This window comes from Papaver somniferum, unplaced genomic scaffold (genome assembly GCF_003573695.1).
Source record: "Papaver somniferum cultivar HN1 unplaced genomic scaffold, ASM357369v1 unplaced-scaffold_99, whole genome shotgun sequence".
Classification (NCBI taxonomy): Eukaryota; Viridiplantae; Streptophyta; class Magnoliopsida; order Ranunculales; family Papaveraceae; genus Papaver; species Papaver somniferum.
The window spans coordinates 6,651,992-6,724,080 of NW_020653081.1; the positions used below are offsets into that span (position 1 = coordinate 6,651,992).

A 72,089-nucleotide genomic window follows, 5' to 3' on the forward strand; every position below is an offset into this window, starting at 1 on the left:
TACCAACAGGCATGAATATCAGTATAAGTAGCGAAGATGTTCTCCCATTCTACACATCAATTCAACCCGTTTTCTCTCTTTCTAAAGCATCATCAGAAACCTCTCTCGTTTGTTCTTGATTGGGTCAAGGGGTACAAACCTTGAATCCAATTTTCTGTTGTAGGGATTTCATTTTATCCTGAAGGCATTATTTCGCATACCTGTTGTAATCGCCAATTGATATTGGGAGGTAGAAATAATCGTCTAAAAGAAATCTATTCGAGCCTTGAAAGTCAGGAGTACAACAATTTCTTTGTGTTTATTTCATCCTCTATTTGAACCCATTTTCCAACAAACTAGAGGATATACCTATCCACTATATAGTTTCTCATAATACTCTTTATATATAATTTGTTCATGTTTCGTATTTGATTCTATTTTTACTATGCTATTTTAATTCTAATTTTTTCCTAAGTTTGATGATTTCCATGTGAAAATATGTTTAGATTTATGTACAGAGAAAAAAAAAAAAGCAAAAGAAAGTCATTAGGTTACCAAAGAAAATCCCTTATTGATATCCATTTTACCCTAATAAAATCAAGCGGTTGAATGACATCTTTTTAAAAATATAATACATCACGATCTCGAATGACGATTTTGCTGACGAAGTAAAGACACATAATGACTGGGTAGATCAAAAAGATAAGAATATATATATGAGTTTACAAGTTTAAAGAATATCAAAATTTAGAGAAGGATTAAAGCGACATAATTAAAATTTATAAATTTACCGCAAGTGTTTTAAAATAAAGATTTGCAAGCCTGGAATTGCAAATTCATTGTTCAACATTTTTGGTTGATCTATATTTACAATTTTTTCCTTGAATTGCCCTCATAGTCAAGCCTGGAACAGTAAGATTGAATCTGAAGGCATAAATGAGGTAATGGGCATCTTTTTTCTATGGTGATCTTTGTTTCTTAACTTTATTCCTGTGGTACTTATGATTTTATCAAACTAAAATATCAAATAATGCACAATACATGGACGTGGTAATAACAAGTTCATTTTTATCGCCATTTTTCGGTTTAATTAGTTTTGGATTTTGTTGATCCAATTTAATCTAAATATTAAATTGTAGATAGACTTTTTTTGAAAATGTTGTTTCAGGCCAACAACATAAAGTGGGTTTTGAAGGAACAAAGGAGTATAAGTGTAGAACCAATGTGCTACGGCTGAATTTTCATGCACACGTCTGATGATTTTCTTGCAGTTATAGTTATAGATGAATAGAGTGTTCATTTTGTACTTACGATCGTCTCACTATTCATTTTTTTGCTCATCATAATCAAGATATTTTGTTCCAATAAATGATATTCGCAGTCAACCAATTTTCTTAAGGGTTTAATGCAAGCAGACACTTATGCATGTACCAAGAGAATGGTGTTGTACTCCGAGTGCCATAAAATCTCTAAAAATTATACAACAATGCATATTCTTATACATTCACTCGAGACCTATATATGAAATACAAGCCAAAATTGAACCCATAAGTCTGTTGATCTTCTGAGAAGAATACAAAACTATGCTCACTTCCGACCCATTGGTTCAAATTCTCTATAAAAATAGTTTTTCCGAAAGCTCTCACAAACCAGAGTTTCTGGTTGATTCTGGTCACGCCATTTTAAATTTTAGCTAATAAAATTTGAAAATAATATTTAGCCCCACAATATATTATTTGACCAAACACATTTTAGAAAATAGTTACCTAAAATTACTAAATCTTATAACATTAAGAAATAAATATAAAACAATATAACATTACCAAAAGAAAAAATGGTTAATTAAAATTAAAATGTCCAAAAATAATAAATAAATAATTTTTTTTAATTAAGTGACCAAAAACATTAAATTAAATAATAAATTTTTCAATATTTTATAAGAGAATCCCAAAATTAAAACATTATTTTTTTAATGAATAAAAAAGGGAGGGCTTTAATTTAAAAACTCTAAACAAGGAGAGTTTGTTGTAAACAGTACTTTTAGTACAAGAAACTCAAGATAATGAAACAATGATGTTCATTCAAGACAATCCAAAAAAAAATCATTCCTTAACAGGACAGAGAAAAATACTTTACGGCCAGGAAAAAAAGAATATGGAAGAATGTTAGGATTCAGGACTGAAAAGAATGCTTTACGGCCGGCACAAAAAGGATGTGGAAGAATGCTAAGAAGAAGTTTCTTTTCATTGCACTGCCTCCCTTGAACTTATATTTGTTTCAGTCATTTTTGGTTTATTTTATTTATTTGCACATCAACTAAGATATTAATTTATTAATTTTTTATTTGTACAATGATTATCATACTTACTGATGTAAAGTATGATAACAAGTATCTAATATGCCGTAAACAAGAAACAGATCCATGCATCGCACGGGTGAAAAATTAGTTTTGCTTAATTTACATTTTAGCAACTGTTCGAGTGAGAACAAGTGCCATGAAGTGTTGGAGGCACATCCACGTCCTAATAAAAATGCAAAATTTGCTTGTTATATCCCAGAAACTAGGAATATACTAGACATTCAACTAATGGTTCTCATCACTTCAACTCCTTTCATCGGTTCTAAGCCAAAGACACCCCAACAATGTTTAGCGCTACCACACACATGCATTTCCTTCAAAAACTCGACTGTTTTTGGACTCTCTGGTGACTTCACCACTTAAACAACACACAAAAAATTCACATTATCTTCTGACGAACACAAAAAAAGTACTTGCATTTATATTTTGACGTGGTTGCTTCCATTGCCCATCACATAACACACACCCTATCCAAATCTCTTTGTTAAATTCCAACCCTTCAAAAGAAAAAAAATCTAGGAGAGTTAGAGATAGAAAAACTCATCTTCTCATTAAAAACATAGAAACTAATATAGAGAGAAGAAGAGAAAGTTAGACTTCGAAAATTTATAGGAAGAAGTTATTATTACAATGGCTCAATCAATGATGCTGATGTCCAATGTTGCAGGACAAGGTCTAAACTTCAAAAGAGAAGCATTGGTTGATAGATTGAAACCCAAGCCATTTTCTCATTTCTTACTTCCTTCAAGCCTTTCTTCTCCTTCTACTTCTTCCTCTTCTAAAGCATTCACTATTTTCGCTTTGTTCAAGTCCAAAACCAAAGCTCCAGCCAAGAAGGTATGTAAACTTATATATTCGAAAAAAAAAATTCCATTCCTGTTACATTTTGCGTTACACATTTTATTTAACAGACATGTATAAACTATATTTATGTTGCGTTATAGGCTGCACCAGCACCAAAGCCAAAGGTAGAAGATGGTATTTTCGGAACATCCGGAGGAATTGGATTCACCAAGCAAAACGAGTTGTTCGTTGGTCGTGTTGCTATGTTGGGATTTGCTGTAAGTACATTTCTTAATTTTATTTGTTTCAACAGTCCTTTTCACTTACTTTTTGTAACTGTTTTACCTTATTTGTATGAGAGGAGAGATTAAAAACTAAGGTTTAATGGTTTTCACAGGCATCCTTGTTGGGAGAAGCAATTACTGGTAAAGGAATTCTATCGCAGTTGAACTTGGAAACTGGGATCCCAATTTATGAAGCAGAGCCTCTACTTCTTTTCTTCATTTTGTTCACTCTCTTGGGAGCTATTGGAGCCCTAGGAGACCGTGGTAAATTCGTCGACGATGCACCTGCTACCGGAATTGACAGAGCCGTCATTCCACCCGGAAAGGGATTCAGAGCTGCTCTAGGTCTCAAAGAAGGAGGTAAATATTTCACAGAGTTACACATTTAGCAATTATACGCAAATGGTAAAAAGTTTGCTAATTTGGAGTTGTATGTGTTTAATTAGGGCCCGTATTCGGATTCACCAAGTCAAATGAGCTATTTGTTGGAAGATTAGCACAACTTGGAGTTGCATTCTCTATCATCGGAGAGATCATCACAGGGAAAGGAGCTCTAGCACAACTAAACATCGAAACTGGTGTCCCAATCGGTGAAATCGAACCACTTGTGTTGTTCAATGTTGTCTTCTTCTTCATTGCTGCTTTAAATCCTGGTTCTGGAAAGTTTGTAACTGATGATGGAGAAGAAGAGTGATTAGCGAATAAGTTTACTAATCATTTGTATGATGGATGGTTGAAGTGTGGATTAGATGGATGGATTCGTTTCTTGTTTTTGTTTAACTTGGTGTAATCAATAAGAATACAATGTACAAGATTGTTTATTGTGTTAGTATTTAGTATCGACTTCCAAATCTGAATATGAGTTTTGTGTGTGTTTTCAAGTAACTAAATTGTGTGTGCTCCATGATTCCATTTTGTCAAAAACAGTCGAATATGACCGAGCTTACATTCAATTTTTTCAAAAATGGTACCCTTCTGTTGCCGTGTGCCGAACAAATTAAGCATTCTAGATACACCCTTGAGCTTACGCTGAAGGTGGCGGCATCGGCATGGATAGAATAATGAAGGCCAAAAGTAAGCTACGAGTAGTTTCACACCACGTAGCAAAAAGTGGGACCCTTTTCGTTCCGGGTTAATGCGGCAGCCGACTCGCCGACATATGTGTGAAAATACATTTCCAGGTCATCATCTTACTTACACGTCACCAAGAAAAGTCCGCTCCTATGCACTCTTTAAATAAGGAAAGATTAAGATGCATTTCAAGGCATCGAAGTTCAGTCCGCAACTAGTGAATCACTGCCGTGTGTCTAATATTCAAACCGAGAATCCAATATTAGAAGGTGTGCATCAAATGTTTGATGGACTATTTTACACCAAAACTGTCAAAGTAAACAAGGGAAGTTTTCTTCTTCTCATTCATTATTCTTCTTCTTCTTCCTTAAAACGCTTCCAACGGGTCTTAAGTGTTTTACTGTGTTTGGATCTAAGCCGTCACTTTACCGTTTAAATCTCTCCGTTCCAAACTGATCGAGTTTCTTTCACTCATCAATCCATCCATCCACCCTTCTGTCTGTGTTTGTTTATATCTTTGTCACCGTTTGAATTTTCACAAGCCATGTATCTCCAAGACCGTTATGGTAACAGTAATCAAGAGTTTCCATCACAAAGAGATGTTAATTACAGGTTAGAACTTCATCACTACGTCTCTAGATATTTTCCTTAAGGCTTTAACTTTTATGATCAGGGTTTAATTGATCCATGTTTCCATTTTTGTTTAATTGTTGAAATGATTTTGGGTGTTTAATAAATTGATTTTGTTTAGTTTTCAATCAATTGATATGTGTGTGTATGTATGGCACCAGTAATTTAGACCTAATTTTACAACTTACACATACAGAATTTAATGAATTTGAGTGAAATTGGTTAATTATGGAGATTAGTACTGTACCCTTTCAAATGAATGTAATTTAGAATGACCTCTTTTTTTGGGGTTCCAAATTTGGTAGTTGGGTAGTTAATCTTACTATAGGTAGGTTGGAAAGTGGAGTTCTTGGTGAGTCAATTTCTCACGTAAAATTCAAAATTGAGTAGGGATTCCACTTCTGCATTTAAATAATGGAGTTATAGATTTATGAGGTTTCCACTCAGTATCTCCATGGATTTCTTTTCATAAAAAAAATTAGCTGGAACTAAATTGTCTAACTTTTATTGATAAAAGGAACACCTTTTAAGAATTTGGGATTTTGTAATTTTAAGAAGTTTTGAGCCTTCGCCCTTCACTTTGAAATTCTTGTACACCATCCATGATGGCTCAGCGTTGATGGGTGGTGGCGGTGGTGGCGGCAAAGGGGTGACAATGTCAAAACATATGGTTGCTTGGTAGGTTAAGTCATGAACTGCTTTCCTAATGAGGAACTATCTGTTTTAGTTGAACTTTTAAGGAACCTTGTGTATTTCGATTGTTGTTACCCCCTAAAAGTGCAATCCAAGTTGGATTGGATGACTGGCTAAAATGAAATTCTACCTTGATGTGTTTTTTTTACTGCAAGAACCCATTCTTTCTGATTGCTCTTTTATCATCAACTTTGTCAGGGTTGATCGTAGTTTGCAAAAGTTATTATGAAATCCTTTCTTTTTTTTGGAGTCTGATTAAAGTGTAAGAAACAGTGTAATGAAGAGGAAATTGAATATCTTTAAGGCAGTGTAGTAGAGAGGAAAGTGAATATCTTTCAAGGCAGTGATGTATCTATAGCCGTATTCTGAGGGTTATCAGCTTCATTATCTTTTAGACTATACTTCGCCTTGTACCAAAATAAGGGTCTAAGTAAACACTAAGAAGTATATCTCAGCTGTTTGCCATCACAAGATGGGGGCCCAAGTTTGCAAAACTATGAAATGGTCATCTATCAACAGCCAAATGAGTGTCTGAATTTAATAAGTTTATAAGTAATATTTTTTTCTTTTCTTTTCTTTTCCGATGAATGAATTATTTGGAAATAATTGATATGTGAAGTTTAGAATTTGGGAAGAACTTGGCAGCTATCGTTAGTAGTTGAATTATCTGATAGTTGTCGCGAGTATTTATGTTTGTTTTATCAAATTGACGTATTAAAAGTTTAAAGAGCGCCGTATTTGTGTGATGCAGATGCGGTTCTTGTGGTTATGAACTGAACCTACGGTCCTCCGACCGGAACACCTCAGCAATTGGGTCTAAGTATGGAAAATCCATGAAAAGAGGAATCATTTCGTTTTTCTCAATCGATGACAGCAGATTCACCCAGATGGATGAGTTTACATGTGTACCTGATTTTATTTCCAAAAATTCGTTGGGATTGTTAAAGAGAAGAACTAAGCTCCTTTGTTGTAAGTGTGGGAATTATGTGGGTAATGCCTATGAAGAAGAGAGTGCTCCTCGGAATCATCAAGAATCTGACAGCTCGGATACAGGTTCAGGTTCAGGTTCAGCCCCTGGAATTTCAATTAGGAGGAAGTATAATGTTAAAATTCGTGCCCTACAACCCTCCTCTTCAGAAGAAGAATCCGGTATTCCACTTGTTTTATGATACAATTCAGTTGGTTTCCCTGTTGATTGTATCCTGTTCATTTTAATGCACGGCCGACAAGCATGTGAAGAATGTAGAAAGATTAGGTAAGTTGTTACTGGCACTTATTATAATTGTGCAAAGACCAGTTTTGGCTGTTTTAGGGTATTCATCTGGTGGTGGGATTCACTCATTGGATGAAATCAATTTGATTGTCGCTTTGGACTTGTGATGGTGATTTGACTGACGAATATTGTATACTAGCTTGAATAATTATCGCCAATAAGAGTTGTTCTATAGCATCAACAAGCAGTCAAGAACTAAAGCAAGCACTCGAAGACTTGAACTACATATTGGTTGTAGTCATTCAATTTAAATTATTTGTGTATAACCTATGTCTCAAAACATTTCTGAGTATAAGTTTTGTTCCCTTTTAGCAGTGATCACAAAATATATTGTATACTTTAGACGGTATTGAAAATAACATGAATCTTTCTCAGTTGCTTGCACTTTTTTTCTCTGGGTAATTTTTCTTTCTCACCTTGTTTCTTTGGTAGTACTTGAACTAATTTCGAATTGCAATGGTGAAAGAGCTTTGGTGTGCATCCTTTTACAGGTCATGTTTACTTTTGAAGGTATCTATAAAAAAGAGAGAATATCTGTAGATAGTTTGTCTACTTCAAGAAACATGAACTGTGCGTGCAATTTGATTAAAAGGGAGGGTGACACGAGGGTTTGCAACTGCTGCCCTGAAGTGGATTTCATCTAGCAAGACATCTAGGGCTTTTCCTTTACTAGAAAAAGCTGCTATGCTAGCCAGATGGACCAAGAAACAGCTGCAGGGAGAAATGGCCATTGGGTCTTTGCGGGTCTTGGTAACCCTTTTGAGGACCAGCCAGCTGAAGGTAGTAGTAGTCCCCGAATTGGATGAGAGTAGAGATAATGTAAAAGAAGATGCTGGGGAGTTTTTCCATATGTTTTGATAAATAGCACCAGACTCCAGTTCAGGAAGTTGTAGCCTTTTTTCCACTGGTTGTTTAAAGGTACATCTTGTGTGGAGAATCCAGAGATGCAAACCACATGAAGTAACATTTTTTTCCTGGAGGCATAGAGTTAAATGGACTGGGCAGAAAACCCATTGACATTTGGATCTCATTTGATGCAAGTGTTGCAGACAAATTAGTGTTTCTGTCTGCCTGCACTTAAAAATATCCTAAACCCCCCAACATGGGAGTGTTGCAAACAAATTGTGAAAGTAACCCATCCTTTATCCTGTGGGTTGCACTTGCCTATTATGTGGCCTTGATACAAGGGAAATAACTGGTGCAAAGGGAGGGTTTAAGAAATCGTTAACTGTTAAAGAGCTAGGCAGGACCTATCTCAATATTCAACTAATGGGGCGATGGTTACAAGTTCTTTCTTGGTTTCTTTGGTAGTATAGGGTGCTCTTGGTTACAAGTCCTTTCTTGGTTTCTTAAGTAGTACAGGGTGCAACCTCTTTTCGAGGATAAAATGGTTGCTTCCTAGCCTAGAATTGGAACCTACATTATTGCCATTTCAAAAACCGATCAACTGCAGCACTCTCTCCAGACTCCAGAATCTTTGCAATCAGGCTTGCAACAAACAAAAATGACGTGAGAATTGCCTTCAAGGCCACTTCATACAAGATCAAGAGCACAAAAAGAAGAAGGTATTGTGTCCCCTGAACTAAAGATGACATAGTAAAATCAACTTGGCAGAAACCCTTCACCAAAACAGGTTTCTGCCTGCAAACACTTGATAACAGCAATGCATTACATAGTAGTTGCAGCGCAACATTTACTGCAGGGTTAATTTGTTGCATAATCTAAATTATATGTAATAACATTGCTAATCAAAATTTAGTTTCTGGTGACAAACATCTTTAGTTGCGTAATGCAAAATTCACACAATTCGTACTTATATATTAATGCAGTTCAAGGATTCGAAGTATCAGAAATCATAACCCACTAGATATTGAATACATTTTGCAACCCTAATTCATGAATTTCATACCTCAATTTCCATAATTCAATAATCCAAATAGTGCCGAATTGTTTTTCTCCTACCTGTAACAATCGTATACCGTTCTTCGCTTTCTTTATTCTTCATCAGAAAGAATTTCAGAAACTGAACAACAAGGAAAAACCAAAACGCTCCCCATGAAAAACTTCCACCTAAAGAAAACCCGCCGCCGCCGCCACCACCTCCACCACGATAATACGGTGGAGGTTCATTACCACCACCGAATCCTGACCCGCCATCATCTAATACAGGATCCTTCTGTTTCCCGATAAAGGGAGATACAACAACATCTGGCGTCTCTAGGGTTACAGTTTCGCTTTGCGCTCCTCCTCCTCCTCCGCTTATGGAACAACACTTGCTTAAACTTCTACTTTTGATCATCAACGGTTGAAATGGCATGCTAGACTTAACAACCAGGCCAGATTTTGCAATTTCTCTATTGATTCCATTGAAATCAACCCTCCTTCCTAAGGCATGTGTTCGACCTGTACCTCTCGTGGCGGTGGGGAGTTTAAGTTTAAGAGAAGATGACATTGTTTTGATCGACGAAGAAGACATTTTTAACCTAATTCAATTCTGAGAGGAAAAACGCTAATTTTACAGAAGGGATCGACGAAGGGTAGGGAACTACATGTAAACCCAATAAAAAGGAAAAAGGAACTTGGATTGAAATATATAGATTTATGGCAGTGAGACAAAAATGAGATCCTAGGTGAGCAGAAGGAAAGCTGCTATCAGTGTGTTTGGGGGTGTCAATACCAAATAAACTTGTAAACAAAAAAAATTGTTCAGCCAGGTGGAAGGTTAAATGACATTTTCCCCTAGGGTAAAAGTAATGGGTGTATGATAGCAAACGGCGCGGATGCACTAAAACCGCGAGCGGTTTTACAAAAGCCTGGGGGCTCCAGACAACCCGCTGGTGGGTTATGGTCGTCCGCAACGGTTATTTTTTTAAACGTAAAATTGGTCGTATTTTTATCACTATATATTACCATCGTCTTCAAACAACCCATTCACATCAAAATTCACTTATCTTGAATTTTCTCTTCTAATTTTCTACTTCTTTTCAAATTTTTAGATGAAATGTGTGAAAGGGCGATAACACTTTTTTGTGAGAGAAAACTTGAAGTTGTTGTTTTTAAGATATGTAGAAGTTTTAAAAAGATTAAAAATTGTAAAAGGGAAGTGCAAGTTTTAGAAGTGGCTCCAAGAAAATGTTCTGTTAAAAGGGAGAGAAAAACTCCAGTTTTGAAAGTTAACAAAAAAAAAAAAAAAACTGTTCAGGAGCACGTTGAATGGAAGGTACATCAAATGAAAATAAACAGAAGGCCAATAGTTGTGCTTAATTTTTATTGAAGTTATTAGTTTACTTCTTATTATTATCTAAGTTTATGTCTTGTAAAGAAGTGGCAGTAATATTGATTAATGAAAATATTTAGATCTTAAAATAGATTTCTATTTCATATTAAGCGATATTTATTAAATTTAAACTTGCATATATAATAACGACAACAATATCATCAAACTACATCGAATCCAACGACAGTATCTCTATAGAGTTCATAGCATTAAAAATGGTTAGTCTCTCTTCCATTTTTTCAGTAAACTTGGTCTAGGCGATGGTTTTCTGAAAAACAGATAAACAACAAGTTAGTTAAGATATTACCAGTGATGACATCTATTTTCGTCTTTAGTATGTATTTAATAGCTTATGAGGAGTAGTAGCCTCCGTCTTCTTTGGTAAACATCACCTGATAGATCAAGACGGAGAAAAAGGAGATAGATAGTTAACGTTCGGGCAATACACCTCAGCATATGGTCACAATTGCAAAACCAGGACCTTCAATCAAGCGCATTGAATACCTCTACCATCAACTAAGATCTTATGGACTCTTTCGTGTCTATTAAAAGTACCACTTTTCTTGTGGAAAGCATTGAACGAAGACCTTCCGACCTTCGACACCAACATCACCCCCGATGCAACTCTGATCTGAAGGTTGCCGCTCACGCTTTGCTCCTCTGCTTTGCTACTTTAGATCCATGACATACCATTCCATTTGTAACTGATGAATCTTTGGGTATCACATACCCTCATATAATAGCCCTTTGAGTTATAATAAAATCCATGCTTCAAAAAAGAAAAAAAAATCAGTGATGACAAAGGTATTAAGATATACTCACCAGTTATACATTGGACAATCCATAATTATTACAGTGAACCATCCATAAAATTTTTGTATAATATTTGACTTGATTATTGATGAATGAAAATCTTAATTCTAGGCTCTTGCTGTTTCTTATGTTTTCATTTCGCAATTCCATAAACCTTTGCACCCGTCCCTCCACCAATACTGTCCCTACTTAGCCTCCGCGGTCATCCGGCAGTGTAGAGTTTTCAATGGGCATCGCTGCAGTCATCCAGCAGCAGAGGTTACTGTCAGATTACCGCAGCGATGCCCGTTAAAAACCCCACACTGCCGAATAACCACAGTGGCTAAGTGGCGACAGTATCGGTGGAGGGGCGGGTCATTACAGTTGGTATTAGAGCACAATTCCGATTTACTCAGGTTGTACATATGAACTTACCATTTTCTAAAATCGTATATTTTCCGAGATTTGGATGTTGATGCACGAAGGATCATTTTTGTTTTCGAATGACCAAAATGATTTACAATATTTTCTCGATGTTTAAAAAGTATGAATTATCTTCTCGTCTTTTTGTTTTATTTTGAGAGCGGGTAAATGAATAAAATCTTTTGCAGAATAAAAAATAAGAAATAATAATAATTTTGGAAACCGTTTAGAAATTTGTTACAATGACTTCGAGGGCGAAGTCCTTTTTAAGGTGGTAAGAATGTCATAATCCGTCTATCTAAAATGTGCTTCCGTCAAAAGCCGACTTTCGTAGAGATGGGTACATCCGTATTTAAAATGTATTTTTCTAAAAAAATTAAATAGAATAATGAGTAAAAAGGAAATAAAATTGGTTAGAATAAATATATTATCAAAATGTAGTAATATAATAATGTTCTATTATTTTGGTTGACTTTTGGTCAAACCTAGCACGCGGCTTTTCCCCACTTTTTCACGCATGCATGTAGGGTAGTAAGTCCTCAAGGTTTTAGCCTTAACCTAAACTATCTATATGGATCGTACCTAAGCAGAAAAAAAGAAACAAAAAAAAAGAAACAAAACCATTTCTTTCCTTCTTTTTGAACACGCGATTGGGGGTATCAAAACTAATTAGGGGATATGAATTACTTCCCCCAACCGAAGGTGTCTGCTAAGGGGTGTTTTTTAGGTCGAAAATACTAAAACACCCTTTGATTAATTAAAAAACATTATGAAAATACTGTTATTCCCTCCCCATAAAATAAAAACTTAAAACTAAAAATCAAAATACCAAATCAGTATCCCCCATTCAGTTCCGGCACACTCTAGGTTAGGGTTTCGATTTTTTTTTCATCTTCTTCATCGTTCTTCGTCGATTAACCTACTCGAATCATAACCATGCCTCCACGAAAGAAATCAGATGCCCAATCGAAATCAAAATCGATTGCTCAACAGAAATTAGAGAAAAGGCTTGCTTTGATTGCTCAAGAGCAAGAACACGAAGAACAAAAGTTATCGGACGATCAACTACTCAGAAATATGGCTTCTGTGAGAAGGTAAGTCATGTAAAACTGTTTAATTAGTGTTTCAATCGATTTGTAGCTATGGGTTTAGGTCAAAATCGCGAAACCCTAACTGAAAAAAGTTGAGTTTCAGTAGTTCCGACATTCAATTTAGTATGAATACCACACCGGAAATAAGTATCGGCATTCGATCTAGGATGAAGACCACACCGGTAGTGTCTCCCGGCATTTAATTTAGGTTGAATACCACACCGGAACATAGTTTCAGCATTCTATTTAGGTTGAAGACCACTTCGGAACCCAGTACCAGTATTGATTTTAACTTCTACGAATGCGCCGGTAGTGAGCTTCTAATAAACAGAAAACCATAGGATTTTGTTATTGGTACCGGCATACGTTTTAGGTTAGATTCCATGCCGGTACTGGACTTTTGGCATCCAGGAAATTCCGAAAGAGTACTGGCATCCTAGACAATTTTTTGTCAATTCCGGTATTAGTTCCCGACATGATTTTTATTTTCCTTATCTACGGTTACTGGTATTTTTTTTATCCAGTAAATTCCTAAAGTGTACGGGAATCTCGACAATTACTTGTCAATGCCGGTATTAGCTCCCGACATGTTCGATACTTTTTTTTTCAGTATGCCGGTAGTGATGATTCTATGCCGTAATGTGGTGTATCTATGTCGATATTAGAAATGAAAGTTAGTTGTCTTATATTTATTTCGTGCTTCTTTTGAAATAGATCTAAAGCAAAGGAAGCTAAAGCAAATGAGGCTAACAAAGGAAAAGCTAAGATGTTGTCACTAAGAAAAGAAGGAAGGATGGTCTTGATACTCCTCAGTCTCTGCCTCCTCGAGGGAAAAACAAAAAGCGTTTGGGTGATGATACAAGAGGGGCAATTTGGGAGAGTGGTCGTGATCGTAGTAAAATCGTAATCCGTGAATCTACCGGAGATGTTGAAGAGAAAGATGACCAAGATGAGGAGGAAAGTGAGGAGGAAGATAATGAGATTGATCCAACTAAATTATCAAACCAAAGTCAAGGAATAGTGGAACAAGGTGGTCCAAGTCAACAACCCACACAAGGCAAGGGGAAAGGCAAAGGAAAAGTTAAAGTTAAAGTTTCACATCTTCCTTATGTTGATGACATGATACCTGACCTTGATGGTGGTAGAATTTGGGGCGTGGCTTTTCATGATCCGGGGTATCTATTTGGCTACAGGACTCGTGGTCTCGTACTATATATCAGACCTATGTAAGAATTTCTATCTCGTGCATATGTATTATTTTGTATTTATGCAAAATCTCTTAATCGTATTATCTCCTAATTGTAGGATCATAAGAAGGTTGTGCGTGTTTGCCGAAACCAAGCCGCGACTCATTGGGATTTGTCTAAGGAGCATGAAGAGGTCCACGCAATAGTAAAGGATTCTGGTTTATATCCTTTGGTTGAAAATTATGTGAAGCCGGATATGGTGACAGTCAATTGCTTCGTCGAAAGGTATCATGGTGAAACTGATACCATGCGCTTCCCGTTTGGAGAGATGAACTTGATCCCTGATGATTCTCAGAACATTCTAGGCTTGAGTGTTACCGGAAAATCAATTGCAGAACGAGATAATCATTCTTTTGAGCTAGAATGGACGAAGTTGCACGAGATTACTAACAAGTTATTTGGTTGGGACTACAAAACTTCTGTGAGAATATTCTATGTATCTAAGGTTAGTAGGACAAAGACCATCAATTTGACCCTGCTTAAGGAGAAGTTTGAAAATACAAAGGAAAGAAGTTTGAAGGATGGATGGGACCCCATACAGATTCGTTATATAGCCGCTGCGTACCTGTTATTCATCTTGGGAACTAGGGTATTCCCTGACACTAGTAGCAACAGGGTTAGTGCAAACTACCTTCAGTACTTGGATCCGTTGGAAGAGGTCTTTACCTATTCATGGGGCACCGTGGCAATGGCACATTTGATGAAGGAGATGAGAAGGTCCTCTAAGGCGGTTGCAAACCAATTTTTTAGGAATTTCACTCTACTCCAGGTATTTTTGTTTTTAAACTTATGTTCTTATTTATCTTGTTCACATGTACCCTTATCATGAATTTAGAAACAAAATTTACTGATTTTTATATGTATCATTTCACATTTGTATAGGTGTGGGCTTATGAATATTTCCCAACATTGTTCAAGGACAACCCCTTTTTGAAGTTTATTCCTGTTGATGACCCCGAGAAGCCTAAAGCCAAGAGATACGAGTTCAACAGCCATCCGAAGCCCGGTAAAAATCATCGACTGACAGAAATGAGATTGGCTCTGGACACGATGACTACCAAAGATGTTGTGTTCGACCCTTATAAGGAGGCTAGAGAAAACCGCCAATATTTGAGGTTTCATAACGTTGCATTTTATAATGGGCCTTTGTTCCACCCAAAGGGAACATTATAGCTGATCCTCGAAGTGTGATGTGGCAACTTGGATATAAGCAATTACCCTCCTTCATGACAACCTCTACTAAAAGGTATCAGCTTGACCTTTATGTGTCCATGACAAGTTCCACAAGGTTGAGGGTAGAGTATGATCCAATTCCAGAACCAACACATTGGAGGGATAGAGAACTGCGTCGTTTGGTAGATACTAGTAATTGGGAGCTTGCGATCAACGGTGATGAAGCCGATCCTGCTTACATTGGTAATTACTTGAAATGGTCACATCCTTTTGTCGTGCGTCCGAAAGACGTCGAAGTTCCACCCCAGAAAAACCCTGTCGTTCCAACTCCTATAGAGGCACCACCTACGATGACCCAACTTAATAAGACCGTTGGATTGCTAGTAAGTATTGTTAATTGCTTACTCGTTTAATGTACACATAATTTTATATTATCATATATATACTAATTATGTGTTGTATGTATGAAACTAGCGATGTCGGCTTGGAAAGTTGTCGAGCAAAGTAGCAGCGTCGGCTTAGCAAATCGAGCAACGATACGACATCATCCTAAATGCGGTGGTCGAGTATCTAAAAATGAAACACCGGATCGAGCACGCTACCCGCAATAGATTGTCCCTCAACAACTTGTAAGTATCTTTATGATTATTTCGACACAATCCACTCTTTTTCAAATTTTATGCAACAAAATAAGTTTTTGTGTTGTTTCTGTAGCATGAAGCCGTGAAAACGCGTTACTTACAGGAAAAGGGAGAAGCATTCATGTTTGATGCCAACGTGAACCATATTGTAAGCAAAGTCACGGAGTACCACCAGCTGGGTGAATCGGAGACGGATTATTCCTAAGAAGATTGATAGGTTTAGTGGTATTTGGTTAGGTTTTTAGGATAGTTGTTGGTAAGGATTTTTGGGTACATCTCTATGTAAACCCTCACGAGACTGAACTCGTCCACTTGGGTCACCAAGTGGTTTAAAGGCTTGATGCACGTGCTAAATGCATTCGTGCTTCCTGCGACAAGGATTATATTTGAAATAAATTATAGTTCCGGCTTACATCGTTAACATAATTCAATACTGTTATATCTCCGGCATAGAAACTATATATTATTTTATGCCGGAATTTGGTGTAAAAATTCTCTGTGCAATAAACCATGTTCCGGCTTTGAATTTATACTGTGCCGATATAAGTTACCGGCATGGTCCAACATCTTCCGTTCACTGCCGGAATTGAACATTCAATGCATAACGGCTATTTTTTTTTAAACCATAAATCAGTAAAGACCATTTACGGCGTGGGATCTAAGTTACTGACAATGCCGGAATGATAAAGTGGAAAAGAGTCGTTGTGTCCTCATCTATTTAAAGTGGATACACCTATTGCAGTTGATACCTCAAAAAAAAAAATAGGTGAGCTCCAACACATTTCTCTGATGGAAAATCAATCACCAACTACCAATTTCAGAAAATTTTTATATGAAAAAAAATTATCCACTCCGATAGGGAATCAATCATCATCCACCACTAACTCAATTCGGTGGGGGAAAAATAATGAACAACACAGTTAAATGTATCCGCCACAAGATGCCCACAAACCAGCATTTTCATCCAATATTTAGTAGGAAGGAACTTCATCTCGTGCTCTGGACCTAACACCCGAGCATGCAAACTATCAAACCTTTCCTCATCATCTACCAATTGTTCATAACAACTCTTATTTTTCATAAGTTATTCGGCCATCCTCTTTCCAGCGTATCGGCATGGTGTCATCCCTTTACTAACCGCCGTCTCAAAGATTCTTAATTGTTCGGTCACGGCATGGTGTCACGGCATGATAGCCACAATTTCCATCTCCATCGACATCATCCGTATATACAATATACTCACGAATAAACTGGGGAAGTTGCTCTACATAACCCTCTATTTTGGTATGGTAATGTCTATAAGTCTTACATGTTAGGGAATCCTTATACATTTTCATATTACCAATTTTCAGCTTAATTATATTCATTCCATCCTCTGCAATCTCTACACTTCCAATGTCTTCGGTATGTGTTGGGAGTCCGTACTTCCTTGGAATTTGTTGGATCAATGTATGTCACAATCTAAGGAATGAATGAAAATAAAATTGAATTAGTTCCAAATAAAATTAAATCACTATGCCGGGTACTAGTTCCGTCATGCTCGATGACAGTACCGCCAAAACAACCAAAGCCGGAAACATGTGACGGCATTCTCGAATCCGGCATTCCGGAATTGCACTTGAAAAAGAGGAACTAATTTTAAACAGTACTGGCATTATATTTTCTTGAACATTAATGCCGGAATTCGCAATACCGGCATGCTCGATATGTAAGGTTCCAAGCCGGTATTTTGTGCTGGCTTTGTCTATAATTTATAAACCACGCCGGTATTTAAGTTCAAAAATCTTTAACTCCTGGATGTTTTTCTTGTGGTACCGGCATGGTAAAGTTAGGAGTGAACCATGCCGTTTTGGATATTCCATGGAATATTCTGTGGTAGGTAAAAAGTTAACTGCGTTCCGACATGGATTTATTTGGTTGAAGACCACGTCGGCAATTGTTTCAAAATGGGGGATATTTTCGCCGGCATGGAAATAGTATGAATACCGAGCCGGTTCTGGTGGTGCCGGCGTGGTATTCATACTACGAGTATTCCGGCACCAAGCTTTTTCAGATAAAAAATGGCGGTTTCAAAAAAAAAAAATCAAATTTTCGACCTCTTAGCAGCATTACCTGTGTGTTGGGGATGCTTGTATGTTTAACTTGTTTACTTTCTTGGGTTGGTTCTTCAAAAAACACTTCATGCTCACGAAAATCATGATCCAAGGGTGTTGGTTCATCATATAATTCCAATTATGAGTTGTTATCATTAATCGAAGATTGAAAAATATGATTACTGTTGTAGTTGAGCTAAAGATTCAGCAGCTGCAATTCTCTCCTCACAATCATCTTCCATTTTCACAAAAAAAAATCCACTCAAAAATATTTTTCCCTCCTTATACTCTCACCTCACTCACACAAATTCAAATAAAAATACACACTAATTTATCCCCCAAATACTTAAGATTTTACTAATTATTATTAACTACTAAACCTGATTAGTGAGGGCTAGATTAGGAATTAAAAAAATAATTACATAAGGGGTGACCCAGATTTGATATTTGAATCCAGTTTTTGTCATGTAGCTATATCCCCCAATTAATTTTGATATCCCCCAATCACGCGTTCTTCTTTTTCTTTCCGTTCTCATGGAACACGAATCCTAAAGAGTGTTAACGTATCATCTTCCATTCCTTCAACTATTCAAAGGCCAACTATAAGTAGTACTGTTTCTTTTTGGATGATGTATATCATGGAACTGATCGCGATTTTGTGTCGTTATGGATACTCATTGTATTTGGATTTGGAATATGCAATTGAGGTAGGAACTTCTACCTAATACAAAACTAAAACCTACTTTAGAATTAAATATTATATGGTGTTTGTTTTGATTTTTGTTAAATACTTTGATAATTGATATTTGATTTGTGACAACTAATATATGAATTATAGTTATATTGGTTTGCATTATGAGCGAGTTCTGAATGAACCGTTGTGTACTACATACAAAGAAAAAAGGATTTTGATCAGATTCCGTTTTACATGTGCTTGGTTTGTTTTAAAAGAAAACCATATTTTGCCTTCTTATTTTACTATTGTTGGTTGACTGATTTGAAGAAAAGAAATCAAAGTTGTCCTTGTTGATTTTCTTTTGTAACCAGTACCTTAATCTTTAATTTTCGGCTAATCGTTAATTTGCTGGTTGTCACATCCATTTGGACTTGGAGTCGCCTACTTGTTTGTATTAAGCTTGTTACACTTTTGTACGCTGACATAAATATTGGTCATCAAACTAAAAGCTAACCCCCACTAATGCTAAGTTGTAAAACGAATTGAACAGTGACCTTAACATTTCCGTAAACTAATCGTAATTAAAATATGGAGTTTTTAATTACACAAAATTGGTCAAAAAGACCAAAACACAAAATTCCTGGGTGAAATAGATTCTTAGCTTTTGATACTGTTTATATAGCCAAACATCAGAAATATACTGTTTATATAGCCAATTTGGATATTTGGCCCAGGAAAATTAAAATAAAAAAATATGTCTTACCTAAAATACCCCTAACCTTCTAAACTCTTCTTTTCAAAGAGAATTTATTTCTCTTTTCAAAACCTCCCCGTCTCGGCAGAGCTCGTTTATTCCTCACCTGCAGAATTCGATCAAAGTTTCAGAGCTCGTGTCTTTTTCAGATCTGGTTGATCAATCATGGTGATTAATGATTGTTGAATAGTTTGTTGAATCGAAGTTTCAATTGGAGTTTCAACTGTTGAATCGAAGTTTCATCTAATAGCGTCGAACGGTAAATTTCAATTGAAATAATTTTGATTTGGTTTTTGTCCAATTGAAGTTTCTCTGTCGATTTTGAAGTAATTTTTAGTTGTTGATGATTTTTTATGAATTTGAAGATTAATCTTTGTTAATTTTTGATTTTAGTTGTTGATTTGGAATATCCAGGGTTTAGTTGATTATGTGACATTATTTGGGTTTGTCTCGAATCATGTTTTCTAAGGTTTAGTAATCTTATTTTCAATGCAATATACACAGATGCAAACCAATTTTGGGTTTAGGTTATTATTAGGATTTCTCCTTTACGTTACACAACCACAGAGATGTTATTGAAAGACCTAGAGATGTTATTGTGAGCAATTGGAATAAAAAATATCTTACACAACCACAAATTATGCATGCAGTTGTTGATGCTTATGTTACTTTCAATATTGGTGATGCACTCTGGATTGATTAATTGGTTCTTGTTTTTTTGGGTATTTACTGATGATAACTTGGTTGAGTGTTAGAGGCTTAAGGGAAATAGAACTTTGCTAGTAAGTACATAGTAACTTGCTGAAGGAGAAAGTATTATATGGAACTGTTTAGAGCAGTACTCGTAGTCGTAGAAGTACATAGTAATTTATGACAGCTTCTTTGGTGGTACATTGTGCCAAAATGGTACTTTGATGGTACACGGATGCAAACCATTTTTGGTTTTAGTTAATTTATAGGGCATTGTACAGAGATGTTCGTTTATTCGTGATGAGAAAATCTGGATTCCAGGGAGGAGAACATCTGCGTTAGGAGATGTTGCTGTAGCGAGATTATAATGGTTGTTGAGAGAGTGGAAGAGAAGTTGGAGTATGGGTTGTATGAATGCAGTAAGATGTTATGCAGTTAAACAATGTTTGTATTTTAACTGCATAAGCAGTTATGCATAATAAGTTATACAGTTCACCATGTTTGCTTTTACTGCATAACCAGTTATGCATAATAAGCTACGCAGTTCAGCATAGTTGCTCTTACTGCATAAGCAGTTATGCATAACGTTATGCATAGCTGTTTTTACTGCATAACCAGTTATGCATAACAAGTTATGCAGATACTCTAAACAATGCATAACAAATCATGCAGTTAATTTTGGATCTGCCTAAGATGTTATGCAGGATAGATATGATTTGATTTTTTAAATTTGATCTTTGTTGTTGTTGATTTGATATTTTAATTTTGAATACATCCAGATTCATTTATATTTGTTTTATATATTCCCTGTAGATGGATCGTCATTTTCTCTGTGTGGTTATCCGGGGTACCGATGCGTGTCCATACCAAGTTACTACGAAGTCAACAGTTGATGAGTTGAAGGCGCATGTATGTTCTTATTGGAATAGCATTTTACCAGACTCAATTCAGTTTGTATTTGACTATGAGGGGAGAAGCAATGTTGTTGACAGTGATGTGAAGCTCTGTTCTTTCTTGTCATTGTGTATTGTTAACCAGTTGTCTTTCTTGGAGCTTCGTTTATTTGAACGTGTTCCTCTTCGTGCTCCTGATTTTGTTCGTGAACCTACTACGAGCGAGTTTAGTTTAGCACCAGACCCTAGCAGAGCTCAGTTGGTTAATCCTTGTCATCTTCCGAGCAGCAGTAGAATGAGCGAGTTTCGTTTAGCACCAGACCCTAGCAGAGCTCAGTTGGTTAATCCTTGTCATCTTCCGAGCAGCAGTAGAATGAGCGAGTTTCGTTTAGCACCAAATCCTAGCAGAGCTCAGTTGGTTAATCCTTGTCATCTTCCGAGCAGCAGTAAAGTCACTCCTACACCTACAATGACGAAGTTTCTTTTAGCTCAGTCATCTTTTCCTTCCTCTCAAGAGCTTGTTTCTTCTCAAGATATCCCCATGTCTCAAGAACGTACATACAATGGAAAGTTGGCAATTAAAAGATCTTGCAAGGCGGCTGAATGGGAGTTTATTATAAAAGGTGTTGGTCAATATTTTTATGGAGGACGAGATGAAGCTCGTCTTGTTGTTGAGAAATATAACCATTTTTTGGTCGCAGGGTGAGAGTCGTCAAGAGCAATCCAGAACGATATACGGTCGAATGTTATTACAAGGAGAAATTGGAATGCGACTGGATGTTCCATGCAGCTCCCAAGACTTCCAATGTGAAGGGTCACTTATTCCTCAAGGCCTATAACGGGGAACATAAATGTTGTGCTGGTTATAGTGATGGAACAAAGGCTGATCCGGTTACGCGCGAACTTATCAAGAGTTTGATATTTGAGAAGATTGAACAGAATCCCAACAAGAAAGCCAGGGATATTGTTAGAGAACTCAAAAGTGATTATGGGTTGGAAGTGAGCTACGATCAGGCGCATGCCGGGAAAGAATTATGTTTCAAGGAATTGTATGGCGAGGACATTAAATCATACACTGACTTGAGATGGTGGTGTGAAGCCGTGAAGAAACACGATCCAGGTAGTAGGGATGATTTAGTTGTTGAAGGTGGCGAGTTTAAGAGTTTGTTCTTAGCCTTCGATGCTTGCATCTCTGGTTTCGAATATTGTCGCCCGATACTGTTCTTGGATGCAACTTTCCTAACTGGAAAATTTAGGGGTTGTCTTATGGCGGCTACCGGGAAGAATGCGAATAATGGTACGTCTTCTTTTATTTTTGATGTCATAATTTTTTTTTATGTCAGATTATCACTGGATGAAACCGGTTTCATCCTTAACTGGTGAAGTCAGACTAGAGAATGAAACTAGTTTCATTCTGTATAATAGCAGTTTCAGTCAGTTTGATATGATTTTTTCTTTTTGTGTTTGTTTTGTTTCTGTAGGAATATTTCCTCTGGCATATGGTATCGTATCATCTGAAACTGTTGAGAATTGGCATTGGTTCTTGAAGAAACTAGAATCTATCTTGGGTCCTCGTGTACTAACTTTTATGTCGGATCGCCATGAGGGTTTGATCCAAGGGATTCGTGATGTTTTCCCAACTTTCTATCATGATTGGTGTTACCAGCATTTGAAGAATAATGTCCGCAGTAAGACCAACAAGAAAAAGGGAGAGCATTGTGCTGCGATGGGTTTGTTCAAAGAATGTTTCTATTCATCGACTCATGAAGGCTTTGATCAGGGTATGCAAAAGTTGAAGGATATGGGATGTGATGGTCTTCACAAATTCTTGAGTGAGATTCCAGTGGAATGTTGGTCCAATGCACATTGTCTGGGCTGTCGTTACGGCGACATGTGTAAAAACATTGCAGAGTCCTTTAACTCTTGGATCAAGGAAGCAAAAGGTATGCCTATTGCAACACTTGTTAACTGGATCAGACTTAAAATTATGGAACAGATGAGTATAAGGAAGAGGAAGGGGGCGACGTATAAAGGATTCATTGTCCCAGGCTAGAGAAAAAAGTGTTGCCTTCCATTCGTGCTGGTGTCCAGTGGAGAATAACCAAGTCTGGTGACATGGAGTGAGAAGTTTTTGATGGAAAGCACACGCATGATGTTAATATTGCGAAGTTTCAGTGCAGCTGTAGGGTTTGGTTTACTGAGTAGTTCCCTTGTGATCACGCTATTGTGTGTATGCATTCAAATAACATCAATGTTTACGAGTACATTAATCCGTATTTCAGCATTGCTAGCTTCCGTGCTTCGTATGATCGTCCTATCAAGCCCATTCCTGATTATGACAAGCCTATTGATGTTTCTACTAGAGATATCGTGAACCCACCAACTGTTGTAGGAAAAAAACATGGTAGGCCGAAGAAGAAGCGGATTCCTAACACATGTAGTGCAAGTTTCAAAAGACCAATTACGTGCGGTAACTGCCATACTCAGGCACATCATAACAAGACGACGTGTCCTCATCCTGCTGCGAAAAAGCAACGTTAAGTACCTGCTTAAGAACATCTCCAGCCTTCATTTCTTCTGTGCAGCTTTTTACCATGATATCTTTATTAGTTTATTCTTCTCTGCGGCCTCTTGTTGCACATTTAAGATTCATTTACCTTGAATTATATTTTCGCAACTAGTATTTATCTTGGATTATTTCTTTTGTTCATAAAAATATATCTTATGGAATTATTTTTTCAAGTATTTCTCTTCATTTTTATAGTATATATCTTTTAGTCTTATGTTGATTGTTTAATTGTACATTCCCTTCAGTTTTTCACTGTAAAATTTGAATGTTTGCATTTTAACTGCATAATTACTTATGCAGATAACCTAAACAATGCATAACTTGTCATGCTGTCAATGTTGGATTTGCATAAGATGTTATGCATTAAAACAATAAGTGACGCAGGGAATGCTTAACAAAAACAATAACACTTCTTATATGCATAACAAGTTATGCAGATACTCTAAACAATGCATAACAGGTCATGCAGTTATTTTTGGATCTGCATAAGATGTTATGCAGTTAAACAATGTTCGTATTTTATGCAGTTAATCAAGTTATGCATAATAAGTTATGCAGTTCTGCATGTTTGCTTTCATATGCTTGAAATATACATTCATTCTTAAGGTTCATAAAACAAGTACCTCTAAGCTTGAAATATGCTTCTTGAGCATTGCTTTCTTCATTGCTGCAAAGTCCCACCTTGCAGCTCTTGGTGTAGCTCTTGGTGTAGCTTGAAATATGCTTCTTGAGCATTGCTTTCTTCATTGCTGCAAAGTCCCACCTTGCACATTTTGTTTGTACTGCATAACTAGTTATGCACATTTTCTTTGTACTGCATAACTTGTTATGCATCTGCATAACTGGTTATGCACATTTATTTTTGTGCCACATAACAAGTTATGCACATTTTTTTGTATTGCATAACTTGTTATGCATATTTTCTTTATACTGCATAACTAGTTATGCATATTTTTGTACTGCATAACTTGTTATGCACTTTATCACATTGCGAAGGAGCTGATTGAGAGATTCAATTTACTCAGCAAAGATAATCTGAAATTCAATCTCAGGTTCGTTCGTTTTATCTTTGATTCTGATCTTGTTTAACTTTGATTCTGATCTTGTTTAATCTTGATTCGATTCTAGGTTTTAGTTTCTTTAAGATTATGATCTATTATTTTAAGTTACAGAGTTTAATTTAGGTTTTCGAATGGATTTTTAGATATTTTAATCTTGTTTTTGAATTTACGATCAATGCAGATCTTTTCGATTCAATCTTTTAGTTTCGATTTCACAGAGTTCCAACTCCATTGCACTGTACTCATCTCTAAAGTTTTCCTAAAACTGCAACATGATTTAATAACACTCATTAGGGAAGGCATAACTTTATATGCATAACAGGTTATGCAGATACTCTAAACAATGCATAACTTGTCATGCGGTCAATGTTGGATCTGCATAAGATGTTATGCAGTTAAACAATGTGTGATGCAGGGTATGCTTAACCAATATAATAAGGCTTTTTATATGCATAACAAGTTATGCAGATACTCTAAATAATGCATAAAAGGTCATGCAGTTATTTTTGGATCTGCATAAGATGTTATGCAGTTAAACAATGTTTGTATTTTAACTGCATAAGCAGTTATGCATAATAAGTTATGCAGTTCACCATGTTTGCTTTTACTGCATAACCAGTTATGCATAATAAGCTACGCAGTTCAGCATAGTTGCTTTTACTGCATAAGCAGTTATGCATAATAAGCTACGCAGTTATGCATAGTTGCTTTTACTGCATAACCAGTTATGCATAACAAGTTACGCAGTTATGCATAGCTGCTCTTACTGCATAAGCAGTTATGCATAACGTTATGCATAGATGTTTTTACTGCATAATCAGTGATGCAGATACTCTAAAAAATGCATAACAAATCATGCAGTTAATTTTTATATATGTGCATAATGATTCATGCATTATTTATTTTGGCTTCATAGTGTTCTCTTAGATGTTATGCATTAAAACAATAAGTGACGCAGGGAAGGCATAAAAACCCTTTTATATGCATAACTACTTATGCAGATAACCTAAACAATGCATAACTTGTCATGCTGTCAATGTTGGATCTGTATAAGATGTTATGCATTAAAACAATAAGTGACTCAGGGAATGCTTAACAAAAACAATAACACTTCTTATATGCATAACAAGTTATGCAGATACTCTAAACAATGCATAACAGGTCATGCAGTTATTTTTGGATGGTTTTTGATGAATCTGCTACTGTTGATGGTTAGGAGACGGTGGAGGAAATCGATTTCTGATGGTTTTTGGTGTAGGGAAACAGTGGACGAATTTGTTCCTCTTCTAGTTTGTGAGAAGATGAAGAAGAAGCATGTTAGCGGTTTTCATCTGAAGAGAGAAGGAGAACGTGGTTTTGTTGAGGAGACGGAGAACGTGCAGTTACAAAAGGGTAATTGGGTCAGTTTCAATTAAAAAGTTGAACTGTCCATTTGACCCAGACGAAACTTCTACCAGTCCATATGGCCCAGAAAACTTGTGTTTTTGGCTATATAGCCCATTTCCTGTTTTAATTAACCAGAGGTGGCAAGAAATGGAATATCATCTTAATAATTTATTATTAAACACTTGAAAGGGAAAATAACAAATTTATTATTTCCTAGAAAAATAATTTAAATAAGGGAAATTAATGATAATTTTTGGTTTAAATATTAGTCGGATTGTCCGTATAATGAAATTGTGTAATACACTTGCTAAGAGGTCAGACTAGGAAGTGTCGATGGGCAGTAGGTATGTATGTTGAAATTTGTTTGATGAGATCATGTATCCATAATAGTTATCGCGCTTATGAATACCGGTGTGGTCACAATAGCTGTTACGCTTGTGAGGTGCACTAGATATGGGGTTGTCTAAAGGTTGATTGTGATTTGGGATGCGATCCACGGATAAAGATTGAAGATGTCAAGTTTGCCGAGTTCAGGGCCACAACTATTCAAACAGTATGTGTCGCGGTGGGATGTGGTTGTAGGTCTAAAGTATTTAAGGATTTGTTGGAAGTCTAGTTAAGACAATGAAGTAAGAGACATCTAAAAGTTACAAAGTTTGGAACTCACCTGAAGAAGTTGCTAGTAATATTTGGTTGAAAAAAAATTAACAGTAAAGGTTCTAAAATGATTTAAGATATTTATTACTTAAATTTGAAGTGTTTACGAGTAAAAGTATGAAATAAAATCAGTAAATAAATAAAAGAGTTTAACTGTATTATTTTATATTTGATGCATCGTTTTGTTTGATTTTCCGCTACACAATATTATTTTTAGAAATTTCCTATTGGGATGTTGTACTCACCCCTTTTACCCTCTCCATACAGAGTTTGAAGAGACACTAGCTGAAGATATGAACGTATAATTTATCACGGGGATTTGCGCGCTGGTATTTTAATATCGCCGATATGTTTTACTTGAATTGTTGATTACTTTAAATTATGGTTGTAACCATTTAAATCTTGTTTTGTAAACATTTTATTGATTTAAAATATTTGTTAGATTTTTATTCGTAGTTCTAAATTATTCTTATTTTAAAAGGAAAAATATGGACCTACGGTAACAACATTCATAAGATTATGTCGATGTCATATTTACAAAGTTCAAAAGATAAGCGTTATACTTCGTAGCCTAATTTCCTTATACTATGATCATGCGATCATGTCTCACTACTTGAATAATATATCAAATACACAACTTCGCAGTTATGGGCGATATAGCACGACTTGAGAGATACGTTAGGAATGAAACAGTTCAAGTCAATATTACTAACCTCAAGAGGAAGGATGATGTCGTCGTTGTGGTTCGTTACTTCTTCACGTTCTTCAGGTCTTCGAGTAATACTTGTATGTCTCAACATTCCTAGACTTTCTAGTCTAACTTAAACGAAGTTGTCCCTAATACGTAATAAAGCGACTCTTAGATGAGTTTTGACACACTAAAATATGACAACCAAACTTGACATACCAACGCTTGGTGGGTTCAACCGAGCTATGCTCTAACAATCTCCCTCTTTGTCAATTTTTGTGACAAAACTCTTAATATATATGGATAAACAAATTACAAGAATTGATTTTACATAAGCTTTATTCCAAGTTTCAACAGCACAATAACCTACATATATTCAATCAATATATGCCACTGTTGACATTTGAATAACAAAGCTTATACTCCCTCTAAAGGTAAGTTAGGTAGATATTTAATTCGAACATCTTTTTTATTCCCCCTTTTGTAGTCCAAATAACTACAACAACAATATGATATGTTTCTCCCCCTTAGTCAATGCTTTACTCTTTCGTTAGATATAAAGTTTAAGCACAATTGTAGTTTCCTTAGTGATTGAAAATCACTTGTCTACTCCATATATTTCTCCTCCTTTTTGTCACAAAATGACAAAGGTTCGAGCAAATAAAGGACAAACCGAAAGGATCTTACAAATCTAAAAGACTTGTAAACAACCTATAAGAGTTAAGCGCGAAGGTTTCACATACCACTTTAGATAACCAATATTAAAACCGAAACTACAAGTAATTTAGTTTTAATATGTTATAAAGGAAAAATGATTTCCCGAAGAAATTTTCCCTAATAGTTTAACAAATTGACTAAGAAACTTAGTTCCCTTGTTAAACCGATTGTAAACATACAATTGCTTATTTCAATAAGACTAAAATAAAGATCAGAATTAACTTTATTTCTCTCATGAGGCTCTAATTATTCAGAAAATAACTTAGACCTTTATCTATAGACAAGACAAATATTAAGGCTCTAATAACAAAACTTTATTCATGAGGCTCTAATTATCCGGAATCGAATTGGACTAAACAAATGATCCCATATTTCGTTAAGCCATAAACAATACATACAAACCAAAACAAATTGACTTGCACAATTATTTTCTTAACCGAAAGAAACTGAAACAAACATAGACATTATATTACATTGTTTTTTCTATGAGCGATATTTGGGTATTAACAACAGCGACATTAGTATGCTGGATCCTAGTATGGTATCGATATTGTACTACTATGCCATCTTGTTCCCGGTACATTCCTTATTGTTGCATTCTTATATATCGTTCAGTTTTAATGAACAAGTATTTAAAAATTTCATATGCACATATTAACATTTATCAACCGATCTATCCAACTAATTACTATTGTGAGTATAATACCATATTCCCGATCTAGTTTCAAAATGAATGAACAATTTTCTGTTATGACTTCCTTCATCTTGTAGAAATACCATCCATCCAGGGTTCTCCCCATAATATATGAGCCTTTATCAGGTTCCAATATTATCCTTAACACTTATATTAATTTCCCTTACTACCCAACGGTGCGGGTGAATCCGCGAATTTCAAAATCCAACCGCAACCAAACCACTAAAAGTGCGGATTTGAGAATCTCACCCGTGTCCGGCCCATATATCTTGCGGATTGGGTTTTACCCGTAATTTTATGGACGGATACAGGTGAAATCCGCGGTTCCGGATTTTTTGCTCACCCCTAGTTATACCCAAAAGTCACTAATCATAAGAAAGTGACCCAATATATGAGACTGAAACACAATGGTTTAACTCATAAACTCAAATGCAATACACCATAAATATTCAAAAGAAAATCAAGTATTTCAATTACCTCAATCTTATAAGAAATTGAATTACGAAACCAACACAAAAAGAATGAGATCATTCCGAGTTTGGACGAAGAAGTTATAGGCAAAACAATTTTACACTCCTTTCGTATGAAATAGGTTGTGATGGATCCTAACACGAATTCATACACAAAACTGTTTTAGGCGTAACTTTGCATACGATGTCCGAATTCAGTAATTTTTGTCTCGTTTTAACCGTATAAACAAGAGCTACACAAATATGACCTGTATATATCAACACTATGAACTCAAAATAATCGTTTCTATCAAAAACTCAAATAAAGATAGAAAAGGTATGAGTCTTGAAGAGAAAAATATCCCTGAAGATGTTAATTAGTCATATAATAATAAAGATGTCATGTGCTCAGTTTTTCATGTGCTTCCTCACCTTTCATAAGATTGAGCACAAGGTAAGCATGCACATTCCAACACAACTAGGTTGTGTTGAGTTGAGCCTTGTCTTTTTCATCATGGGTGACTAAGACAGAATCATCATTCTTGACCTCTTGGTTGGTTTGCTTTCTCTTGTTCCATCTCTTGTTTTTCTTCTTTGACTTGTGATGAATAGTGTCATTATCACAACGTTCACTATTACAAGAGATTTCAGACATGATGTCTTTCAAGAAAACTCTTGTAATTGTTGTTACCAACAATTAACAGTCGAGAGTCATTATTGTGATTAAATTTTGGTCCCTTCTTGGTTGTGGAGGACTTAGGGACCCATTTATAGTTGGGTTCCGCATGAGCATCTTTCTCCTTCATCCATTAGGACCATTTCCTTTTTGGATACTTTGCGAAACACCTTTTCTCTAATTTGGAACATCAGATCTTGTCTGTGCATTTACAAAGTCATCTGGCTTTTTGATAATCAGGTCTTTTATGAGATGACCTTGATGAGTGATATTTAAAATTTGAACTATCATTATAATAATTCTTTTGCCTAAACTTAGTGTGATTACTAATTTTCCCATAGTCTACGTAATATAAACAGCTCAGAGGACCGAGTACTATGTAGTAATGATACCTCTATTGAACTGACGATACTTAGTAATAAAAGATATCTGATATCACGATAATAACAAAGAACACAAATAAAATTTAAGTGCAACTAAGTTATCATGAGACATGAGAGATTACGTGGTTCGACTTTTGTCTACATCCACGGAGTAATGAGTGGTTTTTTTGTATTAAGTAGTGGTGGTTACAAAGATCTTAAATGCTTCCCAAAATAATAGAGAGAACTCAAGTTGAAGTAAATACTTAAGTTCTAAACATTAAAGAGGTATAAGTGGTAGGGTTAGAAACCTACTATTATAACCGCAAGCGCACGACGTCTAGAACGCAGACAATGGCAAGTACGGGTCGATCCTACGGGGAGGTGGATTGGTGAATCTAAACTTCTAAGTTCTACTTCTACTAATTTAGAGACAAATGGGTTTGTCGATACGACGATAAATTGATGAATATATTTAAATAAACAAGATTAACAACAAAATAAAGATAACTATGGTTTCGAATCAGCCACCTAAATTGTTAGAACTCCCTAATTTGATATACTAGTTCTCTCTTCAATCAAGGAGCTATAGAGGTTTTATCCTTAAACTAACTTGAAGATGTGATAAATCACTTGCACAAATGGATAATTTAACCTCAGCAAAATATGTCAATCCCTAGCATTATCTATCTGTTTAAGGCATAGATAATCACAAATTGAACTAAATCAGTTTATATAAAGCTTGAATACATAGCAAAGGATTGCTCAAACTACCATGGATGCATGACATACAAGGGAAGGTAAATTGCTATGAATTCAGAGATTAAAATAATGCCTTTCAATATAAATTCATGGAGAAAAAGTAAAACCAAATAAAGTAATTCTAATTATTTAGGGTGGTTTCATCTCCACCACAGTGAGAAACTGAAAATAGAAACCCTAAATTACTACTACAACTTGGTGCACCGGCTACTCTGGGATTGCCATCAAAATACAGACCCCTCCCTATTTATACAAAATTTCCCCCAAATTATCAATCCATGTTGTCTACCAAATACAACCAGAAATTAAGGAATAAAGTTGCAACTCACTTGCTTCTAGACAAGAAATTCTGTCCCATTTCCTCCATTGAGTGATGCAATCAAACCCATGACTTGTCTCCACATTTTCATAGATGAAATCATATCTTCATACCTAATCTTCTTGTCGTGAAAACAAGACCTGGAAATAGCTTCCATTGAGCAGGTGGAAACAATAAGAACAACTAATAGGTCCAGCATAGATGGTGATTTAGGTGGAGAAACAAGTACATGATGGAGAGGCAGAGGTGGGTGGTGATTAAAGTACATAGAGGTGAATAAGAAGAAGATGAGAATGAAGTTGGGTTTCTGGTCGTGAAGATATTTTGGGAGAGAAAGGGGGAGGCGATTTGGTGTTGAGAAAGAACATCAAAGCTGACGAAATGGGTATAGAAACGGATCAGGCCTTGGGTTTACTTCTTCTATCAAGCCCACTTCTTCTTTTAAACACTATGCAAACAGATTGCAGGAGGGGAATTGCAAGTGGATTGCACTATGAGCGCAAGTGGATTGCAATTGTCTTTTGCGCGACATTTCTTCTACACTTCTCACATCCATTCCGCGAAGCTCTTGCTTTCTACTTATGACCACCAATTCTATGCTCATTTTGATTCTCTAAGCATCCAAGCTTTATTTACTACCTAAACACATAAAAGAAATTAGTAAAAGTAATTATTCTCGAAAACAACGAAAATACAAAATTTGGGATAAAAACACAAAATATGAGATAAATGCCAATAAAAAGATATACAATTACGCAATATTTGGCACTCATCAAATACCCCCAAACCTGATTTTTGCCCGACCTCGAGTAAATAAAAAACTAAGGAAATCCTACCTACACCAATGTTGCTGGTCTCTCTATTGCATTTAGCGAATGCAATAATCCTTTTAAACCACTAAGTTTCCCTAGTGGACGAGTTGAAGTCTCGTGAGGGCTTGCTTAGAACATACCCACAAAGTTAGGTCAAAAGAGAGATCATCTTGTATGATGTGTGACACCTGCATTTCAGTTTAAGCTCACAAAAAAGTGGATCTGTCAATCTAGCTTTCAAAGGCAAAATTCTAACACTAGAACAACTAAGGACAAGTGATAAGAGTGTAAAGTGTATCTACACATGTATAGAGAATGATCAGAAGTTATGACTGCCAATTACCAAGAAATAGTTTTTAGCTAAGAACCAAATTTGTAGCCAAGCTAGTTGTCCGACTTTACGAGAATTGGGAATGTTCACCTAAAAATTGGTGATATTTCAGTTTTCCCACGTTGTACATTGATGGAATACACCCTTTCTTGCTTATTACAAGACTATTTACAACATATAACAAGACATGACTCTTTATTTACATTGACTACTCTCTTATTTTGAGGCAAGAGAGAAACATTTACTCTTTTATTGAGACAGAAAATGACAGTAATAAACAATGGATACTTATTTTTGATTTTTGTATTTTTCTGAATTTTTTTCTTTTTTTTTCTGATTTTTTTTTCAACAGATGAACAAAAAGAGAACAAGGACATCACAGTAACATTTTTGACTTATGAGAAAAAAGAAAAAATACATTGACTCTTTGCAAGAGGTAGCCCTTTTCGATGTACCCAATCAAATTCAATGGTTGTTTTTCTTAATGTATCCTCCAACTTTTATCCCAGCCAACCAAAGAACAATCTAGTCAAGTATCATTCAATATTCTAAAGTGATTGACAGTCTACTTAACCGACGGAAATGGTAGATCATGCATGTGCACATTTTTTATCACATGTGAATTGTGCTAGAATCAAGTGGTGCCTTGTCGTCTAGATTAAGAATCCTAAGATATTACATATGCAGACACCACAAATCAAGGTAGCTGAGCTCAACAATTTTTATTTATTTTTTAACATGGGAGAGTTCAATTAAAATGATGGCACAGTGAGAGTCATAAGGTATTTACTTTTCACCCCCAAACCTAAACTAAACTTTGTCCTCAATGTTTCTAAAGATAAACAAAATTATAACTGCAACATACCATGAGAACCATGCTAAGTGGAGAAAACGAAAGAGATTACCGGATATCAGCGAAATCAAGTTTTGAACTCCATTATTCAATGCTAAAACCCAACAGGAAATCAGCTAAAATCACATTGGATTAGCACATTTATATACAGAAAAAAAAATTAAATCGATTCAAGAGAGAAATTGTAATATTACCTGTTGATTTATATACAAAGAAAATCCATCATATATATACAACCTAAAGAGTTGAGGATCAACCCGAAAAATGATATGCAGAAACATCAACATCCTTTCACATATATAACATGAGAGTTCTAGTAAGACTCCAGATTTAGACGAGTTACCCCAAAACCAGAAGTTTTCAACAGAAGTATTTTTGAACACAAAATCTTGCAATTTTGGAGGTGTTGGATGCACAAGATCTAATTCAAAGTGGACTTTGCTAGGAACTGGTAGAGATACACCTTCCAACTGTGGCTCATCAATGGTATCATATTTAGCTGCAAAATAGTCCAAAAAGACTTGAGAAGCACACAGTTCCAGGCCTAGATTAGGAATTCTCAGAGAAGTTGGTTTTAAAATATTGTTACAAATCAAATCCAGGATGGATGCAAGACCATCAGATTGTGACATGGACAGGATGCTACGTACATACAATTTTCTTTCATGCATTTGACCATTAATATCGTTACACACTCTCCCTAAGTCAGAAACAAGAATTGCAGTATCATGCTCACAATCATTGAACAAATTAGAAAGTCCCAACTCAGAATCATCATCATCACAAAATTTAGTCTCATGCATAAGAAAACCAAAAGAAACATCATGTTGTAACCTAGGTAAGGAACCAGACACATCAGAGTTAATTTCATGCATATTATCATTGGTGTCGACAGAAAATTCAGCATTCCCTAAGTCACAAACAATTTGTGTAGCATGCTCACTTTCACAGAGTTTTTCAAGCCCCAAATCAGGATTAACATCACATATATATGCAGATTGAATGCTAGAAGAAACATCATTCATGAAGGTCGAATTAAAGTCTAATGTCTCTGAAACCAAAGGTTCCGTAAAATTATCAGAATAAACATGCTCTTCTAACATAACATCATCATCATCATCATAACAAGAATGCAATGCCCTATTCAAAATTATAGTGTCTCTAGTCAACTCATTTACCTCTACATTAGGTTCATATTCAATATTAATTTCCTGAGTAGAAACATAAACACTATTTTCAAAATTTACTTCATTAGGACTAACAAACATCGCATTATGAAGTTCCTTCATTTCTTCATTTTGTAAATGAGCAAGGTTCATTTTCAGAATCATATTAAGTTGTTCTATGGAAGGAGAGTCTTCAATAGTGGGTATCCTCGTTTCATATGGATATTCAATACATGGTTGTGCATGAGGTCCACTATCGAAGGGAAATTCAGATGTGTTGCTATACAGATGATCGTGCAATGCTTGCAATTCAAATCTAGCATTATTTTGTTCAATGAGTTTGAGATTTTGCATCACAGATTGCATACAAGGGCTCATGGGAGTACAAAATTGTTCAACATCCCATGGTGGTGACTGGTACGTGTATGGATAACAATTAGGGTATGTATATTGTAGCTCAGGACCTCGAAAAGGTCCGTAATATTTCCTAAAGTTATTAAAACCATGGTCTATGGGGTTCTCATAATGTGAAGCATGCTCGTAAGCAAGTTCTCTAAGTGATTTGTTCGATGATTTCTCATCCCTAACAGCTGACCAAAATCCAGACATTTTTTTTTCAAAACAAAAAGGAAATGAATCTAATCTAAATGCTTCCACTAATTTTAAACAGAATGATGCATGCAAAAACTATATGTCAGCTATCAATACTAAACATAACAGATTGTACAAGATTACACTAACAAAAACTAACAAGAATTTTTTTTAGAAAATGATGTTGTTGTGACAATGGCGGAGGACCGTGACGTCTATCTATCTGAAATGAGTTTTTATTGGAGTACAACAATAAAAATATGGTCAACTAACGAGAGGCCAACTCGTAATTGTTAAGAAGACATATAGCACATTTGTTGAACCCAATATCCGATCTTTCAGGCTAAGCAATTACAAATCAGTCATAAACGTCATGCTGTTGTAGTGTTTAAGAAACTTACTTCCGTGCGCATCCGGTAAAGGCTACACCAAACTGATTATTGTTATTTTCCTTGTAGCTTCTATAGTAGTTTCTTTGTTTCATCCGGAACACTACCGTAGCAGGCACAACAACATCCCGCTTCTCTTCTTTGCCGCAAGCACCTGATAATGCTCAAGAAAAAGCTTTAGTACCCAAATGTGTATATACAAACCAAGGAAAAGAAAAAAAAAATCAGTTAAACTTATTTACACCTGTAGAAAATGAAATGATATATTACATAAAGACGGTGACTTTTTAAACTATAATTACAAACAAACTTTTTTCTAAAAAGACAAAAACTACGGAACAAATGAAATTCCTAAATGTTACTGCAATGCAAAATCTAAAAGAGACAAAGCTACAGACAAGAAGCCACTTGTGAACTGAAAATTAAAATGAATGTGAAACACTAACAATAAAGGAACATAGGTTCAGAACCTAATGCTACTAACAAAGACAAAAATGGAACACAAACAAAAATAGATAACAAGGCCAAAATAAGTGATGCAGGCGCTTAACTAAGGATGCAATTTTACTGGAGACAATGTGACAAGATGCAACTAATGTAAGACTAATGGGCACATAGAATCTAAACAAGAATAGCTACGTACTAGACTTCAGAAAATATGAAATGATGAATAAAATCCTCGCGTTTTTAGGGGTCACTCAAAAGAATTTAGGGACCAACAATAAAACAAAAAAGATCACCCAAAGGAAAAATGTAGCCAGCCCTTATCTCGCTTAATTCGTAATGGCAAAATTACCCTTATATATTCGAAGGATATGATAACATTTTTATTCTCCGATTTCAATCGGAAGACAAAAATTTACCCAGACTTCCGATTGTAGTCGGTGCAGTATTAGAATGATTTTTGTTTCATTTTTTCCATTTCTTTTTATTTTTGAGTTGTTAGAGTTATAGAGAAGAAGGTGAAGGAAAAAAGGGAAAACCCATTTTATCACTACAAAAATGGATGGATATGAAAAAGAAGGTGAGAATCATGGCGAAGACGATTTGGGGTATATGTTGAATGATCCAAACTTTTATGGAGAGGAAAACCTAGACGACCCTTTCATGGAAGAAAATGGAGAATCGCCTGATATTGAAGCTAACGATGCATGTAAAACACAGGTATTGTGTTAAGAGACTCAAATACTCGATTTGCATGCGTTTGTGTGCTTTTGTAAACAAGAAAAACCGATTATTGCGTGCATTGAATGCCATGAACTACCCAGATTCGGTAGATAATTTCTCGAATAAACTTACGAATATAACACACTGAGTACCAAATATGTATATTCGGTAGTTCCAAGATAGTAGTTTACTGCCGAATATGAGAAAAAACCCCAAACTGGTTTTCCAAAAAAATCTACATTCGGTAGTTATGTAGAGTTATTTACCTCCGAATGGCCCCAAAAACGAATTCCTCAAAAATTTCAAAACTCAGTATTCTTATCCTTTACAATCGGTAATAGTTTAACATTATTTGACTGCCGAATATAACAGTGGCCTCAAAATAAAATTTCCGAAAACTTGAAAATCGGATGTTTATCGATTAAAGTTATCTCCCGGTTATTTATATTCGGCTGTTTTACTATATATTTTAGATTCCGATTATATCATTTTTTGCACTCAGTAAACTGTGTACATTCATTTGCATAAATCGGGTGGGTAACCGATAGGATTCCGAATATAGTATATTCGGCAGTTTGACTTATTTAATAACCTCCGATTATTGTATAATTTTGTTGCTTTCATATGCAGGCGTTGAAGAGTTTGTTGATGATTTCTATTTGAGGCCCGACACTTCCCTATACTATGCAAACGATTTGGTATACTCATTACTACTTTCTTTTTTTTCAAATTTATATGTTAAATGGTTATGCTTATTAGATTTGTTTTGTTTTATGCACGTTTAGACATTTGGAAGTAAGAAGGAGGCAAAGGAATGGCTTATGAACAAGGCAAAAGATAACATGTGCGTCAAAATAATCATGTTAGTGACACTCGATTTGAAATGATTTGTGAGCGAGGTGGGACGCGAAAGAGTCACGAGGGAAAGAATAGTAAGTACGGAAGACGAATAGGAAATACCGAAGCAATACCAAGAAGATAGGATGCCCATTTAAGATTGTCTTCTATAAGCCCGATGATATTAAAGGTAAAGAGTATAAAATGTATAAAGTTGATAACGGTTGTCACAACCATGATGATCCATTGGATTTAATTGGACATGTAATGGTTGCCAAGTTAAAACCACATCAAATGCAGACGGTGAGGTCTATGCGGATCCAAAAAGCGAGTGCGATCTTAAGTAAAATAAAGGCGGAAGACCCCGACAACTTGTCTTCTTTGTCTACAATTAAGTCGGCCCTAGCTACGATCAAAAGGACTGAATGGGATGGTAGAAAGGTCATGCAACAATCAGAGTGGTTAGCGGAGTTACACGGCCACACCTTGAGAAGGGAAGAAAAGGATGGTATAGTGGTTCGTATTTTCTTGGCACATCCCGAAATGATCCAATTGGCTCAATGCTTTCATCGAATTTTGTTGATAGATGCTACTTATAAGAAAAACAAGTATAACATGCCATTGTTGAACATTGCTTGCCATACTTCGGACAAAAACACGTTTACGATTGCATGGGGTTTAATGGATCATGAGAACAATGTGAGTTTCATTTGGATGTTGGAGACGTTGAGGTCCATTTATAACGGTGATAATTTTCCAAGGGTTATTGTAACGGATAACGATCAAGTCTTAATGCATGCAATAGCGGTAGTGTTTCCGGAAGCCCAAAACTTGCAATGTACGTGGCACATTCAATGCAATCTCAAAACCAATTGCCATCATCATTTTCAAGCTAAAATACCAAGGAAGGGTACCAAGAGGTCAAAGGAAGAGGATGAGCGCATTAGTAAATTAACCGTGGAAGAACGTAAGGAAGAGGATAGGTTATTTGAAGAAAAGTGGAAGGAGGATGGAATTATTTGGAAAATGTTCATGAAAGCAGGGGACAAAATCGTTTGGTCGATGACCGAGGAAATTTACGAATGTAACTTGAAGAAATTTGAGGATGAATACGGCACGGACTACCCAAAACCGGTTGAGTATTGTAAAAAACAATGGTTAACGATTAAGGAGAGGTTTGTGTTTGCATGGACATATGAATATCGTAACTTCAAGAACAAGGCGACAAGCATTGCGGAGGGGTCTCATGGTCGACTAAAGAAAATACTAATTGGTAGTCAAAATGGAGTTGTGTCGATCCAAGAAGCAATCCATGAATTCACCAATCGTGATCTCGTAAAGATTAGGAAATGTATGCAATTTAGTGTACACCAATTCCCGATGGAACATATTAAGGAAAAATTGCTTCTAAGGGGAGTTGTTCATAAAGTTTCAAGATGGGCAATAAATCGCATGATGAAACAATTGAAGTTATATAAAACTTATGATGACGAGAATACGGTTTGTGTTTGCAAGGATATGATAGGTATTGAACTCCCGTGTCGTCATAAGTTGGGTAGGTATGTTGAAGTGATTGACATCAATGATATTCATCCATTTTGGAAGCAATTAAATTTCACTCCGAACACCCCGGTAGTTGATGGTCCGTCTTTCTTGGAGTCGGAATTGTGTGCACGAATAGCCGAGCGTTACGCTACATCAAACGACACCAAAAAGAAAATATTGATGCATAATTTGGAGGAAGCCCTTCACCCTTGTTTAAGGGAGGTTGATGAACCTATTAAGCAAAATAACACCGGTAGGCCGAACACCGAAGTGTCGAGGACCATCCAAAGAAAAGAGTTGAAGGAGTATTTGTCTAATAAAAGAATATTGTCTAGGCACGAGCGTTCGGAAGCCGAATTTGAAGATGAGCCGGAACCTAAGAAAAGAGGTCGTCCAAGAAATGATCAAAGTGGACCAACCACCCGACAAGTAAGGCCAAAGATCTCTATAGAGCCTTCTCAAGTAAGTCACCCAATGTTTTCGAAGAAGTTGTTGAGCAAATGAACGCCTCGCAACAAACCTAACCAATGGAAATTCTTACTATAAAAGAGGACAAAGGTACTCTTCGTTTCCCTAGAGATCTTAATGGAAGACCAAATCGATCCACATATACAATATACAAAGAGTATTTGGAACAACTCCCTCCACTTATCATTCCATTTTTTTTGTCGACCGACGAGGTTGATGGGGATGGAAATTGTGGGTTTCACGTTGCTACGGAACAAATGGGTTACTTTAGAGAGGCGGATATCGAAGATGTCACCCAATGCCAATATTTAAGAAATAAGATGGCGGTACAACTAGTGAAGGACAAGGGTTTTTATATGGAGATGATGAGGCGAGGAGATAGATACGACAAATAACAAGAGTTCAAAGACTTAGTTGCGCGTGTGAAGTGCCGAAAGGGATTGAAGACAATCAGATCCAAGTATTGGATGAGAATGCCTAAATTTGGATATCTCCTAGCGGACGTTTTGAATTGCGTGGTACATTTCTGTGTTCCTCCTATGTATGGACTTAGCATGACGTTTGCACCCACAAGAACGGCTTGCGACGAGTCGGTTAAAGATAGAAGAATCGTAATGGAATTTGTGAATGAAATGCATTTTATCGGTTTAAGTAAAGAAAGATTGTCCGTTACCTCCGTTGAGTAAGTGGCACGATTACTTCCCGATGAACCATTGCAAGGATTGGGTGAAACAATATGAGTCCAACATGGTTGATTGGGATCGCGTTATGGACAACAACTTTCCCGCTGAGTTACTCGAATTGATCCCCTCGGATGATGACGATGTTCGATCGGTTTTTTTTTTCCGAACATATAATTTGTACAAGTTGTTTGGAAACTTTTTTGTGAAGATATATGATTTAATCGGTCGCAAAAAATACAATGTTGTCTCCCGAATGTAGGAATCGGGCTCTTTGATACACGTTTTGATTCCGAATATTATAATCGGTTGGTAATGATACACGTTTTGATTCTGAATATTATAATCGGTAGAACTCTTAAATATCTATCTATCGATTTGGTGGGTATTTCGAGGCACGGCTATAATATTTTTTGAAACTATGTAATCGGAACAACAATATTATAACACTTCATTCCGATTAATCATATTTGGGAACTCCATATTTTGTCAAACCGCCAATTAATATTAAAAATTTGAATTTACAACATTCAAACATCACATGTTATTCTTTTTTCCCAGTCCGAGATGCAACAATCAACGCGGCTTCGAAATGTAGAAACGACTCTCCTCTCCACTTGGAATAAGCATCTTGTGTCGCAAACCTGTCGTCTCTGTGCCTAGCAAGAATACGGTTGTACTCGGTGCACAATTTTATAACATGGTGCACCCTTGAAGAAACATGGGATGGTTCATAATTGTGGCGTGGATTCTTGTACTTACCAACAAAAGGACCCAATAAAACGTTAATCCAAAATATACGATCGTCCTGCTGTTCTTTGGGTAGATCTTTCACAATGTAATAATTTTTTATCCATTCGGTCTATTCCTCAACTTGTTTTAATCTTTCTCTATGATGGAATTGTTCTTGACCTCGCTTCTTAGCCTTGATTTCCTCTTCCTACTCCTTCGTTGCCACTAACTATGGTTTAATTTTTTTGGGTTGTTTGTTCCTTTTTTGTATTTCTTCTTCCATTGTTGCAATTGATGTAGTTGTTCGCTTGCATCTTCGAAGTATGTTGTCGATTGATGATGGACTTGCCATTGAAAAGGTTTTTCATTCTGATTTTTTACTCAATAATAACTAAGAGGGGTTACTCTCCTTATATATATTAGAGTTCCAACGGCTCTAATTTTTGAAAATATGGCCGTTGAGGTTTCTAAAAATATGGCCGCTGAGGTTTCGTATCAATGATGCACTACAATCGGTTGCTAACGATACACGTATTCCCTCCGAATAGGACATTCGGTAGCGAACTTAAATTTTTATCTACCGATTAGGTTGGTATTTCTAAACACGACTATATTATTCGGAGGATAAATTTTTTTTGTAAAGTCCCGAATGTACGATGGCCCAAATTCAAAAAACTGATACTTTTCAAATTTTGAACTTGCAATAATCGGAAGTAAACTTAGTTACCCAAACTTCCGAATATGGGTTGTCTAACCTTATATATTGATCCTTGGAACCACCTAGAGCCATGGCATGGTTTGTTTTGAACTTGTAATATTCGGAGGATAATTTTTTTTTGTAAAGTCCCGAATGTACGATGGCCCAAAAATCAGAATTTAGGAAAAACTGATACTTTTCAAATTTTGAACTTGCATTAATCGGAAGTAAACTTAGTTACCCAAACTTCCAAATATGGGTTGTCTAACCTTCTATATTGGCCCTTGGAACCACCTAGAGCCATGGCATGGTTTGTTTTGAACTTGTAATATTCGGAGGATAATTTTTTTTTGTAAAGTCCCGAATGTACGATGGCCCAAAAATCAGAATTTGGGAAAAACTGATACTTTTCAAATTTTGAACTTGCAATAATCGGAAGTAAACTTAGTTACACAAACTTCCGAATATGGGTTGTCTAACCTGCATGGTTTGTTTTGAACTTGTAATATTCGGAGGATAATTTTTTTTTGTAAAGTCCCGAATGTACGATGGCCCAAAAATCATAATTTGGGAAAAACTGATACTTTTCAACTTTTGAACTTGCAATAATCGGAAGTAAAGTTAGTTACCCAAACTTCCGAATATGGGTTGTCTAACCTTCTATATTGTCCCTTGGAACCACCTAGAGCCATGGAATGGTTTGTTTTGAACTTGTAATATTCGGAGGATAAATTTTTTTTGTAAAGTTCTGAATGTACGATGGCCCAAAAATCAGAATTTGGGAAAAACTGATACTTTTCAAATTTTGAACTTGCAATAATCAGAAGTAAACTTAGTTACCCAAACTTCCGAATATGGGTTGTCTAACCTGCATGGTTTGTTTTGAACTTGTAATATTCAGAGGATAATTTTTTTTTGTAAAGTCCCGAATGTACGATGGCCCAAAAATCAGAATTTGGGAAAAACTGATACTTTTCAAATTTTGAACTTGCAATAATCAGAAGTAAACTTAGTTACCCAAACTTCCGAATATGGGTTGTCTAACCTGTATGGTTTGTTTTGAACTTGTAATATTCGGAGGATAATTTTTTTTTTGTAAAGTCCCGAATGTACGATGGCCCAAAAATCAGAATTTGGGAAAAACTGATACTTTTCAAATTTTGAACTTGCAATAATCCTAAACTCTGTTGTTGTTGTCTCTTCATCCCAATCTAAGCACTTTTTAGTTAGAGCATAAAGTTGTGCCCAACTTAACTGCTTTGTGTAGTTAAACTTCACAGCTGTGCCTTGGTCGGGAAGGTTAAGAATATGCACAACATCATCCGGAGTAATCGTCATCTCCCCAAACGGCATATGGAAAGTATCGGTCTCAGGATACATTCTCTCCACGAACGCCGATATGGCCACACGATCATGTTCCAACAATGAATTCTCAGCTGCATTAGCTAACCCCGAGTTGGCAACAATTGACTTGAACCTTTCACATTCACCGGATAAAGGCCACGCAAGCATTTTTGTTGGTGCGGCGGTAGGTTTGAGTAGACGGACCGCATCTTGATGATCCTATTAAAGTACATAAAAAAATCCTTAATACAAATATTACGATATAACACATAGACAATACATTAATAAAAAATAGTAATTTTATTACCTCGGTTTTGTATATTTCTCTGGCTCATGAGTCTTTGTATCCAAATAACAATTTTCCTCCATCCGCCGGTAGCCCAAGGATTGTGCCTGCTAGAATACCCTTCTTTTTCAAGTGCTGAGGGACAAGATGTGATGCTTTCTTAGCAATATCCTTCTTTACACCATTTTTTCCTTTTTTGGCTTTTTGGGTACCACTTGGTTGTCCTTCTTCTTCTACTCTTGGCACTGGATCAACTGGTTCAATTTCATGGTGGGGTGTAACTTGTGGAGCAGTTGGTTCTGCACTTTGTTGAGCGGCTTGTTCAACACTTGGTTGCACCCCTTGTTCACTGCCTTGTTGTTCTACACTTTGTTCAGCACTTGGTTGCACTCCTTGTTGACTGCTTTGTTCTTGTAAGCTTTGTTGAGCACTTGAATTATCTTTGGAACTCCTTTCCCTCCTAGCACTAGCTGTCACTTTCTTCCTCCTTTCTCGACTTTGTCTAAACAACAAAGAAAGGAACAATATTTACAAACTATACAATCGGAAGACAAAGTATGGAAATATAACCCGAATGTACACATTCGGACGTAAAAAGACACATACTGTTCCCGAATACAAAACAATCGAAAGCTAACTAAACATATTTACAACCGAATATGCATCAATAGGAGTTCATAAGCTCTAAATTTTTCATCCTACACAATCGGAAGAAAAAGTACAAAACTATAACCCGAATAAACGAATTCGGAAGTATGAAGACACATATTTTTCCCGGATGAAAAACAATCGGAATATAACTAAACATGTTACAACCGAATATTCATCAACTGGAGTTCAGAAACTCGAAAATTTTATCCTACACAATCGGAGGTATAAAACATTATATTGTCTTCCGAATAAATACTGGCCCCAAAATGGGATTTTTCCTATATCATAACTTTTGAGATTTTTTCAATATATATATATATATTCGGTAGTGAGTGTACTTCCGAATACTGTGTGTCTAAATATATTCGGGAGCCAAAAAATTCATTAAACTACCGATTATTACCAGTTTCTATCCAGGAAGATATGGCCAACAATATTCGGCCGATAACCATCAAATATTTCTCCCAAATACTGTCGATGTTCTTGAGAAATGAAGAACACGACTACATTCGGAAGTAAATAAGCATGAATATCGCCCGAATCTGGATAAATAACCGAAAACCCTAGAAATTATTTTTCTCGATTCGTCGAATTAAAGCAAAATAAACCCCAAAAATGATAGATTCTTACCTAATTGGGGCCATTTGAAGTTGATGAAGTGTTTGACTATCGGAATCGCAACCACCGACTACATCGACGGGTACTTCTTCTTCGCGTTTTTCGCGTTCTTCTTCATTTGCAGCAACAATTTCTTTATTTCTTGCTAAAATCCCAATCTTTGGATCGATACCCCGAGCAACGTTTTTGGTTCTAGGTCTGTGGGTTTCATTTCCCTTATCCATTGTTTTATAAACGAATCGACGATGTTTTGATTTTACGATTCGCGGCGATGTTTCGGTTGAACACAAGAACAAGGGAAACTTTTTTTTTCTTCCACAATCGGAAGATAATATGAAACTGGAAGAAGAAGAGTTGAAATGAGTAGAATTTTTTTTGATTTGGTTTTTATACAGTTTTACCAGAAGGGCATTTATGTAACTTCAATATCATATAGGGTACCCCTTAACTAGAATCTTTGGCTGGGTATAAATTGATGGCCCCTAAATCCTTTCGGGTGTCCCCTAAAAACGCGAGGAATAAAATATGCAAAAAGCTACAGGACAAAACTAAAAAAAAAAAAAACATAACTAATGTTATGATACTAGTGTATTTGCAATCTACAGACAGAACTTTAAGTTGGAAATAAAGAAATAAGAATGAACAAAGTATATACCAAGGAAAGCTTAAGACTACCACTACTCAAAGTAAGAAGACAAAACAAAGTGTTATGTTATTACCAAATGAAAACTGCAAAATGAAAACTGCAAAAAACTGTACAGATTGAAGAATAACTAAACTTGGTTATAAATGAAAACAAATAGGATAAAGGAAACTTAAACACCAATACAGAAACTAATTGCTATATACGAACAACAAGATCTAAAGGAAAACAAAGAGTATGTACAACTCCTAATTACAGACTAGCAAAAACCTATCAATCTAATTACACTGTTTGCCAACTCCCCGGTAGCGGCGCCAAAAACTTGGTAGGGTTCGAAACCTACTATTATAACCGCAAGCGCACGGCGTCTAGAACACAGACAATGGAAAATATGGGTCGATCTTACGGAGAGTTGGATTGATGAATCTAAACTTCTAATTTCTACTTCTACTAATTTAGAGACAACTGGGTTTGTCGATACGACGAGAAATTGATGATTATATTTAAATAAACAAGATTAACAACAAAATAAAGATAACTATGGTTTCGAATCAGCCACCTAAATTCTTAGAACTCCCTAATTTTATATACTAGTTCTCTCTTCAATCAAGGAGCTATAGAGGTTCTAGCCTCAAACTACCTTGAAGATGTGATAAATCACTTGCACAAATGGATAATTTGACCTCGTAAAAATATGTCAATCCCTAGCATTATCTATCTGTTTAAGTCATAGATAATCACAAATTGAACTAAATCAGTTTACATAAAGCTTGAATACATAGCAAAGAATTGCTCAAACTACCATGGATGCATGACATACAAAGTGAAAGTAAATTGCTATGAATTCAGAGATTAAATCATGCTTTTCAATATAAATTCATGGAGAAAAAATAAAACCAAATAAAGTAATTTTAATTATTTAGGGTGGTTTCATCTCCACCACAGTGAGAAACTAAAACATGGAGAAACTGAAAATAGAAACCCTAAATTACTACTACAACTTGGTGCACCGGCTACTCTGGGCCATCAAAATACAGACCCTTCCCTATTTAAACAAAATTACTCCCAAATTATCAATCCATGTTTTCTACCAAATACAACCAGAAATTAAGGAATAAAGTTGCAACTCACTTGCTTTTGGACAAGAAATTCTGACCCATTTTTCTCCATTGAATGATGCAATCAAACCCATGACTTGTCTCCACATTTTCAGATATGAAATCATATATTCATACCTAATATTCTTTATCGTGAAACAAGACCTAGAAATAGCTTTCATTGAGCAAGTGGAAACAATAAGAACAACTAATAGGTCCAGCATTAATGGTGGTTTAGGTGGAGAAACAAGTACATGATGGAGAGGCAGAGATGGGTGGTGGCAGGGCCGTCTTATAGATCTGTGGTGCTCTAGGCGAACTTGAAATATGGGCTTTCTATAGGTTACCAAATCACGAATAAACCTAGAATTTTAGTTTAGGGGGAGACGAATCTATATATATATTGATAACTTGAAACCAGCTACACGGCCAAAGGCCGCCCAACTTTTTTCAATTTTTTTTCGTTAGAATTTGGGTTACAAGGTTGTAATTTTCCATATAATGGTTGTTGATTTCAAAATATGTAAATTTTAGTGATGCTTATAGCTGTTACAAAATATTCAGTCACAATTATTTACTATTACAATTGTCTATTAAGCAAAAAATTTGTGGCAAAATAATTTTCTAACACTTAAAGTGTCACAAATTGACTATAGCACAGTATAAAAAAAGAAATTAGGCCCCTAATGATTTGGGGATCTAGGCCACTGCCTATACTGCCTCTATCATAAGCCGACCCTGGGTGGTGGTTAAAGTACATAGAGGTGAAGAAGGAGAAGATGAGAATGAAGTTGGGTTTCTGGTCGTGAAGATATTTTTGGAGAGAAAGGAGGAGGCGATTTAGTGTTGAGCGAGAACATCAAAGCTGAAGAAATGGGTATAGAAACGGACCAGGTCTTGGGTTTACTTCTTCTATCAAGCCCACTTCTTCTTTTAAGCACTATGCAAACAGATTGTTGGAGGGGAATTGCAAGTGGATTGCACTATGAGCGCAAGTGGATTGCAAATGTTTTTGCGCGACATTTCTTCTACACTTCTCACATCCATTCTGCGAAGCTCTTGCTTTCTGCCTATGAACACCAATTCTCTGCTCCTTTTGCGTCTCTAAGCATCCAAGCTTTATTTACTACCTAAACACATAAAAGAAATTAGTAAAAGTAATTATTCTCGAAAACAACGAAAATACAGAATTTGGGATAAAATGGAGAATTAAAACACAAAAGATGAGATAAATGCCAATAAAAAGATATAGAATTACGAAATATTTGGCACTCATCAATAAGCTTAAGACTAGATCTTCTTCTCCTAGATATTGAATGCCCTTGAGTTGTTGGTGAAGCTTGGTATTTATAGCCCCTTCTGCTCCAGGTATATCTTTGTTATCTTTATATCCATCGTTCTCTGATATACCTTCCGTACAAATGGTACCTTCGTTCACCGCGTGCTTTCTCCAGTCGGACTTTGCCACCTCAGCTGACCCACGTTCCTTCGGGAACATCCCAGTCACATTACAGATTGTACCTTCGTTTACCGCTAACCTTTTACAGTCAGATTTAGCCACGTCATTTCTCTCTACGCGCTTTGGTTACGTGTGTAGATAAGAGATTTTTGCATTTAATGCTGATTAGATGCGTCATCTACGTCTGTCCCTTCGCCAGCTGCCTCTCTCTAGACTAGGATTTATTTCTTCTATCTTGGCCGTCGAGGTATCCCTTCTTAGGATAAGATAAAGCAGATTTGCGAAGGTATCCTCTGCTACTCAAGTTTCTCTTTATAGCGAAGGCTACACATTTATCTTGTATGGGACCACTAAGATCGTGACATGTGCTCCACAGAATATTGGTATTCACAGTTTTCCCATTTTCTTTCATATTCTACCATTTGGTAGAAGAAAAACTCTCGTAACGCCGCCATTTTTGCACGTACCGATTGGGTGGTCCCCACATGTCCTTTCATGCAAGAACTTCTCTTTGAATTTCGGGACATCCAAATTTTTGGATTCTCTAGACGCCTATAAGAAGAGAATAAAGAGAATGAATTTTCATTAACTCCTTTCTTTCCCTTCAAACTGTCGCTCTCCATCTCTTTCTCAAAGATTTTCTTCTGCTTTCAACTGTTGGTCTTCCCTTCGATTCGCTAAGGCTTCTGGTTCAACACACGATCATCATATACAAGTAAGTGATATTTTGCTTCTTCTCTGTTTGTTTAGATTTTCATCATGTATTCGCCTTGCTTCGACTTCGGTTAATTGTTATTGAGCGCCATCGATATTCTTGGATGTTTGCATGCGGTATTTGAGGCTTTTGTTGTGTTCTCTGTGTTGTTTGAGAACATGGATTTGTTCTTTTTCGTGTTTTTCACCATGAATGTGTCATGATTGCTCTGTGTCTGCAAGTTTTTGAATGTGTTGATCGACCATGTTTTTCACTTCTTTGGGAGGACGAAATTGTTTCCCTGGTTGGCTTTTGATAAACCCATGCCCAAAGTACTATCATTTTTTCCCCAACCAAGCTTTTTGCTTGACTGTAATTCTAGTCCGCCATTGTTGATTGAATGTTCTTCCTGCTGGTGTTAGGGATCATGAGACTTCCGAAGAAGCCTACGCGGAAGGACCGGAGATCCTCTTCGTCTACTGATCCACCTCCGCGGATGGATCATCCTGATGCTACGCCATCTACACCTCCAGAGGATACTGGGGTTCCTTCGGGTACTGAGATGGCTGTGGTCCCTGAGGCTTCTGCGGACCCTGAAGTAGAATAGGTTGTTTTTGAGGATCTTCCACCTCCTCCTCCTCACTACGAGTTTCAAAGGCTTCAGTTGCGTGATAAGCATAGATACGCTCACTTGTCCTTAGCTCAGATCACCAAGTCGTTCCGCCTCCATAAGTTTGAGATCTCCTTTTTCAACGGTCCTGATGTTCTCACCGAGTCCCTGATCTGGGATTTTCCTTACGATGAGAACGATCTCATGATTAGTTTTGGACAGCTTGTCGCAGGTATGCTCCTTCCTTTGTTTAGTAGAAATGATCCTTTCTCCTATGACGTTTTGTCCACCAGGGATGATCTGGCGAATAAGACTCAGGTCCGAGGAGTCATGCAATACACCGGTAATTATTGACATACCCTTTGTGAGTGCTGGTATCATAGTAAGGGAAAGACTACTTTGAAGTCTTATAACCCTTTTGCTGCTGGAAAGTCTAAGCTGGAGGGTTATACCCCTTCCAACTTCAATGCTACGTACGCTGATGCTATTCAGAAAAGTATTCTTCTTCCCTTGAGTGTTGTCCCTCGTCGTATCCACGTTACTGCTAAGCATATTAGGGAAGGTAACAACCTTCGTCTGCTGGAGGAGATCGATAAGACTGGTTTGATTGTTATCCCTTATTCTGCTAAGCTGCCTTTGCCAAATCCTGATCGTATCTATCTTGATCATGATGATCGTTGGTCTCGTACTCCTCTTCGTGTGGTGGATCCTTGGGCTTACGGTTTTACTACCGCAGATCCCAACATCCCTCGTGTAGCTTTATCCTTGCCTGAGAAGTATGATGGGTATCAGCCTTGGGTTTTCAATCTTGCCGCTTCTCATGAGGTAACCTTTGCTTTCTCTGAATGTATTTTATTTTGTATTTTGCTTTGCAGTCTTTGTTCGGTATTCTGATGGCTTTCTTTTGTAGTCTTCCCCTTCTTCTTCTGCTGGCACTGCCCCAGGTTATGCTGCTAGGACTGCTCCGGGTTCTGCTGGTAATTCCGTAGCCACCAGGACTAGAAAAAGAAAGGCTTTGGCTGAAGCAGTTATGCCAACACCTGCGGAGGTAAGGATCATATCCGTACCTTTGTGTTCGTAAGTTCCTTAGTATCTTTCCCCTGATCCTTAGCTGGCGCATGTGTTTTTCCACAGTCTTCCAAGAGAAAAGGCAAGTTGAAGGCCGTTATTGATGTTGAGGAATCCGATGAGGATCCCAGGGCTGGTGAAGAGGTTCCGGATGACGAGGATATGGAGGATATTGAGGACACTGGCCTTAGTCCTCATTTGGATGATATTGAGGAAGATTTTTCCAAGAATAGCCCCAGTCCTATCCGTGCTGGCCCCGTGGAGGGTGAGAACCTCCCGGTTGGTGGTGAGGCTTCATTGGTGAGACCAATTAGTGTTAAAGTTCCTACTCCTACCTTGTTGCCAAAGGTACCTTCGTTTTCTTCCCCTAGAGGTGCACTGCCTGTTGTCTCGGCTGTTACTGGCGATGTGGTTGTATCTTCCAAGAGTCATCCTTCGTCTCCTGCTACTTCGCTTCAATCGAGCGGTTCGTTTGCTAAGGGTGTTACCCCGGTGGTGAGGTTAGTATCTCAGACTCTCAAACGAAGAATAAGGTTGTGCTTTCACTGGCTAGCTTCTCGTTCAATGCTACGCACACCTCATTAGGGAGCGCTCAATATGTTTCTACTTCCCCTGTTAGCAAGGTTGTTGGACCTCCACCCTCGTCACCATATTGGACCGTATTAGGCAATCTTCCTTCTGCTGGTGATATGGACTTAGGTGGTTCTCAAGCTTGTTCTTCAGTAGCTATATCATCCACCATGCCGTCTCTTCGTCGTGGTGAGGGCTCAGTACTCTTACCCCATGCTCGCTCTCAAGCGATTGGTGGAGTTGTTGCTGAGTCCGAGAAGGGTAAGCTGCCGGAGAGTTTGAGCCTTGGTAGTTCTGATGATGCTATTATTGAAGCCATTATACGGGATTCAAAGGGTCCCTTTTCTGCTGAGGTTGATCGTCATCATCTGGCTGGTTCTTTTGAGGTAGCTTCGCAGTTAGATGTTTTTTCCGCTCAATATCGTGTGGCTAAGGATCTATTCTTCGACCCGGTCTTCCTTCGCTCTAGTCAGAGCTTTGGTGAAATCCGTAGGGGTAGTATCCAAGAGATGGAGACCTTCATAGACACCTACGCTGATTTCCTTACTCTTCTTTCACTGTTCTCAGTAAGTGATTCTTACCTTACTGCTTCTCATTTTGTTTTGAATCTTCAGCTGTTCTTATGCTCCTTTATTTGCAGATTTGCAAACAAATAGATGTTAGCTGCACCTTGTTCAAGTTTTATATGGCTAAGTGTAATCACTTGAGTGCTCTGTTGGAGCGTTGTCTTCAAGAATACGCGTTTGTTAGCACACAACAACCTTCGTCCAGTGATGTTGCTTCTGCTGCTAAGGTATCTTCGTTAGAGGATGATATGATAAAGACTCATAGATCCTTGGAGGCTTGTATGTTGTCTCTTGAGAGAGCTAACAATGCTACTAAATTTGCCAAGGATGGGAGCAAAGTTGCTGATTCCTCCCTGGCTGCTGAGTCTTCCAAAGCCATAGGTTCGTTTCTTCCTTCCCTTAGCTTTGTTTTCACTTTAGCTTGGTTGCTTAGTCCTGAGACAACCTGCGCCTTCCAGCTGGTATCTCTAGTGAGCGTAGACATCTCCGGGAGCACGTAGCCAAGTTGACCTCCAATGTTTGGTATTATCAGAAGAAGTCTGACAGGTTAATGAACGTGACTGTTCATAACGAGGCCCAACTTTCTCTTGAATCTGCTCATAACGCAGATCTTGTGAAGCAGATGGCCTTACTCCGTAGAGAATGTGACAAAGCCCTTAAGTGGAAAGAGGGTATCATTTTAAAGAAAAAGGAGGATATTTCCTTAGTTGAGAAACGCCTCTCATCCCAAGAAATCATTCGTAAAAATTATCATGCAGATTTTGAAGATGCCTGTGCTTCCTTGGCTAAGGTTACTGCAGAGCGTAATGTTTTGTCTTCTGAGGTTCGTTCTCTTAAGAATACACTTGTCGAGGTTGGCTCCGCGTCTTCTTCTGTGTCGCATGCATCCTTGGTTAAGAGATTGGAAGAGTTAGAAAATGTTTACCAAGTTTTATCCTATGATAATTTTTCGATCCGAATTGATGTTGATGACCTCCGGATTGAACGAGATACCCTTGTGGGGGATCTCAATATCGTTGAGGTGGACCTTGCTGAGGCCAAGCATAGTTTAGAAGAATCCATTAGCCATGCAGGAGGTAGCTTAGGGTCCCTATCTTTCAGCGATATTCTTTGTACCCTTTGCTGCTTCTTCTCATTGCTTACACCTTTTGTATTCGCAGGTCTCCAGGAGCAGCTGGTGGGTGAAAATGCCAATATCAACCGTCTCCATGGTCAAATATCTTCTTTGGAGATATCTCGTCAGTTTGTTACTGCCGCTAAGCTCAAGACTGAGGATCTTCAGCAAGCTAACGATCAACTTAGTCCTCAGATGATGGAGCTTCGTCAGAAATCGGCTTCGGATCTGGAGGCCCAGTCTTCTCAGATGAAGGTGCAATTGGAGCATTCGGCCATTGATTACATCAATGCTGCCTTTACGAAAGCCGAGCTCCAAGCTGAAGGAGTCGTCTTTCCTCGTCTTCCTTACCCTTGATTCCGTTGTATTGAGCGTAGCTTAACTGATATCTGTGTTGTATTATGCCCTTAGTTGAGGCGCCTTTGTGATGTCTCCTTTCTTTGAAACAATACTTCGTGATGGTTTTAACCTTCTTTATCTACAACTTTAAGACATATCAGTCGTATTTTGGTAATATTATTATTTCACTTATGTTATTGCATGTATATTTTTGTTTGTAGATGTATTGTGTCTAATTGATCTCACAATCAAGTTATCACCAGGTGCTAAGGTATGTTTAACCTTTGGTGGAACATTCATCGTCCTACCTAAGTATCCTTTGGCCAGAAGGTACCGTGGTAGCGAAGGTTCCTACGTGGGCAATAGTTTTCCTGTAACCCTACGCGTTCAGCGCGAAGACTTCTTTACTTCGACAAGGTATCTCTATAGGAGATATCTTACTTTTTCTTATTTCCTCATGAAGGGAGTTATTGCTCCGAGGATCCGAGTATTGACATATGCGCAGTTATGTCTTGCCTTGTCTCATCGTCAATTCGGACGGAGGGTATCTATTCTAACCCAATTATATTAATCGAAACTATCCTTTTAGCAAAAGTTTCTTTCATTGATTAGTAAGGTTTATAATACCTTTGATCAGGGATAAAACATGGTGGGTCATGGACCGTTCCTTTCTTCTCCTGAGTAATCATCATTCTCTTACGGGTAGTACGTTTTTAGGTACATTGCATTCCAAGGGTGTTGTAATAGTTCACCTTCTGGGGTCCTTAGGTAGTAAGACCCTTTCCCGGCGATGCCATGAATGATGTAGGGCCCATCCCATGTTGGATCTAGCTTGCCCCACTCCTTCTTTCTTTGATATGGCGGAATATCACGTAGTACGTATTCCTCGACCAAAACGTTTCTAGGGATGACTCGTTTGTTGTATTCCAGGGCTAGCCTTCGTTGATAATTCACCATATTTTGCAAAGCCACTTCTCTTATTTCTTCAAGATCATCCAGCTTTTCCAACATCAAGTCTGTTGTTAGATTCTTCTCCCATGCCTCTGTTTTTGTAGTTGGAATTATTATCTCCGTTGGGATGACGACTTCAGCTCCGTAGGTAGTAAGAATGGATTTTCTCCCGTAGCTGACCTTCTTGTAGTTCGATAGGCCCATAAGACGTTGTGCAGCTGTTCGCACCATCTCTTCTTGTATACTCCTAGTTTCTTCTTTAAGTTCATCGCTATGGTTTTGTTGGTTTCCTCCGCTTGTCCATTGCTCTTAGGATATATATGAGTGGACTTGTTTTTATGAATGTCGAAAGTGTCGAACAACATTTCGATGTTCTTTTCTTACAGCTGTTTTCCATTGTCAGAGACTCTGGCGGCTGGTATTCCGAACCTGCATATGATTTGCTCAAACAAGAACTTAAAGACATCTGCATCCCTAATTCTTGCCAAAGCTTTTGCTTCCACCCACTTGGTGAAGTAATCCGTGGCCACAATAAGATATTTTCTTTTCGAGGATCCCTCTACAAAAGGTCCGACAATATCAACCCCCCATTTGATGAATGTTCAAGGGCTGATGACTGAGTTTAACTCCGTTGCTGGTGCTTTGATTTTTCTGGCAAAGCGTTGGCATCTTTCACACCGCTTATCCACGTTCTTTGAGTCTTCGTCCATGCCTAGCCAGTAGTATCCTTGCATTTTAGCTTTGACCGCCAAGGACCTTCTTCCGCTATGATTGTCGGCATCTCCGCTGTGTATGTCGTAGAGTATTTTCCACCCTTCGGTTCGTGAGAGGCATCACATCAGAGGTCTGAGAAATGACCTCCTATACGGTATCCCATCACGAAGGTTGTACATTGCTGCTTTCGATTCGAGTTTCCGAGCTTCCTTAACATCGGCTTGTAAGGTACCATTGTCGAGATATTGGTGAATTGGAATCCTCCAATCATCTTTTGCTTCGTTTTCATCGCCTCCATCTGACATGGATTGGTCTTTGTCAGATTCTCCGGATTCGTCATCTGGTTCTCTTATTTCTACGTCTTCTTTTTCTTTATCCGCTCCCCTCATGGCTCGAGTTTGAACGGCCAAAGCCTCCTCAGTGCCTGTGATAGGTCCTTCTATTGAAGGTTCATATATTCTTCCAACTTTTACGGCGGTGGTGTTTCTATCCCTTAACATTGATGATATGAATGCTAAGGCATTTGCATGTCTGTTATCCTTTCGACAGACGTGCCTTAATGTTACGTTGCTGATCTTTGACGCATGCTCCTGAGAGATCTTTATATACAAAGATAACACCAGATCCAAAGTTTGGTATTTGAGATCGATTTGTCTAATGACCAACTGTGAGTCACTAGTCAAATGAACATCTTATAGGCCTATCTCCCGTGCCAAGCGTAAACCATGTATGACCACCTCGTATTCTGTGATGTTATTGGTGTATTGTTCGAATTCTAACCTGAATACGTAGATGAGTCGGTCTCCGGTAGGGGTTGTTATTAAAATCCCAATGGTTGCGCCTTCTCCATTAGAGGAGCTATCTAAAAATATATCCCATCTTCGTGAATTCTGAGGTTCCCGGAGATCTTCTGGTTCTTGCTTGTCCTCCTCCATTCCTGGGGTATCGTCTATCTCCGCTTCGTCGCTGAGAGGTAGGTCCGGCAGAAAGTCTGCTAAGATTTGTGATTTCTCAGCCTTCCTAGTTTCAAAGATTATGTAGAATTGTTTGATCATGGCATTCCATTTTGCCACCCTTCCAATTTTCTCCGTGTTGTCGAGTATTTGGACTATCTAAGCCTTCGTGAAGACTCGGATAGTATGTGCGCCAAAATATATACTTAGTTTTTGTGTTACCACTACTAAGGTGATAGACACATTTTTGTGTCCGATTTGTCTCGATTATATATATTGTTAGGGCTCATTTTGTACTTATTATGGTGTTTTATTTATTTGTAGGTATTTTTGGCCAATAAACATTTTTGGAAAAAATTGGCTCGAAAAGTTGTCGGAAAGCACCCGGAGGACATTTGCTATTCGGACTCTCACTTTGGATAAGGGGTAACCTAATTACTAAGGGGCATCCCATTTCCAGGCAATTTCTAATCGCACCCCTACTCTGGATAAGGGGCAACCATCTTCAACATTCAAAAACCAGGATTTTGGCGGGAAACTAGTGCAGTTAAAGAACAGTTTTGGCAATCGTGATTTGAAGGAGTTTGAGGTCGATTAAACCTCTGATTTTCATAGGATAGACTCCTTATGGGTCTAGGAATCTGATATGGGTGTTTAAATCGATTAGACTGGGCTCAATCGACGGATTTTTTCTCACAACAGAAAATATGGAAAATCACGTGTGTGACCTGTTTTAGGGAATTTTAGAGAGATTAAAGCGTTGTAAACCTTCCCAAAGATTTGTATCTATCTAAGGAAGAGTTTAGAATAAAAAGGAAAGCTCATAAACGCGTAGAAATCCTAAAACAAGAAATTGCCGCAACTTGGCCGTGAAGAGAAGGAAAGAGATTTTGGAAGATTTGGGAGAGATTTAATCGATATTTTTGATATAAATAGATGTCTTGGGTCATATATAAGAGGTGTCGAGAGTTTGGGAACCTAAGGAGAGCCAGATAAGAAGAAATCAGAGCTTTACCAAACTCTGTTTCTGCTGCTGCTGCTGAAGAAGAAGAACGTGAAGAACATTGACGCTCGGTAAATAGTCGCAGAACAGTGTCGTTGTTTAACAGCTGAAGAACATTAAGCTGTTCAGTCTTATTTTAGGGTCTTAAAATCAGCGACAAGGCAACAGTTTTTCTGTAACAGTTCCATTGTAACAGCTGTTTTGCAACACCAATACACTGTTGCAAACAGTCTGTGTTATTACTTCACTCTTTTAATCATCTTTTGAGCAACAAACACACATTTTGAGATCATGATTAATATGAGGAGCTAAACCCTATTGCTGAGGTGATAGAGGAAGCTATTTTTCCAAAAAAAAAGTGGTCTATTCTATTTTATCTTTTTATTTGCAATAATTATATGATTATTTGCCTTCAACTATTATTGAATATGATTTTTATTTGAGTGATTGTGATCTATTTTGATGGAGTATGCTTAGTTTTAAGACTTTTGATGCTTCATACTTGGTATTTACAATTATTACTTTTGAAAATCTACTTGTTGTAATATTTTAGAATCAAATTAAACAAGAAAATTGCATAAATATAAGTATTGGTTTAATCACTTTGAACTTGGAAAATAGTGGAATCTTAGCCTCAGTGTTTCTTTTAGTATTGATATCATCTTTGATTGAGTTTACTATAATTTTTAGTGAGTTTTCTATTTTAATATTATAATTTAAGTCTAATTAATATCCTTCACAAGTCTGAGAATCGAACCACTTTTACCACTATCTACAAATCACATCAATTTTTTGCGCCGCCGACACGGACTTGTTTTTAGGGGTTTAGATTTTTTTTATTTTTTTTATTTTATTTTTATTATTTTTGTCCTTTTTATGTTTTTGGGTATTTATCTTGTGTCTACAGATTCTGGATCATAAAGAAAATTGAGCCAAGGAGTTTGGTGATTTCGTAAAGACTTGGAGCTAAAGATTAAAGCAAAAAGAACAGAAAAGAAGACAATTTTATTTTAGAAAATTTTAGTTTAGGGTTTGTTTATTCTATTTAAAAAAAACCGTATTAGGGTTTATTATTTTTGTAATTTTTCTTTATTTTTTTGGACTTTTGAACTTTTGGACTTTGGGACATTTTTTTTTATTACCCTACGGAAGGGTACTTTAAATATAAACTGTTTGCAGAGAAGGAGGACAATTACGATATTGTCTCTGCACCTTGGGTTCATACACTAGACATCAGAGTCAGTGGCCCGAGTCGACTACAACCGATTCATCCCCCTTCTGGAACGGGAGGTAAGATTCTAAACACTCGTGAATCCCTTGTCAGTGAGTTACTGGACTCCTTCGTATGCATATATGTTGAGGACTGAATACAGACATTTATTTTTCTAGTAAAGGGCAAGGCCTGGCCATACAAGATAAGGGTTCGGATTTCATCACCGTTCTCTTCTTACCTGCTTTAGGAACACGTAACTTACGTAAACCTAAGCCTAAAATTTTGACTAGAACGAGATCGATAGGGTAACGAGCTTAACAGGAAAGTCATTCGAAAAATATTGGTTACTCTTTTAAGCATACTTCGAAGTTGAATGCGTAACTGCGCCGCCTTGTAATACCGGTGAGGCCTTGGGTATCAAAGCTCCACCGAGCTTCCCTCGCCTCTATTCAACTTACGTTAACTCGGATTGATTCCAGAGGGGTTTGCTTAAATTGTAACGAATTCCCGTTCGAAGGATTAAGATCTGGTCTAGAAACAATATAAATGGAGCCATCATGCTTTTTGTTTGCTAGAAATCAATAGGTTTGATTTGGTTGAGTCGGCCTTGATCTGTGTTTGCTTACCCTTCCAATTTAGAAAATTCTATTGTATGCCTGAACGTAAAAGAGACACACTAGGTAGATTTGTTAAAGAGAAACCTAGTAGTTCGAAGCGTCTCGATTACCTTGATCTAGAAAGTACGGCTTTTAAAGAGTCCGTTTTTGAACGTTCTTTGACTGAGGAGAGAATCCATGTTGCTCCGATAGCGCCAGAAATGGCAACTTTGAAAGATTTGTTGAATCCAACTAGTACTACCCGTCCTTCGTGTATTAAGTTAGCTGAAACGGAGGCACCCTATGAACTGAAACCTGGGACCTTACAGATGCTCCCAATTTTTTTAGGGAAAGAAAATGAAAACCCTTATTACCATGTTAGGGATTTTGAGGAAATTTGTAGTACTCTAAGAATTAGAGGCTTAGATGATGATACTTTGAAACTTAGGTTATTCTCAATTTTCCTGAAAGATAAGGCCAAGTCGTGGTTGTATAGTTTGGACTCCGAGTCAATTGAGACATATGAACAACTTACATCTGCCTTTTTCAATAAGTTTTTCCCTAGGCACAAAATATCGTCTATTAGGACGCAAATATGCACATTTTCACAACAAGAGGGAGAATCTTTATATAGGTATTTGGAAAGGTTCAATGATTTATTATCCCAGTGTCCTCATCATGGTTTAAAAAAGGTTAGGCCAGTTCAGATCCTTTATGAGGGTTTAGATTATTCCACAACGACCATGGTTGAGTCTCTATGCACTGGTGGATTTGAAAACCAAACTGTTGATGCGGCGATGAAATTTTTTAATGAAATCGCCGAAAAAACCCATCAATGGGAAAATAGTAGGGCACCCCAGAAAACAATTCTTTTAAGTAGAGGAAACGTTAATAGGGTAGAAGGAGGCTATGAATCAGATGCCAAAATTGCTGCTATAGCAAAAAGGTTAGAAGCCTTAGAAGTGGGCCAGACTAGTGGTAGAGTGGAGCCTTTTTGGGAAGGCCAGAATATTGAAGAGCAGGCCAATGCTCTTTATAATAACACTAGATTTGATAACCGTCAAAAGATTGACCCATATTCAGAAACCTATAATCCTGGTTGGAGAAACCATCCGAACCTTTCATGGTCTAAGGGCCAAAGTATAGGTCAGTTTAGTAATTCTAATGCTCCCCCGGGTTTTGGCTATACTAAGAATCCTTCAGGACTAGCTCAGTTTCAGAATCAGTCAGATAAGAAAATCCTAAGTTTAGAGGAATCTCTCGCCTTGTTAACTCAGCAAACTGCAAAATTCCAGTTATCCGTAGAACATAGTCTACAAGCTAGTAACAGGATAGGACAAGAAAATAGTCAGGCTATTTCCGAGTTAAAAACCCAGGTTGGTCTGATAAGTGATTCTTTGAGAGAAAAAGGTAAGTTTCCTAGTCAAACACAACCCAACCCTAGAGGAGTTCATGAATTAGGTGCAAAACCATCGAATCAATTGGATGTTGTTAGAACCCTTAGAAGTGGTAGAGTTGTAGACAATAAGGTAACCATGCCCGATAGTGAACATACTGTAGTTCACCCCTAAGGATCTCACCTCTCAGGACCAGTAGCTAAAGAGACTGATAAAATTTCTGATGATGTGAATTCGGTTCCTGAAAGGTCTGATTTTAGGCCAAGAGCCCCATTTCCTCAGCTATTAGTACCAACAAAGAAGGAATCAAACTTTAATGACATAGTGGAGGTTTTTAAGCAAGTTACCATAAACCTTCCCTTATTAGATGCAATTAGGAAAATTCCTGCTTATGCCAAGTTCCTTAAGGATATGTGTACGCGAAAGCGAAAACTTAGCGTCCATAAGAAAGCCTTTTTAGCTAGTCACGTAAGTTCAATCATTCAGAACACCACAACTCCAAAGTACAAAGACCCAAGTTCTCCTACCATTGCTTGCAAAATAGGTAACTTCCGGGTAGAAAAAGCTTTACTTGACTTAGGAGCCAGTGTGAACTTACTACCATTCCATGTATACTTACAGCTAGGACTTGGTGAAATAAAACCTACTCGTATGACACTGCAGTTAGCTGATAGGTCTGTTAAAATCCCTCGAGGTGTTATCGAGGATGTTCTTATTGAGGTCGACAAGTTTATTTATCCAGTGGATTTTGTGGTCCTAGATACCCAACCTGTCCCTGACCCAGAAAACCAGGTACCTGTGATTTTAGGTCGCCCATTTTTAGCTACGTCTAATGCGATCATTAACTGTCGAAATGGTGTGATGAGTTTATCTTTTGGCAATATGACTATGGAGATGAACATTTTTAATGTCAGTAAGCAACCTCATGAGCTATATGACACATGTGTTGGGGAGGTGAACATGATAGAAGCCTTAGTTCAGGAGTCATTACCAAACATCTTTTCTGAAGATCCATTAGAAAGTTGTCTATCCCATTTTTGTTTAGATTTTTCCGACGATGGAACTATTGAACAGGTGAATGCTCTATTAGATTCTACCCATGTGTTAGACACTGATAGATGGAAAGCTAGGTTCTAACCGTTACCAGTTTCTGAGACTACCCTAATTCCTTCTTTAGAAGAGCCCCCAAAGTTGGACCTTAAACCGCTACCCGATACTCTAAAGTATGTGTTTTTAGGCCCATCTGAGACTTTACCTGTGATTGTAGCTTCCAATTTGGATAGTGATCAGGAAAGTAGGCTAGTAAATGTACTTCAAGACAATAAGGAAGCTTTAGGGTGGACTATAGCAGACATTAAGGGTATAAGGCCTACTGTGTGTATGCATCAGATTCATTTAGAGGAAGACTCCAAACCTTCTAGGGAGATGAAACGTCGACTGAACCCTAACATGAAAGAGGTAGTTCGAAAAGAGGTGCTTAAGTTGTTAGATGCGGGTATTATTTACCCAATTTCATACAATAAGTGGGTCAGCCCTTTTCGAACTACCTCTTTCGAACTAACATGAAAGAGGTAGTTCGAAAAGAGGTTCTTAAGTTGTTAGATGCGGGTATTATTTACCCAATTTCAGACAATAAGTGGGTCAGCCCTTTTCAGGTTGTCCCCAAGAAATCAGGTATCACTGTAGTCCAGAATGATAACAATGAATTAATCCCAACCCGGGTGACCACGGTATGGCGTGTGTGTATTGACTATAGGAAATTGAACAAGGTCACAAGGAAGGATCACTTTCCCCTTCCTTTTATCGACCAAATGCTAGAGCGATTAGCTGAACATAGTCACTATTGCTTCTTAGATGGCTACTCTGGTTATAATCAGATCGCTATTACCCCAGAAGACCAAGAGAAAACCACTTTTACCTGTCCCTTTGGTACCTTTGCTTATAGACGCATGCCTTTCGGGCTATGTAATGCCCCTGAAACTTTTCAGCGTTGTATGATGAACATATTTTCTGATATGGTAGAACGGTTCTTAGAGGTCTTTATGGATGATTTTTCAGTGTTTTGTTCATCTTTCAATGAGTTCTTGCATCACTTGACATTAGTGTTGACTAGGTGTAAGGAAAAAAAAATTAGTGCTTAATTGGGAAAAATGCCATTTCATGGTTAAATCAGGAATTGTATTAGGGCACATCGTCACTTCGAAGGGTATAGAGGTAGACAAAGCCAACTTTGACCTTATTAAGACTTTACAGGTCCCAAAAACCGTAAAATATATTAGGTCATTCCTAGGGCATGTAGGTTTTTACCGTCGATTCATTAAGGATTTTAGCTTGATTTCTAGACCTCTTTGCAATTTGCTTGCAAAAGATGTTAAGTTTGTCTTTGATGATGCTTGTTTAGAGGCTTTTGAGAAGCCTAATACTTTACTCACTACTGCCCCGATAGTCCAGGCACCTAACTGGAACCTACCCTTTGAGATTATGTGTGATTCTTCAGATTATGCTATAGGCGTCGTTTTAGGACAACGAGAAAACAAATTACTTCATGTGATTTATTATGCTAGCAAAACTCTGAATGATGCCCAAATGAACTACACAACTACCGAGAAGGAACTTTTATCCATTGTGTTTGCCTTGGATAAGTTTAGGTCCTACCTATTAGGTTCTAAGATCATAATCTATACAGATCATGCTGTTTTGAAATACCTTTTATCTAAGAAGGATACCAAACCTAGATTGATTAGATGGATCCTATTGTTACAGGAATTTTCCCCAGACATTAGAGACAAAAAGGGTGCAGAAAATGTAGTAGCAGATTACTTGTCTAGGCTAGTTGTTAGTTCCCCTAGTGATTCCCTTCCTATAAGGGATAACTTTCCTGATGAAAAATTGTTCTCTGTTTCCCAATCACCTTGGTATGCAAATATAGTGAATTATCTTGTTACTGGTCGAACCCCTCAACATTGGGGTAAGCAAGATCGTTCTAGGTTTTTAGCCGAGGTTAAGCATTTCTTTTGGGACGATCCTTATCTGTTTAAGTATTGTCCGGACCAGATTATTAGGAGATGTGTATCTGAGAGTGACCAGTATAGTATTATCTCCTTTTGTCATGAACATGCATGTGGGGGTCATTTTAGTGCTAAGAAGACTGCTGCTAAGATTTTGCAGCGTGGATTTTACTGGCCTTCGTTGTTTAAAGATTCCCATAGTCATTGTGTTTCTTGTGAGCGTTGCCAGAAGTTAGGAACCATTTCCCGTAGAAATATGATACCTTTGAACCCTATTTTAGTGATTGAGGTCTTTGATGTGTGGGGAATTGATTTTATGGGTCCATTTCCTATTTCATTTGGTTATGTTTACATACTTGTCGCTGTAGACTATGTGTCTAAGTGAGTTGAGGCGGTTCCGTGTAGAACGAATGACCACAGGGTCGTAGTCCAGTTTTTGAAAGAGAATATACTTACACGTTTTGGTACGCCGCGAGCTATAATTAGTGATGGAGGTTCACACTTTTGTAATAGACCGTTTTCTCTTTTAATGAAACAATACGGTATTATCCATAAAGTAGCAACCCCATATCACCCTCAGACTAGTGGTCAGGTAGAGGTTTCCAATAGGGAAATTAAACGTATTCTAGAGAAAACAGTTAATCCAAATAGGAAAGACTGGTCGTCGAGGCTTACTGATGTTTTATGGGCTTACTGTACTGCGTTTAAGACACCCATTGGAATATCACCTTATCGTTTAGTGTTTGGCAAGGCATGTCACCTTCCTGTTGAGTTAGAGCATCGAGCCTATTGGGCTATTAAGAACTTAAACTTTTCACTTGACAAGGCAGGAGCTCAAAGAAATCTCCAGCTCAATGAGTTGGACGAGATTCGTAGAGATGCATACGATAGTGCTAAGGAGTATAAGAACAAAATGAAACTTGTGCATGATAGGAATATTTTATGAAGGTCATTTTCTCCAGGTCAAAAAGTTCTTCTGTACGACACTCGTTTGCATCTATTCCCCGGGAAGTTGCGCTCTCGGTGGACCGGTCCTTTTGTGGTCCGTACTGTTTTTCCTCATGGCGCTGTTTAGATTGAGACACCAGATGGTAGTAGTTCTTCGAAGGTTAACGGTCAGCGATTGAAGCCCTTTTTAGAGTCTTTTCCTACAGGTGATGTTGAGGAGGTCCCTCTGGAGGACCCTGTTTACCTTGATTGACCATCGAGGCGATTTTGTATGTTGTATAATATTTTTGTAGGTTTTTGGTTACACTTCACTCAGGTACTATCTTTCCGACTTCTCTCTTTACTATTTCCTCATGTTACTTATATTTTTGATACTGTTCTTTGATTAGAAACATTGAGAACAATGTTAGATTTAAGTTTGGGGGTGGGGTAGAACTTTTTGTTACCTTTTCGTTGCAATAAATAAACTCCAGAGCCTAGAAATTTATCCCTATTAAGGATGGCACTAACCAACCTAAGTGGATGGAAGAATTTTGGTTGTAGGAGTTGAGGAACCAATCTGACTAGATGGCAACATCTAAAGAGTCTATTCATAAAAGCACATAGCTCAGGTGTTAGAAATAACATGATAGTTTCACCACATCTCGTTGAGTCCTTTTCACTTCTGTTTTTATTTTGTTTTGTTTTTAAACTATGTTTATCTAAGTGATTAGGTGGGGCTCACGATTCAAGTTGTTACCAATGCTAGGGTGAATTAGAGTGATTGAGATACAAAAAAAAAAAAAAGACCAGACCATCAGACCAACTGGAATAAAGTCGACCAATGGAACCCTTGTATATGCCAGTTGTGTTGACCTAGAGTTAGGATTATCAATCACTGGTTCCCTTGTATATGCCAGTGTGTTGATATTAGTCAGACTAGTATCTCAGTCCATTAGGATAGGTTCATTTTGGCGGAGGCCTTCAGACAGATATGGGAAACACCGTTCACCTAGTAAACATCAAAACCATCTATGTTTTTCTATATCCATCTTCTTGATCTATCCATGTGATTAGTTTTGACTCCGGATATTGATGTCCATAGTGCGACTATCTGAGTAGAGCTCTGTCACTTCATATGAATTTTAGTATGCTTGAGTGCAAACTCGTGTACAACAATTGGAATTTCGCATCAGGGTACTTCCTCCTGTAGTCAATAAGTATGCCAACCAAGGAGATTCTTTAGTGCCTTCCAAGGTTTTGTGTAGATATCTAGGGTCTGGAGTAAAAAGGTTTTGTGGGTATACCTATGGTAAGCCCTCCGGAGACAACACTCCGCCACTAGGGACACCTAGGGGTTTAAAGGCTTATTGCATACGCTAAATGCAATCGACGATGCCTGCGACAATGAATTAGGATTTTATTTCTATTTTATTTTTGCTCGAGGACTAGCAAATAATAGGTTTGGGGGTATTTGATAGACACATTTTTTTGTCCGATTTTTCTCGATTCTATATATTGTTATGGCTCATTTTTGTACTTATTATGGTGTTTTATTTATTTGTAGGTATTTTTGGCCAATAAACATTTTTGGAAAAAATTGGCTCGAAAAGTTGTCGGAAAGCACCCGGAGGACATTTGATATTCGGACTCTCACTTTGGATAAGGGGCATCCCATTTCCAGGCAATTGCTAATCGCACCCCTACTCTGGATAAGGGGCAACCATCTTCAACATTCAAAAACCAAGATTTTGGCGGGAAACTAGTGCAGTTAAAGAACAGTTTTGGCAATCGTGATTTGAAGGAGTTTGAGGTCGATTAAACCTCTGATTTTCATAGGATAGACTCCTTATGGGTCTAGGAATCTGATATGGGTGTTTAAATCGATTAGACTGGGCTCAATCGACAGATTTTTTCTCACAACAGAAAATATGGAAAGTCACGTGTGTGACCTGTTTTAGGGAATTTTAGAGAGATTAAAGCGTTGTAAACCTTCCCAAAGATTTGTATCTATCTAAGGAAGAGTTTAGAATAAAAAGGAAAGCTCAGAAACGCGTAGAAATCCTAAAACAAGAAATTGCCGCAACTTGGACGTGAAGAGAAGGAAAGAGATTTTGGAAGATTTGGGAGAGATTTAATCGGTATTTTTGATATAAATAGATGTCTTGGGTCATATATAAGAGGTGTCGAGAGTTTGGGAACCTAAGGAGAGCCAGAGAAGAAGAAATCAGAGATTTACCAAACTCTGTTTCTGCTGCTGCTGTTGCTGAAGAAGAAGAACGTGAAGAACATTGACGCTCGGTAAATAGTCGCAGAACAGTGTCGTTGTTTAACAGCTGAAGAACATTAAGCTGTTCATGGCAGTCTTATTTTAGGGTCTTAAAATCAGCGACAAAGCAACAGTTCCATTGTAACAGCTGTTTTGCAACACCAATACACTGTTGCAAACAGTCTGTGTTATTACTTTTCACACTTTTAATCATCTTTTGAGCAACAAACACACATTTTGAGATCATGATTAATATGAGGAGCTAAACCCTATTGCTGAGGCGATAGAGGAAGCTATTTTTCCAACAAAAAATGGTATATTCTATTTTATCTTTTTATTTGCAATAATTATATGATTTTTTGCCTTGAACTATTATTGAATATGATTTTTATGTGAGTGATTGTGATCTATTTTGAAGGAGTATGCTTAGTTTTAAGACTTTTGATGCTTCATACTTGGTATTTACATTTATTACTTTTGAAAATCTACTTGTTGCAATATTTTAGAATCAAATTAAACAAGAAAATTGCATAAATATAAGTATTGGTTTGATCACTTTGAACTTGGAAAATAGTGGAATCTTAGCCTCAGTATTTCTTTTAGTATTGATATCATCTTTGATTGAGTTTACTATAATTTTTAGTGAGTTTTCTATTTTAATATTAGAATTTAAGTCTAATTAATATCCTTCACAAGTCTGAGAATCGAACCACTTTTACCACTATCTACAAATCACATCATAAGGAATATATAAGATGCTCCACCTTGGTGTAGTTACGCTCCGCTGAACTGAGTGTCTTGCTGATGTAGTATATGGGTTTTTCGCCTTTCCTTGGTCTCGCACCAACACTGCGCTCATAGCGTAGCTCGTTGCTGCTAAGTATAAGGTGAGTATTTCACTCGGCTCCGGATTCTATAGGATGGGTATTGAAGACAAGTACTCCTTGATATTTTGGAAAGCTTATTCGCATTTTGTGGTCCATATGAACCTGCTTCCTTTCCTTAGTGTATAAAAAAATGCTTTGCATTTATCCGATGATCTTGCTATGAATCTTCCATGGAAGCTATGATTTCATTTAGCTTTTGTACTCCTTTTAGTGTTTGCGGAGATGGCATTTCCATTATTTCTCTTAGCCTTTCGGGGTCCACTTCTATTCCTCGCTTAGTTGCCAAGTATCCTAGGAATTTTCCTGAGGTTACTACGAATGTGCATTTCTCCGGGTTAACTTTCATGTGAAAGTTTCTCATGGCTTCGAATATTTTCCTTAGGTCTGACAGGTGGTTTTTCGCCTCTTTGCTCTTGACAAGCATATCCATGGCTTAAAGATTTTGTCTACCAATCGCTGGTATGTTGCCCCCGCATTCTTTAGTCCAAAAGACATCCTTGTATAGCAATACAAGCCTCGTGGGGTAAAGAACGCAGTATGCTCCTGGTCTTCTTCTGCAAGGGAGATTTGGTTGTAAACGAAGTATCCATCCATGAAGGATAGCCTCTGGTGACCTTCGGTTGCATTGACTAGTTGTTCAATGTTTGCCAGCGGCTGTCCTTGGGCAGGCTTTGTTGAGATTGCTAAAATCGATGCAAATGCGTACGCCTCCGTTCTTCTTAGGTACAATCACCATGTTGGATATCCACGTGGGATACTTGACTTCTCATATGAATCCTGCTGCTAGTAGCTTATGAAACTCCTTTTTCTACCGCTTCTTCGTAGATATATGCCACCTTTCGGATACGTTGCTTGAATGGTGGCATTTCTGGTTTGAGCCGAAGATGGTGGGAGACCAAAATCGGGTCGATTCCTGGCATGTCTTCCATTGACCATGCAAAGACATCCGCGTAGTCTCGTAGTAGGCTTTGTAATTTCATCTCCTCGTCTTCTTCTAACAAAGTTCCGATGTTGATCATCTTGGGTTCCTTCTCAGTGCCGATGTTGATTTTCTTTGTTGGTTCCACCGGTGAGAAGGTTTGCTTCTGAGTTCATAAAGGAGTGCATTTCTGCAATTGTCATTTGGCGGAGACGTTCGCCCCCGGAGTGGCGGAGGTGCTTTTATCCAGAACTGAGGTGGCTTCAGGTACCAAGAAGGCTCCATCCTTCACTTCCTTGTATTGGTTACTAAGGGTCCGACACGCACCTGTAAGACTGTAGTTGTATCTTTTTTGATGACTACACCATGTAAATCTAAAGGCTATAAACTACTCAAACATTCAATATTCAAGATGAACAAGATGTAAAGAACATGAAAAGTAAAGATTGACACAAGCATATAACGTGCTTCGTCCATGAAGGCCTACGTTTACGGGAAAGAAGATGTTTTTTTATTGATTATAAGGTCTTACCCTTAAAAGAACTACAAATTTCACTTAGACTTCTTATTCTCTCTATCTCTAGATCTCTCTCAGGAATTCTCTGTAGAAAGACCATCTAAAATGTTACATAAGTTGTCCATCTCCTTCTACATGGGCTGGTATTTATAGGCAAATTAGACTCGTGAAGGTCTGGTCTTGTCGATCTGGTGGAGATATCGTACATCGCCTTCACTGCTTCGAACTGATTTTATATTATCCCTCGTGATGGCTTGCTTGGTTCTCCCTCTGAGTCGTCTCGCTCTGCTCGTCATCGTGTAGCCCTTCTCTGGAGAACCTCGTTCTCTATCACCTCTGGGTCGTAGTATAGATCGCCCGAGCCTCCCGTTGCGATGTAGTTTCATCCACGTATGTTCTTATTCTTCATTAAATGCAGTCCTTCTTTTTAGACTTGACCGTCTGAGCAGATTATACCATTCCTCACACGCGTCATTCATGTGGCGTTGTAGCAGGCGTCTCGATTCATATGAACTCACCTTTTTAGAGTAGGATTCGGTATTCATATCCCATCATCTTATCATGTATTCATCCCTTAGGATGTTGACATGTGGCCGTCGGGTAATTTACCCTCACATTTTTCTATTTTTCTTTGCAACTTGCCAAGGGCATGTTGAGAAGAAAACTTCGTAACTGCCTCGTCTTTATGGCCATGTGTGTACTTGTCTGTGGGTCTTGAGGCGTCTGTTGGCTTCCTTTAGACTTTTTGAGAGAGAGAGATAGGATATCTTGCCTCTTTTGGTCGTCCTTCAAGATTTTCATCGCCTTGTTTACCGTGTCTTGACCACCTTGGGTCTGAAATGCAAGTTAGACGTATATATATATACCTTGCCCCTGTTTTATGCCTTAGCATCTGAAACTATTGGTAGACACAAAGTGAGAACGCTTCAACTGAATGACGGTATCCGAGTATTGCTCCTGTCCGAATTATCGAGGATGTGTTCCTGCTAACTTCGTCTGTATAGTGGTGGGACCGTTCGTGCCCCAATTATTCGTCTTTCATGCCGTTGGGGGCGAGCTTCGGGTGGACACCGAGCTAGATGCTCCTGGAGAAGCATAAATGTGGTGCTCCTTCGGTTTATTTTGAAATCTTCTTTGGTTCTTGTAGTATATTCTCGTGTTTTATCCGAGGTCAAAGTATATGTAATGGAAGTATCTTGCTGGAATGGATGGTAGTTTTTCTTTTTATGAAACTGTTTTATAAACCCTTAGTACATTTGAAGAAGGTTTCATGACCTTTTGCAAGTAGGGATTATGCCCCATTCTCAGATTTTGGCTGTCTAACCATGAGACTTGTTAAGCATTGTATGCTTTTAGGTATCTGATGTTCCATGGGCGTTCGAGCACTTCTCCATTGGATTTGAGAAATATGTATACTCCATCCCCTGCCTTGGCTATGACTATTAGTGGTCCTTCCCATGTGGGTGCAAATTTGCCTGATTCGCGCTGATATGGCGGAATCTCGCGCCAGACTTTATCGCATGGGATAAATTGTCTTTGGTGAACACGTTTGTTGCCTCCGATGATAGTTTTCTATTCTGGGAAGAGCTATTTCTTTGTTCTCCTCCAGATCGTCTAACTTGGAGAGTATCATGTCCGAGGTTAGGTTTTTCTCCCATGCCTCGGTCTTAGTTATAGTGATTATTACTTCGGTTGGGATGATTGCTTCCGTGCCATATGTGAGAGCGAAGGGAGTCATCCATGTTGCTTCTCTCCGAGTGGTTCGGTAGGCCCAAAGAATATATGTAACTGCTTGCACCAAGTGGCAATGTATCCATCTAGCTTCTTCTTGAGCATGTCAGCAATGGTTTTATTAGTTGTCTCTGCCTGGCCATTGCTCTCGGGATAGATGGGTGTGGATTTATTTTTCCTGATCTTGAAAAAATTGAAGAGGAGATCAATATTTTTCCCTCGGAGTTGGGCCCCATTGTCTGATACGATGGCGGCTGGGATACCGAAAAGACATATGATATGTTCGAAAAGAAACTTAAAAACATCATGCTCTCGGATGTGTCTTAGGGCTGAGGCTTCTACCCACTTTGTAAAGTAGTATATGGCAACGATTAAGTATTTTCGTTTTCCTGTTTCAACTCGTAGGGGTCCAATGATGTCGACTCCCCATTTGGCGAATGGCCAAGGTCTTAGGACAGACTTTAGATCCATTGATGGTGCATGCCTTCTTTTGCCAAATTTTTGGCATTCTATGCAGGACTTTGCCATTTTCTTTGAGTCTTCGTTCATGCGAGACCAAAAGTATCCTTGCATCTCGCTTTATGATCTAAGGATCGTCCCCTACTATGGTTCCCTTGCGTAACCATAGTGTATCTCCCTTAGCATCTCTTGGCCTTCAGCAAAGGAAAGTCATCTGAATAGGGGTCCTAGTTATGACTGTTTATATAGAATTCCATCCCTGAGCTGGTAATTCCCAGATCGTGATATTATTTTGTGTGCGAGCTGTTGGTCGCTTGGGAGATCGTCGTTGGCTAGGTAATTCATGATTGGTGTTCTCCAATCATCCTCGGGATGAGACTATGCTTAGCTGGCTGAGCCTACATTGAGTATTTCCATGTCTCCTTCTAGGGGGATGGAAGGGAGCATGACCCTTTCAATTCGAACGTTTATAGCCTCCGTATCTACTGTCATGGAGGCTATGAATGTTGAGGAGTATGTGTGCCTATTGTTGTTCCTGTTCAAATGCCGGAACGTGATATTTAGTATTTGTTAGATGTAGTGTTTGGCAAGTTGGAGATATCGCTGCAAACATGGGTCAGCAGCCTGATATATTCCGTCGATCTGTTTGACAATAAGCTGTGAGTCGCTCGTAAACCTGACTTCAGTGATTCCGAGCGCAATTATTACTCGGAGGGCATGTATTACTGCCTCGTATTCATCTATGTTGTTTGTAGCGGGGAATTCTAGCCTTAAGTTATAAACGATATGTCGACCTGTCGGGGTCGTAAAGACCATTCCGATGCCAGATCCTTCTGAATTGCGTGGTCCATCTAGAAAGACTTCCCACCGTCTTGGGTTCTCCGAGCGAAGTAGCTCGGGAGGGTCTTCTAGTTCGTGCTCCATTCCGGGGATTTCTTCGATTTCGTCGGCATTGTCTAGAGGTAAATCAGCTAAGAAATCAGCAACCACCTGGGTTTTTATTGCTGTCTGGGCTTGGTATTTCACCCCAAATTGTTTAATTTATGCTCCCCATTTGGATATCATGCCTGCCCTGTCGGCATGGTCTAGCACGGATTCTATCGGAGCTTTTGTGATGACTGTCATAGTATGAGCATGAAAATATGTCCGCAACTTTTGTGTTACGTAGACCAGAGATAAGACTACCTTCTTGATCTTTGAATAGTTCTTCTCTGCCGATGTCAGAGTCTTTCTTATGAAGTAAATGGGTTGTTCTACTTCTTTGTCTATCCGAGTTAGCACCACACTAATCGAGGTGTTAGTTGCTGACAGGTAAATGTAAAGGTTCTCGCCTGGGTTAGGCTTTTGTAGAATTGGTAAGGTAGCTAAATGCTCCTTAATCCTCTAGAAGGATTCTTCGCACTTAGCACTCCATGAGAATTTTTCTCCCTTCTTCAAGGTGTTGAGAAGTCTTTGAGTTTATCGGACTATCTAGCGATGAACCTTCCCAAGGCCGCCAATCGACCGTTTAGCCTCTGCACGTACTTGACCATGGAGGGCGAAGGCATTTCTAGTATGGCCCGTACTTTATCTGGGTCGACTTCGATGCCTCGTTTGGTGACCAAATATCCCAAGAATTTTCTTGAGGTTACTCCAAAGGTGTATTTTTCCGGGTTAATTTTCATATTAAACTTTCGCATTTGTTTGAATATCTCTTTGATATCGCTTGCATGGTCATGTGGAAGCTTGCTCTTGACAAGCATATCCTCCACATATACCTCTAGGGTTTTATGTATTCAATTGTCAAACATTTTTTCCACCATTCTTTGGTAAGTCGCGCCTGCGTTCTTTAGTCCGAATGACATCTTAGTGTAACAGTATAGACCTCGGGGAGTGAAGAAGGCGGTATACTCTTGATCTTCCTCGGAGAGTGGGATCTGGTTATATCCCGAGTATCCATCCATTAGGGATAGTAGTCCATATCCGGATGTTGCTTCTACGAGCTGGTCAATGTTGGAGAGTGGAAAGTTGTCCTTCGGGCAGGCTCTATTAAGATCACTAAATTCAGTGCAAATCC

The 72,089-nt window shown here is 37.7% G+C and overlaps 4 protein-coding genes and 1 pseudogene across 4 annotated transcripts; 3 read left to right on the plus strand and 2 right to left on the minus strand.

Moving 5' to 3' along the window:
• Positions 1-2,826: 2,826 nt before the first annotated feature.
• On the plus strand, positions 2,827-4,290 carry LOC113346453 (photosystem II 22 kDa protein, chloroplastic-like). The gene is made up of 4 exons (XM_026589998.1): positions 2,827-3,175; positions 3,283-3,399; positions 3,519-3,765; positions 3,852-4,290. Exons 1-4 carry the CDS (start codon positions 2,969-2,971, stop codon positions 4,097-4,099), a joined length of 819 nt encoding a protein of 272 aa, XP_026445783.1. The 5' UTR covers positions 2,827-2,968; the 3' UTR covers positions 4,100-4,290.
• Positions 4,291-4,774: 484 nt separating this feature from the next.
• On the plus strand, positions 4,775-7,446 carry LOC113346299 (uncharacterized protein At4g08330, chloroplastic-like). The gene is made up of 2 exons (XM_026589846.1): positions 4,775-5,088; positions 6,551-7,446. Exons 1-2 carry the CDS (start codon positions 5,021-5,023, stop codon positions 6,966-6,968), a joined length of 486 nt encoding a protein of 161 aa, XP_026445631.1. The 5' UTR covers positions 4,775-5,020; the 3' UTR covers positions 6,969-7,446.
• A 1,220-nt stretch (positions 7,447-8,666) lies between these two features.
• On the minus strand, positions 8,667-9,746 carry LOC113346312. The gene has a single exon (XM_026589857.1). The coding sequence runs from the start codon at positions 9,546-9,548 to the stop codon at positions 8,997-8,999; it is 552 nt and encodes a 183-aa protein (XP_026445642.1). The 5' UTR covers positions 9,549-9,746; the 3' UTR covers positions 8,667-8,996.
• Positions 9,747-21,291: 11,545 nt separating this feature from the next.
• Positions 21,292-22,875, plus strand: LOC113346375. Its single transcript, XM_026589914.1, has 3 exons — positions 21,292-21,392; positions 21,524-22,119; positions 22,304-22,875. The coding sequence occupies exons 1-3, from the start codon at positions 21,292-21,294 to the stop codon at positions 22,873-22,875; spliced, it is 1,269 nt and encodes a 422-aa protein (XP_026445699.1).
• Positions 22,876-58,504: 35,629 nt separating this feature from the next.
• LOC113346526 lies at positions 58,505-58,604 on the minus strand (annotated as a pseudogene).
• Positions 58,605-72,089: the final 13,485 nt, after the last annotated feature.

Bases quoted from the DNA above. Each gene is read 5' to 3' on its own strand.
- LOC113346299 (XM_026589846.1), top strand. From the start codon at position 5,021: ATGTATCTCCAAGACCGTTATGGTAACAGTAATCAAGAGTTTCCATCA. The intron at 5,089-6,550 runs GTTAGAACTTCA...TGTGTGATGCAG, and splicing joins CAAAGAGATGTTAATTACAG to ATGCGGTTCTTGTGGTTATG.
- LOC113346453 (XM_026589998.1), top strand. From the start codon at position 2,969: ATGGCTCAATCAATGATGCTGATGTCCAATGTTGCAGGACAAGGTCTA. The intron at 3,176-3,282 runs GTATGTAAACTT...GTTGCGTTATAG, and splicing joins CCAAAGCTCCAGCCAAGAAG to GCTGCACCAGCACCAAAGCC. The intron at 3,400-3,518 runs GTAAGTACATTT...TGGTTTTCACAG, and splicing joins TTGCTATGTTGGGATTTGCT to GCATCCTTGTTGGGAGAAGC.
- LOC113346312 (XM_026589857.1), bottom strand. From the start codon at position 9,548: ATGTCTTCTTCGTCGATCAAAACAATGTCATCTTCTCTTAAACTTAAA.
- LOC113346375 (XM_026589914.1), top strand. From the start codon at position 21,292: ATGACGAAGTTTCTTTTAGCTCAGTCATCTTTTCCTTCCTCTCAAGAG. The intron at 21,393-21,523 runs GTTGGCAATTAA...TTTTGGTCGCAG, and splicing joins GAACGTACATACAATGGAAA to GGTGAGAGTCGTCAAGAGCA. The intron at 22,120-22,303 runs GTACGTCTTCTT...TTGTTTCTGTAG, and splicing joins CGGGAAGAATGCGAATAATG to GAATATTTCCTCTGGCATAT.